The 72,089-nt window shown below is 38.5% G+C and overlaps 1 protein-coding gene and 1 long non-coding RNA gene across 4 annotated transcripts; one reads left to right on the top strand and one right to left on the bottom strand.

Annotated features, from left to right (window-relative positions):
• The first annotated feature begins 21,317 nt into the window (after window positions 1–21,317).
• LOC123632991 lies at window positions 21,318–49,949 on the top strand. The gene is made up of 4 exons (XR_006733523.1): window positions 21,318–21,406; window positions 25,961–26,053; window positions 26,229–26,306; window positions 49,869–49,949. It is a non-coding gene; the product is annotated as an uncharacterized LOC123632991 (long non-coding RNA).
• On the bottom strand, window positions 34,110–47,446 carry OGFRL1 (opioid growth factor receptor like 1). Of its 3 annotated transcripts, none has more exons than XM_045543824.1 (7): window positions 47,064–47,446; window positions 42,862–42,948; window positions 42,625–42,703; window positions 39,708–39,786; window positions 39,544–39,610; window positions 39,289–39,434; window positions 34,110–34,990 (listed from the first exon to the last, which is right to left on the bottom strand). In XM_045543824.1, the coding sequence occupies exons 1-7, from the start codon at window positions 47,301–47,303 to the stop codon at window positions 34,327–34,329; spliced, it is 1,362 nt and encodes a 453-aa protein (XP_045399780.1). In that variant the 5' UTR covers window positions 47,304–47,446; the 3' UTR covers window positions 34,110–34,326. The 3 variants fall into 3 exon arrangements, with proteins under 3 accessions (XP_045399780.1, XP_045399779.1, XP_045399778.1); XM_045543823.1 differs by having other exon boundaries at window positions 42,625–42,706; window positions 47,064–47,413; XM_045543822.1 differs by having other exon boundaries at window positions 42,625–42,706; window positions 42,856–42,948; window positions 47,064–47,326.
• Window positions 49,950–72,089: the final 22,140 nt, after the last annotated feature.

Here is a 72,089-nt window from a genome sequence, read left to right as displayed (position 1 = left end):
TTCCAATCAGATAATCCAAGCATAGTGCTCAGCATAGGCCCTTCTGATACATCAGAAACAAATCTTATCCATTTCTTCAGATTATCTCTAGCCCTCACCTCCCAGACAGCCCATGTTGCTGGAAGTGCAGGGTCCTGCCCTGGGACACCAAGGAAGCTAGGCCAAATACCCTGCACAGCCACTGGTGTCTCATGATGCCACACGAAAGAGAGAGGGAGTTAAACCGCCATGGAGCAAACTCTGGACAACAGGGAAGGGATGAGAGGGAGCCAGGCAGATCAACCCCCCTTCCTCCTGCACACCTGGGCTGCTCGGAGGCGGAGTTTCTCCGTACAATCTGCCTGGAGAAGTCCCTGGTGGACCTTCTGAACGACCAGCTGTGTCTCATCATGGCTCCCACAAAGCAGGAGCCAGGGTGGTACCGTCTCACATCCCATTGATTCTCTCACCAATCTTTGCATAGTTTTCCTTCTTCCTCACTCTGGTTCCCCTAGGTTTTTACCTCCCAAATAAAACTCAAATTTTAAAATTCCTGCTTGCTTGAATCTCTACTTTCCAGGTAACCCTGTCCAAGATAACTATTATTGGTGTTATTGTCATCACTTGAACTAGTTTGATTGTGTCTCTGTTACTTGAAAACAAGTGAGTTAGAATAAAACAATGAAGCAGAGCACTTGCTGTCATGCTAAACTAGGTATTAAGAAACAGGTGAACTAGTCAGCTACTCAGCGCTGTGGTCTAAAGATTTTTTGAGAAGGTACTGAAAGTTTGGAGGTAACTTTAAAGAATAAAACTAAGTACTTCTTAAAATAGTTTAATAATAAATATAATAACATGCAACAAGATGCTTTCTATTAAAAGCATACATTTATAGATATTTTCAAATGAAAATCCTAAAGAACAAATATTTAGAGACACAAACACTTATTTTTTTCTTTTATTCACACCTCTTATGGAAATGCTCATTTTTTTTTTTAATTTTTTTAGTTTAAATTATTATGTACATAACAGGTGTACATATTTATGGGGTACATGTAATATTTAGATACAAGCATACAATGTGTAATGATCAAATCAGGGTAATTGGGGTACCGATCACTTCAAGCATTGATCATTTCTTGTGTTAAGAAGATTCCAATTTCACTCTTTAGTTATTCTGAAATATACAACAAATTATTGTGTACTGTAGTCACCCTATTGTGCTACTGAACACTAGATCTTATTCCTTCTGTCTGTCTGTGTTTTTGTACCCATTAATCATCCCCTCTTTATCCCTTCCTCCCCACTACCATTCCCAGCCTCTGATAACCATCATTCTACTCTCATCTCCATGAGTTCAACTTTTTTTTTAGTTCCCACATATTAGTGAAAACGTGATATTTGTCCTTCTGTGCCTGGTTTATTTCACTTAACATACTTTAATCAATATATGTTCCATCCATGGTGTTGCGAATGACAGGGACAATATTCCATTGTACCACATTTTTTTTACCCATCCACGCGTTGTGGAAACTTTTTTAGGCCATTTACCTGTTTCTTCCCCATGCATTGATACTCAAAGTCTTACTCTCTTGAAAAGAAACATTTGCAGTATGATAGTTTACATAGCAGATAATGTTATGAAGAGTGTTTAATAATACTCATAATAGGTGATGAGAAATACAATATATAAAACTACATATCACAGATGTTTTAAAACCCAGGAATATTTGTTATGGCTGAAAGAAAATAAATAAAATGTTCACAGTGGTAGTTGCTGACTGGAAAGCAAAAGATAGTCCTAGAGTGGTGATTAAGGTACAGACTCTGGATTCAGGCATAACAGGCTCAAATTCCTGCTCACTGCATTCTAATTATGTGTCCTTGGCCAGGTTACCCTATAGCCCTATGGTTCAATTTTCCTCTCTGTGTTATAATATATATAGGAATAATATAGGATAGACACAGATTAGGTATATAGGTACACATAGATACAGGATAGGATAGATATAAGGATAATTAATATAGGTGAGGTGGGATGATAGAACCTACCTCAAAGGGCCATTGTAAGAAGTAAATGAAGTCTTTTTCATCTCAGTAAATATTACCATTACTCACCTAGTTGCCCATCCTTGATTTTACTCTTCCCATATCTTTCCCTCATCTCCCACATCTAATCCATCACAATTCCTATGAGCTCTCCCTCCAAAATGTATCCTGCATCCCTTCTCTACTCTCCTGCTTCCAACACTAACATCAAAGCTACCATCATCTCCTGACTGAGTTACAGAAATAACCTCTAATTGTTCCACTCTTCTCCTCGTATAATCCATTATCCACACTGCAACCAAGTGATCTTTTATAGCATACATTATGTCATATCCCTCCCTACTTAAACCCTCCAGAGGCTTCCCATTGCCCTGAGACTAAACGTGGAACTAATTACCACTGCCTGCAAGCTCTAGTGCCCCTGCTCTTGCCTGCATTTCCTCTCTCCTTCTCTAATCCTTGTCCCCAGCTCGTATCACTGACCTATAGCACACATGCTGCCCTTCTGTACGTTCTTCAAATAGATCAAGTTATTCCTGCCTCAGGATCTTCGTGCCTCCTCTTCCTTCTGCCTAGAAGGCTCTTCCTCCAGGTCTTTGCACAACTCTCCCCTTCTCGTCATCCAGGTCTCCCCTGCCTTCTTGGGCAGCTCTAAGCCCTCTTTCCTTATGGACCCCACACCATCACTCTTTATTCCTTAATGCTCTATTATTTCTTCAAATGACTCTTAACTATGTATAACTCTCTTATTGATTTAATTGTCTATTGCCTATTTGCCTCATTGGAATGTAAGATCCACGAGAGCAGAGCCATTGTCTGTCTTGTTTACCACCCTGCTTTCAGGGCTGAATGAATAAATGAATGTGCAGTGCTTAGCATTATGTCATTTTCCCTGCCACTTCTCAATGCCGGGATTGTGAATCACTTTTATGAGGAGGAGGGGAAGCTACTTTTTCTTTAGCCAGGAAATGTTATTCCTTAAAAAAAATTCATCTGTCCTAAGTACTTGGAAAGTTTCTTTCTTTGTTGTCCTTTAGTGGCATCTTTGGATTTCAAAATGAGACCTAGTTTCTAAAATACCAGGACAAAGTGAAGTGTGCCTGGAGTCTGGGCAGAATGACGTTCAGATAACATGGCAGGCCAGCTGGCTGGGTAGACAGTGCTTAGGGCAGGTATCCAGAGGGGTGAAGTCACAGAGAACATTGCCAGCAGACAGGAGCTGGCTCAGGGGCTGGGGACTATAGAAAATGAACAGAGGCTCACAATGACAATGCCAGTAAAGACCTTTGTAAATGATGACAGTACTCTTCAAACTTAGAATAGAGAAAATATGGTGCTTAAGCTTGCAGAGCAAGCCAGAGGCCAGAGCCCAGCACGAGCAAGCCTTCCCTGCTGTGAGGTGAGCAAATTAGCTGATTCAAAAACAAGATAGGAAATGACTGAGCACTTTTTTCAAGAGAGAATCTGGGTCCCTCTGGTCTTAGGTATCCTACATTTAGATCTTTGCTATCTAGTCTTTGAGTAATAGCCAATGTCTCAGGTGATTTTAGGCCTTTTCAGAGTCATTACTCAGGCCCTGAACGCCTTAGAGAGGCCCTCTGAGTTCCCTTTGCCAGTGTCTCCTTTGCCACGGGTCTGCATCCCTTTGACCTGCACTCGGGGTCCGGAATGGGGGAGGAAAGTGAGCTGAAGTTTGCCATACGGCCAGCCTCAACACACATGGTCAAGGAAACAGATACTTCTGGCCCATGGCTCTGAAAGAGAATAAGGTGAGTGGAGAATCTGCATTCATTCTCTAGGTAACTGAAATCACTCCCCAACCTGAGCCTGAGTGATCTGAAAAAGTCCGTGGAAGTCCCAGAAGGAAAGAGAGAAAGCTAGCTACCTGTCAGGAGACATCTTCCAATGTTATACACAGCTGGTCACCTGAGGTAGTGAGCACGGGTTCTCAGTGGTACAAACTCCAGCACGGTCAAGAGCCTGCAGAAGTAATTAACTTATATCAAAGAATTAGACTCAAAATTAAAACAAAACGATTTTAGATGTTAAACTGTAAATTAAAAAGTGCCCAGCTGCAGATACTAAGTGAATAAACTGCTTTGAAATTGGTCTTGAATTGGTCTGGGGTTCATAATGAGACTCGATTATTTCTACATGGTACTTAGCAGGCACATAAAATTCCACTAATATGAAAGAAATGTATTTTAAATGTTGGTTGATGGAGGAAAGAATATTTTTATATTACTAAAAAAGGCAAAGAGGAATTTTATGGCAACTGAAGTGTATTATCTCAGAATACTGATTAAAAACTCTCCAAATAAGGTAGAGTAACTTAAAATGATTATTTAATATTAATATGTGTCAAATTGATCAGGATAGAGGCTTTCTTTGGCTTGTAAGAAACTATTTTAGACTTTTAAATAAACTTGAATTATGCTTGAAACCTTCTGGCAAAATATTTACCAGAGATTTCCAAGACTCCTTGATCCAGACATCACTTGCTATCTGCATCAATCTCTAACATCTGGACCCTTCTGCTTTTGCACTGTGGCTTGCCCATCCTGCTCTCTTCTGTTTGGACCTTGATGACATAAACAAGAAAACCATTATTCAGACAGTATAGTTTACCTGCTAGTGCCTTAGCTTCTGGAGTCAGTCTATCTGGGTTTAAATCCTGTCAAGGTCCCTAATTAGTTGCATATATAACACTGAGCAAATTATTTAACCTTTCTGTGACTTTGTTTTCTCCTCTTTAAAATACAATATTACTTACTTCAAAAGTTGGGAACCAAAGAAAAAATACACAGACCCCTTGAATAGGGTCATCCAACTAAAAACAAACAAACAATAAAAACACCTTTATCTAGGATTTCCATTGATGTACAGTATCACGACACTCCCCAGGCCTCCTTCCAGACCACAAGATTCTAGTAATTTATACCAGCTTCTCTTGTCTCTCCAATCAGCTATGCTTACTACAGTACCTGAAATAAAGAAAACACTAATAAATTTCAGCCAATATTAGCTGCTCATCTGGATTCCTTAAGACCGAACTCATTCCAACAAACCGCCCCTGGAGCCCCAAGACACAGGGGAATCACATTCAGGCCAGGCCCTCTGGCACAGGTGTGCAATAGTAGTCAGACTTTACCAGACATATTGTCTTGATAAACGTGCCTTACTCCTTGGACCACATAGTTACAGGCCTTAGAATTAAAGATAGCTCCACTTATTGAATGCTACCATACCCCAGGCTAGGCTTGTCATTTACAACACGATCTCAGTTCATCTTTGCCTTTAATCTTTGCATTGCTGTGGGAGAAACAAAAATGTTAAATAATCTCTGGTGTTGAAATATTTAAGGACAGATAATTCCATTGTCCAAGTTCTTCAACCAATGGTATTTTTCAGTTCTTTGTATCAGGCTTTGATGGGTACACAATGATTTAGTACATAAATTCAATCCTACTCAGTATTTTTATAAGAGAATTGTAGCATTATAAAAAAAAGTCAGTATATAAAGTGTGGTCAAAATTTAAACTCATTTTTTTAGGTTTTAGTTTTTATTGAAGTATGATATACATACCAATAACCATATAGCTTGTTGTATTTTCACCAACTGAACACATCCATGTAAGCATCATCCAGATAAGGAAACACAACATTATCAACATTCCAGAAATCTCTTTTGTACTTCCTTAAGCCACTAACCCCTCCACAAGGGTAACCACCATGCCAACCTCTAACCCCATTAATATGTTTTACCTGTGTTTGTACTCTATATGTATAGAATCATAGAGCATAAACTCTTCTGCATCTGACTCTTTTCACTCAACATTCTGTTTATAAGAATCAGCTCTATTGCCATGTATGGTTGTAGATGGCTCAAGATCATTACTATATAGAATTCCATTCTTGAACGTTCTATGATTTCTTTTTAATTTTAGGATATTACAGTGGTACAAACATTTTAGTTACATGAATTGCTTTTGTACAGTTTGAGTCAAAGTTATAAATAAGTGTGTCCATCACTTATAACTTCGTGCATTGTACCCGTTAGTTGTGAATTTATGCATCCCCCCTCCCTCTCCCACCTGCTTGATTTCCACTAAATTTTACTACCATATGAACACATGAGAGTTGATCCTTTAGTTCCAATTTAATAGTGAGTACCTGAGATGTTTGTTTTTCCATTCTTGTGATACTTCATTTAGGAGGATGGTCTCCAGTTCCATCCAGGTTGTTACAAAAGGTATTAGTACACCATTTTTTATGGCTGAATAGTACTCCATAGAATACATATACCACATTATATTAATCCATTCATATATTGATGGGCTCTTGGGTTGTTTCCACATCTCTGTGATTGTGAATTGTGCTGCTATAAACATTTGAGTGCAAGTGTCTTTTTATAAAATGCTTTTTTTTCCTTTGGGTAAATACCCCATAGTGGGATTGCTGGATCAAATGGTAAGTCCACTTTTAGTTCTTTGAGGTGTCTCCATACTACTTTCTGTAGGGGTTAAACTAGTTTGCAGAACTACCATCAGTGTATAAGTGTTCCTTTCTCTCTACATCTATGCCAGCACCTGTTGTTTTGGGACTTTTGGATAAAAGCCATTCTCACTGGAGTTAGGTAATATCTCATTCTGGTTTTGATTTGCATTTCCCTGATGATTAGAGATATTGAACATTTTTTAATGTCTTTATTGGTCCTTAATCTATCTTCTTTTGGAAGGCTTCTGTTCATGTCTTTTGCCCACTTTTCAATGGAGTTGTTTGATATTTTCTTGCTGATTTGCTTAAGTTCTTTGTAGATTTTGGTTATTAGACCTTTATTAGATGTATAGCAGGCAAATATTTTCTCCCATTCTGTAGGTCATCTGTTCTCTCTACTGATTGTTTCCTTTGCTGTGCAGAAGCTTTTTAATTTAATAAGGTCCCATTTATTTATTTATTTATTATTGTGATTGTTTTTGGGGTCTTCTTCATAAATTATTTGGCTAGGCCAATATCCATAAGAGTTTTTCCAATGTGTTCTTCTAGAATTCTTATAGTTTCATGCCTTGGGTATAAGTTTGTTATCCATTGTGAGTTAATTTTTGTGAGAGGTGCAGATCTTGTTTCAGTATTCTACATGTGGCTATCTAATTTTCTGAACACCATTTATTGAATAGGAATTCTTTTCTCCAGAGTATGTTTCTGTCTGCTTTGTCAAAGATTAGATGGCAATATGAGGATGATTTTATGTCTGGGTTCTCTGTTCTAATCCATTGATCTCTGTCTCTATTCTTGTACCAGTACCATGCTGTTTTGGTTACTATAGTCTTATAGTATAGCTTGAAGTCTGGTAAAGTGATGCCTCCCAATTTGTTCTTTTTGCTTAAGGTTGCTTTGGCTATTTGGGGTTTTATATGGTTTCATATGAAACAGAATTATTATTTCTAGAACTGCAAAAAATGACACTGGTGTTTTAATGGCAGTTGCATTAAATCTGTAAATCACTTTGAGTAGTATAGACATTTTAACAAGGTTAGTTCTGCCAATCTATAGGCGTGACATGTTTTTCCATTTGTTTACATCCTCTATGACTTCCTTCCTCAGTATTTCATAGGTCTCCTTATAGAGGTCTTTCTCCTCCTTGGTTAAATATATTCCTAGGTATTTTATTTTCTTTGTTGCTATTGTGAAATGTATTGAGTCTTTGGTTTGATTTTCAGCTTGATTGTTGTTGGTGTATAGGAATGTTGCTGATTTGCGTGCATTGACTTTATAACCTGAGACTTTACTGAATTTATTTATTAATTCCAGCAGTCTCTCGGTTGAATCTTTGGGGTTTCCTAGGTATAAGTTCATATTGTCAGGAAAGAGCAATAGTTTGACTTTTTCTTTCCCCATTTGCATACCCTTGATTTTCTTCTCTTGTCTGATTGCTCTGGCTAGGACTTCCAGCACTATGTTGAACTAAAGTGGTGATAGTGGGCAACCTTGTCTGGTTCTAGTTCTAAGCAGGAATGCTTTCCATATTTCCCCACTCAGTATGATACTGGCTGTGGCTTTGCCTTTTTGCTTTTTCATTCTTAACGACTCTATAAGTCATATAACTTGGACATTATCCTGTTTGAGAAGACTGAGAATGGGGCCCCAATCTCTTCTGGCTTATAAGGTCTCAGGTGAGAAGTCTTCAGTTAGTGATGTGTTTTCCTTTTTAAGTTATCTGCTGCTCATAGCAGTGACTCTTTTGCATTTACTTTGGCCAGTCTGATGACTAATGTGTCATGGTGATTGCCTCTTAGTGATGAATCTCCCAAGAGTCCTTTGATCTTCTTATACCTGGATATCTAGATTTCTAGCAAGGACAGGGACATGTTCCTCAATTATTCCCTCAAATAAATTATCTAACCATTGTGTATTTTCTTCTTCACCCTCAATGACATCTATGATTCTTATATTAGGCCTCTTTATATAATCCCATATTTCTTGTAGATTTTGCTGGTTCCTCTTGTTTCTCAATTCTTTCTCTTTGACTGTCTTGTTTAAGTCAAAGCCGTTGTCTTTAAGCTCTGAGATTATTTCTTCTGCCTGATCTAGCCTATTCTTAAGGCTTTCCACTGTGTTTCCACTGGCTTATAGGCCTGTCTCTCTGTCCTGAACAAGCAATCCCTGAGCATGTCAGGGAGAGGAGGGCTGGTCCTGAGGTGCCTATGGGGTGTTCTAGCAGGTTTGGTGTACCTCTTGGGCTACCTCTGACCTGCTGTCTTCACCTCTTCCCAACAGTGTGTAGTGAATTAGGTCCCCCAGCTTATTCTTGGTGGTGGTGGGTGGTACTTGTCAGCATGAATCAACCACACCCTGTTTGCTTCAGGTGGAATATGCTGTAATGAGGTATTTCATTGTTCCCCGTGTTAGTGGTTGATGTTTGTGTGATAGAGTCAGCTGGCAAGATGTTCTTTTGTGTCTGTGGTAGACTCTGGTCCCCCAGCTGCAGTACTTGAGGGCCCCAAGCTTAGGAGGGACCCTGTAGCTCCCAGGGGCTTTCTTGATCTCCACCACAACCACTGAGGAGGGGGGAGAAGCAAGGCAGTTTGTGGCTAGGTTGTGGGAGACTAAAAGGCTTTGCAAAGCCTCGGTGGGGTTCAGTAGTCACTTTTCCAGTCACAAGGGGGAACTGCTATTAGGACGGTGAGGACAAGCTCTCCAAATCTGGAGAGCTGTTCATGGGGGAGGGCCTAAACCCTTGAATGCTAAGGCCCTGGGCTGGGATCTTTCCATCCTTATCCAGTAGCATAGTTTTTCTGTGGGGAGGGGTAGGTACTCCCCCAAATGGCCACTCCTTGGGCTCCCTCACACCCTGTAAAATTGAGTCAGTAAATGCTGTAAAGGGAATGCAATTTGACCCTCCTCTCAGTAGGTGGCGCTTGCTGAAAGGAACAAGCTGCAATGTTGTTTTTTGGTCCCATGTCCAGCTTTAGTCCCTCAGAAGAAGCACTCAAATGCCCCAGGTGGTGGGTGGGGCCCTGTAACTTCAGGTGAGTCCTTATTCTCTGCCACAGCAGAGGTGGGTGGGGGAGTAAGGGTAGGTGGGGCTGGGCTGAGTGAGCTTGCCCTCAGGCTCTACAAAAGCGGGCAAGATAGCTGTTTTGGCGGGGACAAAAGTCTGCTCCCACCTTCTGGGCAGAGCCACCAGAGCTGAAGTGGTCCCACCCAACCAGAAAGTCTGCTTGTGGAGGCAGCTTCATCTGAGATTCACAAACTGGCCATCTGCAGTGGGCCTCACTGCTCTCTCCCCTCCTCTGCTCCACAGCCTCCTCTCAGAGTCTGCCAGTAGGCAGGAGCCCAAGCCAGCTGAGCTCCCCCACAGCTGTGCTGCTGGCCTGGAGGTTCCCCTCCCAGGATCCTGGCCTGAGCTGAGAGTGCGGCCCTCCCATGGGAGAAGGGGTGCCTCGAGAACATGCCACAGCTAGGACCCACACTGCACTCTCCCCCCAGATCTGCCCATGTGGCTCTCTCACCTGCCACCACCAAGAAGATCAATCCCTCACCATGCCAGGGAGAAGCATGCTGGTACCAAGTTGCCCATGGGGTGCCTGAGCAAGATTAATGCCCCTCTACCTCAGAGCATGCCATGCCCTTATGGTGCTGCCAGGCAAGCAGTACCAGGGAGGGCTGGTGAGCAGGGAGCTTACAGTCTGAGCACCCCTCAGGCTGCAGGACCCCAAGAGGAAAGGCCTGAACCCCACTCTCTATGGAAGCCTCAGTATGGTGGCTCAATTGTCTCTCACAGGAGCCATGCGTGGGGGAGGGGAAGGGGAGGAAAAGAGTCTGGGTGGAGGAAAATTACCACTCTGGTCATCTCGGACCCTCTCTCTGGGTGGCAGTCCATCTAGAATGTCCAGGCTCTGTAGTCACACAGATCACCCAGGACCCACTGGATCTCTGTGGCTCCTGCAGTCTGGAGCAGAGTTGGGAAATGTCTGTGTGGGAATGGGCAGGATGGAACCTGAGGCTCTGAAGCCCCCTGGGGAGGACAAAGGTGCGTGGTGGGTGGAGAAGCAATATGGCGCCTGTCATCCCAGCTCAGGTCTGTGGGGGCAAGAAGCACCCAGGGGGGCTGGGAGTCTGGTGCCCTGTGCACAAGCAGTTCCCAGCTCACTGGTGGCAGCAGCCTCTGGGCTTGTGTAGGCAGAAAGTCTCTCTAGCAGCTCAGAAACCCACCAACTGTCAGAAATGCGAGGAAGAGAGAAACAAACTGCTCCACCTACCCTTCTCACTGGTCTCCAAGCCTCTCAGGGGTTGATCTTTGCCAAAACCCTGCTCCATCTTGTTCTGCACCACAGCTTCTTCCCGTGGAGTCTCCCGAAGGCGCTGGCATCCTTCCTTCAGACCTGCATCTGATCTATGTCTCTCTGTTCATTTTTTCTCATTCATTTAAAATTTTTCCTCCTTACTGAGATGCTCTGGCAGCTGGTGTCTCTGGTCAGCCATCTTGCTGCTCTCTCCCTATGATTTATTTTTGAATTCTGCTATTGGTGGACAGATATTATGAAGAGCTTATGTCTTTTGGTACACGTATGTATACACACCAGTTGAGCACCCACCTAAGAGTTAACTGCCAGACCACGGAATATACATATCTTCTGCTTTAGTAGCTACTATCAAATAGTTTTCCAAAGTGGTTTTACCTATACCAGTTTACAGCCCATTATCAGAGAATGTGCATTTCAGTTCCTCCACATCCTAAGCAATAGTTGGCATTTTCCAGTTTTTTTAAATTTAGACATTCTCACAAGTATGTATCAGTTTGTCTTTGACTCACTTCTAAGTCAAAGTCCTTAAAGCTATCCTTTCCTCTGTGGCACAAAGTCTGCACACTGTAACACACTCCCTGGTGATGAAACAGAATAACCCCATGCTCCAACTACAGTGGGCCACCTGGAGGACAATCCCAGCACAGTGACACAGCCTAAAAAAATACAAATCTCACCCCCCAAAAGCCTGGAAAAGCCACATAGGTCTTCACTTAAAGTCTCTTGAGGAGAAGGTGGTGGGAGAGTTACGACACACATACACAGCAGGGTTTCCTAAGGACACTATAAGCACCGCAGCTCTCTAACACACCACTATCTCGTCAGGTGCCCTGCTTCCTCCTCTGGCTTCCATTCCCCGTTCTCCTCTCTTCCATGCTGGGGCTCCTCTCCTCTTTCTATCCTCCTTCCTTTCCTTTGTCCTTTATGTACAACTCTTCCCTCATTCCTCATCCTGGACAGTATTCCTCACAACCAACATGATGGTCTGGCCAAAAAAATGGTCCCTGCTCCCTAGAGATAGAAGGTAGAACAGAGCTGAAACATCATACCTGAACGCCTCCTGTTAGTGCTTGTGTGGTGGTGGTGGAGGGGGGAGGTTGAGATGTTAGTGTGTGTGCCGCACTCTTAGTTTTCACCTGTCTCCTATTCTGAGCTGGTAGCCAGTCCCTGGTAATCCCTTTCTGCAGGTATCTTGGCCAGGCAGAGAACAAAACAACCTGGACCCAAAGGCCTTTTTCACTCTTTTGTGAGATCCTAAATCCTCAAAGGAGATTTTTCTGGGAGTCCTGGAAGAGGACAGGAGAACAGTGCCTTTGAGAAGCAGCAATGCTGAGAGAAGAGATTCGTTGTTCATGCTGCAGGAAAAGGCCAGAGATCTGAAGGCTCTGCGGTTGGCAGCAACTTGCGCTGTGCTCTGCGGCAGTGCCAGAAGGTGGCCGGCCACAACTATTCTATATATGAAGACTTCGCGTCAACTGAAAAGCGCCCTCCTCTGAGCAGATGTAACCCAGCAAGCATGTGACGTGATGAGCAGATGGTGCCTTCATCCAGAGGAAAATGAATCAGCCTACACCAGGGCACAGGGGCTGGCAAGCACAGTGCATGATGGCTCTAAACCCCCTCACCCCCTCAATCTAGCCCTTTGTGCAGGACACAAAGTGTACCACTGTGCATGGTGTCCCTGAAAAAAATGTAGCAAGACCTCAGAGGAAAGCTGCAGGTGCCTCTGTGGTGCACTTAGGAAGGAGAGATTCTAGGTGTTGGCAGCCTCAGCAAAAAGCCCCATACCCCCACTTGCTACGGCACAGAGAGCCATGAAACCCTAAGGAACCATGGATCTTGAAATTTAACCATGGTATGTCTTTTGGGACCAAGATGACTCAGCAACTAGAGACCTTTTTCTTGATCCCACACCATGTGACTTCCTAAATATTGATATGATCCTGAGAATCAGCAAAGCCAAAACTGATTGAAACTGGGTTTCCTGGCCACCTGGTGTGGTGGGAGTCAGAGTCTGTTTAATTTGATTTTAAAGGCACTAAGAACCAGGATATTTCTTGTACAGTTGAGTTTATTTGCTACATCTGTCATACTTGAGATATAGTTCCTTTTAAAAAACAAATCATGTCTTGATTAGTGAAACTATAAAATGCAACCTGCAAAATGACAGTGAAATTACTCCTGTGTAGATCTAAGTAGATTTTGATTCAGTCCATGTGAACGTCAGAATACAATTTGAACTTTGAATGTGATCCTGTACAATTTTATTGACATGTTACCTAATGAGAAGTTATAATGCTCATTATATATTAATAAAACATGAGGAATTCAAGATTATAAGGGGTAAAAGTCTAACATTTCCAAGTATTCATGTGAGTACTAAGCAGATTACTTGTCAATATTTTCTCTTTGTTGCATTGCTTTTTTTTACCAGAATAGCAGAAATATCTGAAATGTTACTGCTATCATATTAACAGATACTCTGAATTATTTCTAAGGGTCTGCAACTGAAATGTTTACTTTTTGAACACACTGTATTCATTTGTTTTAATGACACTAAAGAATAGTGCTTTACAATATAACATGATTTTGAGACAGCCAAATTAATAATGATTGAAATTGAAAATGCACTTTATAAAGCATTGAGAGGAACATATATCACAGTCAGAAACATCCAAAAACAGCTAAGAAAAATTAAATTAATGTCATTCTTATTTAACCTAGAATAAGTATGATTCTCCAACAGCTTTTCCTTGTGAATAAAAGTCCAAATAATAAAACAAATATTTATTAAAAACATCTTATACCTTTTTCCTTGTAAACTTTTCATGGAAAGGACTAGACGAATTATTTTATCTTATTCATATCTTATTCAGATAATGAATAAAATCATAATATATAACCATGACAAGAATCTAATACCTCAATTATGCTAATTTTTGGGTGCTTTTCCTTGGAACAGTTCAAAGTACTTAAAAGTAGACTATTTTAAAAAAATTCTATTTTCTGGAATGGAAAAAGACAAATATGACTATTCCCAATGCATAAACAAGAAAACCAGAGCACAAAATTTTAATAGATTCCTCAGGACCACAGTTGAGCATTAAATTATTCATATACATATATACTTTTATGCCTTCCTGTTTTTCTTTTATTATAGGATATTTTTTCCTTATTCTCTGTACTTCAAAATGCTTTTTATAGTCTAAGACTAAACTGAAATGTCACCCCTTCCATCAAACCCTCCCTAATCTTTAGGTAGACTATGTTTATCATTTGCCAATTCCATTAGTTTTCATTATTAAATCACACCCCTTTGGATTTTGAAGAGTTTTCTTAAACTATGTCCAAATACAAGCCCAAACTGGATAGAAAATACATCAGAATTATTTGCTAGACTGTGTTAGGGAATTGTATCATGCATAACTTTTCAGTTTTCCTATATTTTCCAAATTTTCTATACAGGTCATATAATCTATGATTGGAAAAAGCAAAACAAATCTAAAAAAAAAAAACCAAGGAAAAAAAAGGAGAACATATCAAGTTTTATGAGCTATCACTTTAATTTAAAGCTAGGAAAAAGCAATGCAGTAAGACTAGGACAATAGAAGAGACTTCTGCGGGGGAATAAAGGACTTTGGACAGAGAAGGAACAAAAAAGTCTCCGAAGAAACATTTTACCTCCTTCACATATTATATCTAGATACTACACTGTCCCCTAAGCAATCCAGGCGATGTCACAAAGACCCTGGGAATACCTGTGTCCATTTTAAGAAAGTGTAAGACAATAATTCAAATAGATAGATGGCTACTGAGAAAACTAATCTATCTTCCTTAAATAAAATGGAAGGAATAACTTAGAGCCTTCTGGGGAGAAGTAAGACTCAGCGACAAGTCAATCTCCAATGGCTGGAGCCCAGCTAAAAGCTTCCTGCTTTCAAAAGCAAAATTGAATCTGAGGAAGGGTAAGAATGCCTGCTCATGAGTACTGCTGAGGGGAAAAGCCAAACTGCTAAACAAAGCAGCCCCAAAGCACAGGGGCTTAAATCTTATAAGCAATCCTGGGATAAGTGGTCCGGCCTGGCACTGTTCTGCTCAGTGTAGTAATGTAGGCACCCAGTGTCTTTCCATAGTTTCTTCACCATAGGGCAGGAATTAGAAAACTACAGGCCCAGGGACCAAATCTGGCCTGCCACCTGTTTTGTACATAACATTTTCTTGGAATGCAGCCATGCCCATTTGTTTATGTATCATCTTTGGCTGCTTTCACAGCACAAGGCAGAGACTTGAATGGTTGCGAAGTTGAAAATATTTACTCTTTGGCTCTTTGCAGAAGAAGTTTTCACACCCTCCTCTGAGGTATTGACCTTGATAAGCAGTAGAAGCTGGGTTGTGGCCATATTTAAATTCCAGCTTGTGAGAAAAAGGGCACACAGCCAATATTTCAAGGCCCGAGCCTAGGAGCTGCATGTATTGCTTCTCTCTCATTCCACTGCAATGATATAATCACAAATCTACATGTAGTTATAAGGAGTCTGGGAAATGAGTCTCTGGCTGAACAGCCATGAATCCAGCTACAACTTCATCACAGAAACCAAAGGAAGACAGTCAACGGCCTCCACTCCATGGTGTTTGTTTTGTCCATCTGTTTCAACTATCATTAAAAGTAGCATAAAGCCACATATGTGTCATGTCATAGGCAAATGGTCACATTTTTGTCCACACCAGAAATGTACCTTTGCTACAACTCAGACAATATACTTTCTAACATTGCTTGCCAGATAGAACACTGAAATATAATTTGGTGAGAGGAGGGGGCAAATATAACAGCAATAGTCAGTGTTAAGCCAGCACAAAGAAAGATTGTGTTTTATGGGAACATGCAACGTCATTAAGTAAGCTGGTCAAGAAGGTACACAGCTCCTCAAACAGCATCACGGGGTTAAAGTGTGGCCTAGTGAGTGTGCCACAAGAAACCCAGTTGGAAGCTAACACCTTCCAAAAGTGTCATCCAAAATTCTATTTTGTGAAAACATTCCTCACACACAAAAAAGGTTTGAGACTCCTTTACAAAGTAGTGACCACACACAAAATATGTTATAAGCCTGCAACTAGCCTCCATTTGAAAGGGGGGGAAAAGTGTATATAAAAAGATTTAATGAGTAGTCAAAATTTCCATAGGAGACTTTACAGTCCATTTGCTCTACTACCACATAAGATTAGAAGCAGAAAAAGCATCCAAGCTGATCTTTCTGTTAGGATGATTCCTGGCAGCAGGTTTTACTACCTTCTTCCATTCAATTTTAAATGTCTAGAGCAATGTGCTTTCCCCATCCTTCTCCTAGAGGCAATTCAAAGTCCTGTGGGAGATTTTTCGAACACCCATGGTATGAAAAGTAATAGAGCAAGGAATGAAGAGATAGTGGTTGTGGTCTTCACTCTTCCGCTTCTCAACTACATGAACAAACACGATTCATTTCATTATTCATTTAAATTGTGTATTTTCCCTACTAGATTCCAGGCCATTCTGCAGGAGAAACAAAAAAGTCAGAACTGAGCCCCAGCCCTCTGAAAGTTTGTAATCTAATACAGGAGTAACTGTAAGGGAAAGGAAAAATGCTTGGGTGGATGGAATGGCATCCGTTGTGAGTGATGGTGGATGAAAGACATGCAAACTGGTCTGGAAGGTGGGTGAGACCTGGCATGCAAAGAGGGAAAGGTAGAGGCAAGAAAGGAGACACTTCAAGGAATGACAGCTAGAACATGTGTCATTTACAGAGTGACAAAGGGAAATTAGTTAAGGAAAGATAAGATGGAACCAGACCTGGAAACTAATGAATCTGATGTTTATTTGCTAAGCAAAGTAACTGAAGGTTTCTAAAAAGGGGAATAATTTGATCAAGGAAAGGCTTTGAAAAGATTATTCACATGGTGATAGTCCCATGGTAAATGGAGTGGCGGTAGGGAGATTAGTTAGAAACTAGTTAGAAGAGCGAAGGTAACAAGGCATATGTGGGAGAGATTATCGATAAAGAACAAACACAGAAATTATTTTTCCTGTGTTGAACATGATCCAATTACTTTTATTTTAGAGATGCCACAATTTAAAAAAATGATGAAGCAGAAAATACAACACTTAAGATGACAGGTAGAAAAAATATATGAAATTGATATGACAGAAAAATAACTGGCTAGAAATGTATTACTGCTTAATTTGATGTTTATGAGGATTTTAAACTATTTTTTTAAGCTATGAAAGGTGGTGAAACAAACTTGGGAAGGATGTAGAAGAAGGTTCCTCTTATTAAGAGAATAGAAACATAGGGAGGGAATTCATGTCCTCCTTAGGTTTTTCACACTTATTCCATGCTAGATGGACCTTCTAGACTCTACCTTTTTTTTTTTTTGACTGGGAAGATAGTCTGTTTCTCGTTCTTTCTTTTTCACTTTATCAAATTATATTTTGCATACAGTAAAATGGACCTATTTTAAATGTACAGTTTGATGAGCTTTGACAATGTATACACCATGTAATCATCACCCTCCTCCCCGACAAATTCCTTCATAACTCTCAGGCAACCGTTGATCTTGACTTCTGTCACTATAGTTTTGCCTGTTTTTTAATCTTCCTATAAATGCAGTCTTACAGCAGATATTCTTTTGTTTCTGGCTTCTTTTTCCTCAGTGTGTTTTTGAAATTCATCAATGTTGCTATACATATAAGTAGTTTATTCTTTTTTATGGGTAAGTTGCACGAATATTCCACAAATTATTTATACATTCATCTGTAAATGGATATTTGGGTTGTTTTCAGTTTGGAGCGATTATGAATAACACTACTATGAACATTAGTGTACCAGTCTTGTTGTAGACAAAGCGTTCATTTCTCTTGGACATAGGTTTTTATATACTTCCATGTGACCTAAGGCTAAATCATATAGAAATATGTGTTTACTTTTATAAGAAACTGACCACTTATTTTCCAAAGTAGTTATAATATTTTATATTCCCAAATGCAGTGTTATGCGCATTCTGGTTGCTCCACATTCTTTCCAACATTTGAGTTTGTCAGTCTTTTTTTTTATTTTAGCCATTCTAGCAGGTTTATAGTAATATCTTATTAAGTTTTAATTTGCAGTTCCCTGATGATAAATGAAATGTTCATGTCCTTATTTTCATGTCCTTATAGGCTATTGTATATATATTTTGCAAAGTGTCTGTTCAAACCTTTACTCACATTTTAAAATTGTCATCTGAATTATTTTTGAGTTGTGAGAGTTCTTTACATATTTTGGATGTAAGTCCTATGTCATACATAGATAGATCGGTAGCTAGATATAGCACAAATATTTTCTTCCATTTTTGGCTTGCTTTTTTATTTTATTACTGAGTGATACCTTTGGGAGAGTAGTGGTTATAATGGGAAGGATTTTGCAACTTAATTAAAAATTGTTTTTAATTTTAATAAAGTTCAATTCATTAATTTTTATGTTTATGGTTATGTTTTATTTACAAAATCTTTGCCTATCCCCATATTTTGAAAAACTTCTATGTTTCTTCTAGAAATTTTATAAGTTCAGTTTTTACTCTAGGTCTATGATCCACTTTGATCCACTATTTTTGTATATAGGATAAGTAGGGGTCAAGACTCATTTTTTTTTTTCCTATTTGAAGATCCAGGTATTCCAGCACTAGCTGTTGAAAATAATATTCTTTCCTAATTGAATTACCTTTGCACCTCTGTCAAAAACCAACTGACTCTATAAGTACTGGTCTATTTCTGAAGTCTTTCCTCCAGTCTGCTGATCTATTTGTCCACCCTTACACCAACATCACCTGGTCTCAATTATATAGCTTTGAAGTAAGGCTTGAAATCAGGAAATGGAAGTCCTCCAAATTTATTTTTCTTTTTAAGAATTATTTTGGCAATTCTAGTTCCTTTACATTTCCATATATCCTATTAGAATCAGCTTGCCAATTTCTCCAAAGAAGTCCTCTGGTACTTTGATTGAGTTTGCATTGAATCTATAGATCAATTTGGGGAGAATTGATTTCTTAACAATATGAGTTTTCTAGTTCAAGGTATCTTTGCTTTTTATTTGTCTTTTTAAATTTATCTTAACAATCTTTTATAGTTTTCAATGTACAGATCTGGCATATATTTTTTTAAATTTATCCCTAAGTACTTCAGACAGACTGTCTTAGGAATTGACTATTGTAGAAAGTAATCTCACCCATTATTTGTCAGTTTTACTAGTTTAATTCCTAGAATAACAATTCCTTCAAATTGGTGGTAGTGGATGAGGGATTATTACAGGGGAGGCGAGCTTCCGAGTTGGAAACATTTCCAATTTAGAAGAGAATTTCCTGAAATACTAGAAAAATATATCTCCAGATGAAACTTCACTCAACCCCAACTTGCAAGCGTGTCAATACAAACACATACAAGGGAGACTGTATAAGTGAACAAGTCTTCCTGGTATCAACTATGAAGGTACTCACCAAGATAATTAGGTCTTTAAAGTTGAATGCAGCTCTTTTATGGATTACTCAGTCTACAAATCTACATATAGTTACCACTTAAAAATTATTCGATTTATTGCATTAATGGGCATTATGAAAATGTTTTCATAAGGCTGGATATTTCTTTTAGCCTAATTCCCATACTTTAGTTTGAATCAGCAATAGCATTTGTGCAATTACAGTACACTTGTAGGAGACCTAAAGATTAAGAGTAGAGAAAAATGTTTTATCAGCAAAGTTTTTTCTAGATGGACAAAATTCATTTAAAAACACTTTTGGGAAATCTAACTAACTGATCTTTTTGCTTTCCACACAAAAATATTGCTGATAAAGAGGAAACTAACTTTCTGAAAAATTAAATATCATATTATTTCTCTCACCAAATCCCCTGATGGGTATTTTATAGATTTTCCTTAATTTGAATAGATTGCTCAAGGTTCCTGAAATAATTATAAATATAACAATAACATATTAACTTATATAATGTTTCTTTTATTTATAGTCTCAATTTTTTCTCATACCAATCAAATTAGAAAAAGAAGAATTAGGTGTTATCTAATCAGGAAACAAATTCTAAACAAAAATCAAAGAGCAATCTAAAATATTATATAGAGACCTGGCTTTATGTTTCTTTTCTTTCTTCCTTTTCTTTACTCCTCCCTCTTCTCTTTTTGATCTTGCACTTAAGAGAACACTCAGAAGCCGCAAATATTTAAGAAATGCTAACAATAATAATAGTTATATTATCTACTCTGTGTCAAGAATAAACATTGCAATTCTATAACCTTTCGCCCCTGCAAAGTGTTATTGTTCCCACTTTACAACAAAGAAACTAAAGCTTATAGAGTGTTAGTTACTTTCCCAAAGTCAGTTACTTTGGTCACATGGCCAAATCAAGAAAATAAGATTGAAATTGCAGAGCCAAATCTCTCCGCATCATACAGATGCCTCTTAACATTGCTCATAGCCCTACAGGAGCTTGGAGTCTAAATGATGTGTCTCCTATGGGTAGGAACTTCAAGACTGAAGGCTATTGGCTCCACCATGGACACGATTAGGTTTAAGCCCAAATATTCAGAGGAGACCAATTGAACTTTACCAGAGGGAGCAGCCTAGTCGAGCCACTCCACAGTTGCCACTAGAGGGCATCCACATGGATCTTTTCGCTTGTTCTCTGCTGCCACAAATATTCAATGAAACCTCCTCAATGAACCTCAGAAGCTGTCTTGGGCAAGAAAAGAGAGCGTATAAAATCCAAATAACTAGTAATTTACTGAAAGAAATAGTCATTCCAAAGAGGCTGTTATAACGTCCCTGATTCAAATTTTGAATAATCTGGATGTTTAAACCAAAAGGAGAAATATAAACATGAAGTGATAGTAGTTCTCATTGGTAAGTCTAGGATGTCCCCAACAAACAGTGGGGCATGGACGGGGGTCGTGAAGAAGACTGAATAAGCTATTAAGAAATAGGTGCCACATTTCTTCACATATTGGAGATTGGTGCAAATGGTTTTGTGACCTCACTACAGTTTTATAATTTGAATTTATTACTATAAGCTAAAAGAGGACAAACAGAATGAGAAATCACCCTTTTCACAAAGTCAGGTTAAGCTCAAGTGTTTTCTAAGTCTTTATTAAAACACTCACGCTGAGGAAGGTTAAAGGAATTTGAGTGATCATTTACTTCCATCCTCGAAAACTTCCCTAGGGTTTCCATTTAAGGAAAGCTTAAAATAAGTGAGTTTTTAGTTTCAATTTAGTTGTCAACATGCAGAAAAAAAAGAAAGGCTCAAATCAAAGAAACAATACAATCTGAAAATTAAACATTATGGGGAAAAGCCATACCTTAAAGTGTAGCCTTTGTTGTCAATCAGAATTTCTGTCTAAATTGTAAAAACAGAGGGAAAAAAAATCTACTTTGCTATGAACTGCCGGGCAATTGTCTTTATTCTGCCAAATGCTCCAGATGGTTCTCTTATAGAAAGACTTCCGTCTCATGTTCACACTTGTTCCATGCATCTAACTCTCAGCCAGGCCCTGAAACAGGTATTTTGCTGATCTACTGAATAGGATTTTAAAAGTATTTCATTTTCTTTTTCTTTTTTCTTTTTAACGAGCATTATTATTAAGATATAAGGTATATATTGAATGTTCCAGAAGGTCTATGTAGCCCCTTCTTATTTCTTTTTTTTTTTTTTAATTTCAGGATATTATGGAGGTACAAATATTTTGGTTACATTTTATGTCTTTGCCTCACCCAAGAAAGGATTAGTTTCATTTTATTTAAAATTTCAAGCCAAGCAGAAAAAATGGGACCATGTGCTTCCCTTCTCTCTTTTTTTAAACTTTTTTTAAAAATTTATTTTTAATTATTATGGGTACATAATAGTTGTATGCATTTAAAGGGTACAAGTGGGTTTTTTCCTGTTTTTTTGTTATTTCAGAGTATTATGCAGGTACAAATCTTTTGGTTACATGGATTGCTTTTGTACTGCTTGTGTCAAAGATATAAGTGTGTCCATTACCCAAACAGTGTGCATTGTACCTGTTAGGTATGATTTCATCCATCCCCTCTTCCCCACTCCCACCTGCATGATTTCTTTTTTTTTTTTTTTTTTGAGGCAGAGTCTCACTGTGTTGCCCTGGCTAGAGTGAGTGCCGTGGCGTCAGCCTAGCTCACAGCAACCTCAAACTCCTGGGCTTAAGCGATCCTACTGCCTCAGCCTCCCAAGTAGCTGGGACTACAGGCATGAGCCACCATGCCCGGCTAATTTTTTCTATATATATTTTTAGTTGGCCAGATAATTTCTTTCTATTTTTAGTAGAGACGGGGTCTCGCTCAGGCTGGTCTCGAACTCCTGACCTCGAGCGATCCACCCGCCTCGGCCTCCCAGAGGGCTAGGATTACAGGCGTGAGCCACCACGCCCGGCCCCACCTGCATGATTTCTGTTGAGTTTTACTTCCATCTGTGCATGAGTGCTGACCTGTTAGTTCCAATTTAATAGTGAGTATCTGTGGTGTTTTTCCATTATTGTGATAGATACTTTACTTAGAGGGATAGTCTCCAGTTCCATCCAGATTGTTGCAAAGGGTATCAATTAATTTTTAATAGCTGACTAGTACTCCATGGTGTACATATGCCACATTTTATTAATCCACTCACATAGTGATGGGCATTTAGGTTGTTTCCACATCTTTGCAATTGTGAATTGTGCTGCTATAAACATTCGAGTTCAAGTGTTTTTTTGAAAAAATGACTTTTTTTTCCTTTGGGTAAATACTCAGTAGTGGGATTGCTGGATCTAATGGTAGGTCTACTTTTAGTTCTTTGAGGAATCCCCATACTATTTTTTATAGAGGTTGCACTAGTTTGCAGTCCCACCACCAGTGTATAAGTGTTCCTTTCTCTCCCCATCCATGCCAGCATCTCCTTTGGGTAAATACTCAGTAGTGGGATTGCTGGATCTAATGGTAGGTCTACTTTTAGTTCTTTGAGGAATCCCCATACTATTTTTTATAGAGGTTGCACTAGTTTGCAGTCCCACCACCAGTGTATAAGTGTTCCTTTCTCTCCCCATCCATGCCAGCATCTATTATATTGGGACTTTTTGATAAAAGCCATTCTCACTGGGGTTAGGTGATATCTCAGTGTGGTTTTGATTTGTATTTCTCTGATGATTAGTGATGTTGAGCATTTTTTCATGTTTCTTGGCCATTATATATCTTCTTTCGTAAAGCTTGTACTCGTGTCTTTTTCCCACTTTTTAATGGGATTGTTTGATTTTTTTCTTGCTGATTTGCTTGAGTTCATTGTAGAATTTGGAATGAGGTGAGGGGGAAAAGCCCTATATAAACAAAAGAAAGTGAAAAAATAAGAAGCATCAGTTGCTCCAGATGAGAAGGAATCAGCAAAAGAACTCCGAAAAAGAATCAGAGTGAAATGTCAACCCCAAAAGGGAACACCAGCTCTCTAGCAATGGAAACCAACCAAAACCAGAATATTGAAATGATGGGTAAAGTATCCCAAGTATGGATTATAAGTAAGCCCAATGAAATACAAGAGAAAATGGAAAACCAACACAAAGGAACCACACAAAAAAATTCAGGAAATAAATGAAAAATTCACTAAAGAAATGGAATTGGCTGGGCGCGGTGACTCACGCCTGTAATCCTAGCACTCTGGGAGGCCGAGGCGGGTGGATCACTCGAGGTCGGGAGTTCGAGACCAGCCTGAGCAAGAGCGAGACCCCATCTCTACTAAAAATAGAAACAAATTATCTGGTCAACTAAAAATATATATAGAAAAAAAAAAATAGCTGGGCATGGTGGTGCATGCCTGTAGTCCCAGCTACTCGGGAGGCTGAGGCAGTAGGATCGCTTAAGCCCAGGAGTGTGAGGTTGCTGTGAGCTAGGCTACCGCCACGGCACTCACTCTAGCCAGGGCAACAAAGTGACACTCTGTCTCAAAAAAAAAAAAAAAAAGAAAGAAAGAAATGGAATTATTAAAAAAAATCAAAAAGAACTTCTGGAAATGAAAAATTCACTTGAGGAAATACAAAACGCAGTGGCAAGTCTTAAGAATAGACTAGACTAGGCAAAAGAAAGAATCTCAGAGCTTGAGAACAACACTTTCTCTTTTTTTAACTTTGAAATTTGAAGCCACTGTTAAATCAGTTTAAAACCAATTAATGACACTTGTTGGTAATTGATCCTAGAAACCAGGAAGAACTATGATCTAGGTTTGTAAAACAAAACATTAAATACTTATGAAATGTTTCAATATAATCTCTGTACCATCATACAAACAAGTTATTTTGAAAGCTATTTGTCTTGAGGAAGACATCTTAGTTCAAAAATGGATCATAAATAGCTGTCTATACACTTACACATCTTGTTTCAAGATATTACTGCTGAACTTTTTTAAAATTCCATAACTTTATTGAGTATTTATTATGGACCCTATGTTAGGCACCTAGGATACAAAGATACACTGTGGCATTTTGTGAAACCTGGGTTCAACCTGGCCACAGAGGGAAGAGTTAGGAGTCTTGTGCAATAAAGGTCTATGGAGGCAGTAGAGGTAATGATGGGGTAGTGGAGGGGATTGGAGACAAATTCAAGGAGTGACATCAACACAATTTGTTATGCAATTCTATGTGTCAATGGATAAAAAGTCAGGAAGAGCTTCCTTGTGTCCAGTTTGGGGATAAGGCAATCCCACTCAAAAAGATTACAAATGTCAGAGTTAGAGCAGTACATCAGCCCCCACTTTATCCCAGGGATAAAATCTGTAAGATCTACCATATACAGTAAGGTACAATGTCAGAGATGATCACATTCAAAGACCATTTTCAGAGCTCTGGCGGTTTGTTTTCCAAATGGAAATGTCTGAACCTGCCTCAGAACCTACTACACACAAGCACTGGCCAGGTGGCAAATACACTAAATGGCGAGAAAGGCTCTTTCATGAAGACTCTGGTCTTAGATGAATAGTGCGGCATAGGACAGTCACCGTCTGGGTTGATGCTCTTGAATCCATTCTAATTATTAAAGGGTGTCCACTGAGTTTAAATGAGCCACACATAGTAAACCCACTACACAGAGAGACACATGGCTTGGGTTCCACCTCAAACCCTTCCATCTGCAGCTTTTGGAGGGAGAAAAGTCACACTATTACCTCTCCACCCCTCAGCTTCATTCTGTAAAATTAGGATGCACACTCACTGCCAACTAAAAAGTCTATAATTTCCCTTCCCATTTCTGGACATTGAATCAGACAAATTGAGAGGGAACTGGTTGAAATGAATGCTAGATTTTTGTTTTTCAAAGAAAATGAGTGTTCAATTTCTATTCAAGTCAATGAGAATTTATTTTATATCTTGAGTATAGTACATGTGTGGCATCCTGAGGGGCTAATGGGCTGAACAAGACAATGACTCAAGACTTCCAGTGACCCCATTTTAATGTCACAGTACGAAGATACCTACCATTTAGAATTTTGAAAGATGAGTATTTCTTTAGCACAATATTATTTATCGTTCTAGTTCTGACTATAAGAAAACAATGGCAATTAGGCCACCATGTTCATAGAATTAATTACATACACATTTTTAAATAATGTGAACTTTCAAGTGGCCTCCCAATAAGATATGAAGTAAATGGCTATTTGGAGAGTTAGATATTGAAATTTTCTGCTTTTAGTAAGAATCAAACTGATAATGTGCTAAAATAAACTAAAATCAACTCCTTATTCTGATTGACAGGCTTCACCTCTGCCTCATACTCCAGCTCTTTTCTTGGCAGAGAAGGAACCATTTCAAAAATTATTAAGGAAGTAATAAGGGCTGTTTTGTACATTCATTACATTCACAGTGAGGGAAATTTTCTGTCTTGTCAATATCAGTATATCTAATATAAAATCATCAATTCTATACCTACTGGCTTTTTTTTTTAGTAAAAACTGCATTAAAATTATAACTTACAATGTTTGTTTCGATCTATAAACTTGGTTAACATAGATTAGATTAGATTGATTTCCACTGAGATAAATGCTACACAATACCTGTTGTGATTAGCTCCTTAGTTTTTTCTATTAATAGAACACTGGCAGTTGCTATGAACAAGTGTCTGGAATATGTTCCTGGCATTTCACCTACACTCTCTCTAATCCTTCCAAGAAACCCACAGAGTAGGTATTACTACCAATGACAGACCAGAGACCCTGAGAATTTACACAACTTGCCCAAGGCCACACAGCCGATTATAATTGACCATGTTGCCATTTGTACCCAAGTCCATCTGGCTTCAAAACCTGCTCTTTCCCCATTAAACAAAGTGTCTCTTCGCCCTTACTTTTTCCCTCTTCAGGGCTTTGTCTTGAACTTTTCTTCCTCACAACAGTTAAATCATCCATTTAAAGATGTCAAACAATCTCAGTGTTCTAAGGTAAGTTGTCAGACTTCATTTGGTTCACCTTGTCTACCACTTCTCCTCTGTTTATTCCTTCTTCTTCTAGCCTCTCCCTTTTCTAAAGCTGAGAGTAAATTAAACTAGCTATTTCAATCACAACAAAAATATCTTATATATCATTTGAGAAGAAAATGTTTGTATATTACTTGGTAGTGTTGAATATGCAATAAAGTTATAAAACTAGAAGAATGCTAACTATTGTAGCAAAATTAACAAATCCAGTCTTCCTGAGTAAAGTCAAATCCATACTGACTCTCTAATCTGTCTTTTTAGTATCCTATTTTAAAATGCTCTTCCAATTAATCCTACATATTCATAGGGATAATCCCAAGGGCAGGATAATCCTTACATGTTTCCTGTATTCATCTGACAACTTAGTCATCATCACCAAAGCCTACAATCCATCATCCATAAGAAGCCAAACTGCCTGTCATCACTTTTATCCAGGCTGGGATTTCCTTCCATCCTTGAAATACCAGCTTGCCTGCTTTGCATCCACCTGAGACTTAAAATAAGGAAAATGTTATAAATCTTTTCTCCAAAATCTCTTCTATATTAAAATTTACAGTCTTGCAGAAATGCAGGCTCAGTCCTGCATTTTCACTATCCTGCCAATCTCCATTTTCTTAAGATTTTACACTGCCCTCAGACAGTCAATCTGTGGGGAAAAGAAAATCCTTCTATTTTCTATTACCAGAATGTGTCCATTCTTCCTTTATGCATGATGTGACTTCACTCTTACCACAATTTTTCCTTAGTTCTTTCATCCTCTTTTCCTGACTATATATTACAGAATGCAGCCAAGTTCAAATGTCAACACTTTTCCTCATTTTTGTCCACGTTTGTCCTGTGATTCTTAGAGCAACCTCTTCACTTTCATCTCACAACTGAATTTTTCTTAATAAAAAATTTGACTTCTTAAAAACATTAGCCTGCTTAGGTGAAAAAAATCTATCATCTCCATTAGCTATTTGTATTCATTCATATGTATGAAGTATACTTTTAAAACTTTGCATTACAAAAAAATAAGAGAGAACAATAAACATGCAAGTATTTACACATGTAATGTGCTCTGTAAAATATAATAAAAATAACTTCATATGTAAATATGATTTCATTTTTCACAATAAAATATTTACTTTTTAGGATGAAGAGGAAATGACGATAATTTCCTATGTTATTCATAAAAATATATTTAATCAGAGGAAAACAGCAAGTCACTTTTTCTAGCTCTTTAAAAATATTTTAATGGTGCAAAATCATCATAATATCTTCTAGCACAATGTAAAATGTTACCTAAGATGAAGTGGCTTTTATTAGTTTTACAAGATGTATATTCAGCAATAGTTATTAAAAATAATTACTGTAAAGGAACTCTAACTCTATTATTTTAGAAACAATATTTTAAAATACAGCAGTAAGCAACAGAAACTATTGCTCTTTATACATTTTTGGCAAAACATTGCCATACAGTTACAGAATTATAAAATAAGTATTTTATAGTACCATACAGATCCAGAAACTGGTTACAACTTCTACCACATACACATGGTATTGGTACTAACAAACATGCACAGCATTCTGTAATTCATACCGCAATTGAATACAGAACACAGAGAAGGCCCAGTGGCCAGCAGAGAATCAGAGCTTATGTGATAAGTAAAACACACATCTTTGTAACAATCATACCCATTTTCCTGAAATATTTAAAATACAAAGGGCACAATAGTTTTCAAATTGAAATAGTGACTAGACCCAGTCTTCCATCTATCTTCTTGGGTAATACTAAAGAATAGATATGTTACTTAGGAACCAAATAAAAGCGTCTTTTTTTTAAAAAAAAAGGGGGGGGGCGCTGAGGGGAAATGCATGTCAAAGGACCTAAGATTTTGCTTTCATTCATTTCTCTCAATCATAATGCCTCACATTTGATATGCTGTCAACTCCCAACAGTGTGGGAGACAGTTACTTCATTTATAAACCACCTATCACTGAATCCCTCTCTTATCTGCAGCCAGTCCCTCAATTTAACTTCTTGTTAGTAAAGCCACCAACTGGTGGTACACACAGGCAAAGGAATTAAACTTGGTGTCTCAACACTTGATTACTTCCAACAGTCTACTGGAAGATTTCCAATGTGGAGTAGGTAGGACTCATGGTTCAAATGAGAGTATTAATGAGATCTATTTCCAAACCAACATCTGATCTCCTTGGCATGAATATAGAGCTGATTTTTAAGGAACATTCTCACCATAAAACTTTTCAAGATCATTCTTCATCTGCTTCGAATAATTCTGGCACTTGCACAAACTTATCATTGGTTATGTCATTACTTCTGTAGTGAGTTTCTTGTTACTGTTTCTAGTCTTTTGTTTCATTTGTGTTTTCATTTTATTCACATGCAACTAAATCTGTTAGCACTGAAAAAAATGTGCATTTGACCAATGAATTCAGAACATAAACGTTTCTAAGGACCAAAGCTTATATACCTCATCTCCCTGGCTAATGTAAACGGTCATACAAACTCCTTTATAATTTAAAAACTGAAAATATGACAAATAAACTTCATAGCTTAAATATTTTTCCATAAGGTGACCTGAGTTAGAAAAAAAAATACCACTTTTAGCATAACAAGTGAGCATTACTGCTTTTTCTCTGAATCATTTTAAAAAAGAGTTTATAAATATAAACTATATATATCTCTCTCTGTGTGAATGAACAACCTAAATTTTTTTTTGGCTAGAGAACGGGGGCAAGGAGAGAAGTTGATATTTCAATGTTTCCCAAGATAGTTATAAAGATACAACTGTAATTTATTATACATAGCAGGTGCCCAACTGTTCACAATTTTCTAAACTACAAAATGGTGGCAAATGAATAATAACAGATGTTTGGTGAGAATTGATACTAATCAAATTTGTGAATGGAGTCCAAGGTGGCCCATCTTCCCCAGAAGTCAGAGGTCTCAGGGCCCAACACCCTCATTAACCAAAGGAGGTTCTGAGGACCCATCATGCCAATGCAGGGAATGGACTCTAGTGTTGGCTCTACTTCTCCAAGCCATCCACAGTGACTCTTAGTCACCTCTCCTTCTTTCAATTCTACTTCCAGCCAGAGTTTGGGCCATAACACACAACACTTAATTGTATTCTCCACATAAAAACTTTAATTCAAGAAAACAAACATATTAGTAAGTTATTTCCCACCAAAGAAATTGAAATAATAAATGTCACAACAGAATAGGGGAAAAAGAAGATGACAAACAATACTCTCTCTAACTAGGAAAAAAGCAAGAACAGTGCTTTTTAAATGTTTCTCATAAGACTATGGCATAAAAGTTTTTAAAATTAATTTCAGATTCCTCTAACCTTCTACTGGAATTTATCTTTTACTAATTTCTCTAATATGATTCCATTTTCTATATCTATCTGCATCTAAGAACCAAAAGTAAAACACAGATAAATATTACTTATAGTAACTAAGCAATGTTTAAAATGAAAATTAGGCATGTCGCTAAACTAAGAAAAAGCATAAACAAATGTAACAAACAACATAATCTTTCTTACTCTTAATGCTTTTTGGCAAATATAACACATTGTTGAATACTGTGCTGAGTACACTTCTTTTATGAACTGATGCTATTGTCTCAAAACAGTAATTTCTCCAAAATGATAAAGCACCAAAGTAAATTTCATTAAAAGAACTGACGTTCACAGTTTGGAAAAGTTCCTTATGACAAGATTTTACATTGAAGTAAAAATGTAAACTTCTGAATGAAAACCATTTGCACTCGTTAAGGCACATCTGGACACCTCCAGGCATTCATATTTATAACTATATTATTATTAATTTCAGTAACAAGGGATTTCTAAAAACACAGTCTGACCCTGAACACAATCTGCTGGGTGGGTTGGATAACTAGAACGTGGGAGAAGCAAGGTAGTACTCACTACCACCCTAGAGATTACCCAGACAAATCTGTTCCTGTAATAAACAGTACGGAATTCATAGTCGAAAGAAGTCAATAGATGTATACTCCTCATTTTCTAGACCCCACATTGACTCAGGCCATCTTTCTCTACAACCGCACCTACATTTGAAATGACTCTAGCATGTCTAACACCAGCCTACCTTATATTTAACACACAAATCCCAAAAGAAAAAGGGGAATTTTCTGAGTGGGAAACTAAGTGGAAATCTTACAGGGGATCCCCTACAACAGGGGATCTCCACTCAACCCAAATAGACATTAAAGACCTGTAGATGCAATTACAGTCAAGCAAGATCAAGAAGATCCTTCCTTTTTTAGGTTAGAAAATAAAGCTTTTTGAAGAGCCTCAATTACAGTTTAAAAAGTGCTTGATTTATTCACTCGGGGGATTAAAACTTAGTCATAACTCTACTATAAACTTGGAAATTTAACATTACAACAATTAAGCAAATATTCTCTATTAGTTTAACCAATTTTTGACCACTTGATGTTGAAGTTTATTTACTACAATTATTTTTCAAAGACTAACTCAAATGTAACATTGTACTGTTTTTCCTTTTTCACCACATCATACTTTCACTTGGATTAATATCTCAAAGCTAGAAGCAGGGTAGGTAATTTTACATGACAAAATATGAAACATAATGACTATGACAGGCATTATGGCATTTTCATATGTTTATATTTTTAATACTTTGCAAAAAATCTTAGAATTTCCCTAGTAACTCCTGAGTTGTAGATTTTATTTTGAAGCTGGAAACAAGTAGTTTCTAAACCTATATTCAAAATAAAACTATACAACATAATTTTTGAACCGACAACTAGACTTGATTTAGAGAAAGCAAACATATTTTCACTTCTATCATGATTCTTTTGAATTTCTTATGAGACTGAGCATGAAAATGTATAATGGTACAATATTCTTAATGTTATAAACTTTTTCTCTACTGTACAGAAATACATCTCATAATTATATATCACTTTATAGGATTTCAAAATATTTTCACATATATTATCTTCTTTGATATAGAAAAAGCACAAAATATTAGAAATATACTAGACTAATCAAGCGATATAACATCTATTTGCCATGAAATGCAAGTTTGTTTTTTTTTATCAATAGCCAATATTTAGTATCTTTGCCCTCCATGATACAATAATAAGGACTATATATTCGCAAAGATTCAATAACGTTTCTAGCTATTTGGTCATGCTTCACTGCATTTTTTAGAACAGCTTCTCGGTTAATTTCTGCAAGCATATGTTAGTTTTTAAAAATACAAAACATAGGAGTCAAACCCAGGGAAATGTTTCATATATAAGACATACATAAATACATATCTATAGATGTTATTTTAAAAAACTATTAAATGTACAAAGTATTCTTAATAGAAAAAAAAATTCTAAACACTCAATTTTTATCTGCAAAAGGAATAACAATCTGCTTGTTCTCCACTGAATGATTCTCTTGTAAGTTATTTACAGATTAAATTTAGGAAACATACTGTTAACATGTGAATATGCATTTTAAAAACACCATAGTGGAAAAAGGCCACTATTTAAGATGGAAGCCAGGCAATTTTCCCCTTGAGACTAAATATTTTCAAATTAAATAGTATAATATAATCAAAGCCCCTAATTAAGAATAATATTCTAACAGTTAAATTGTTAAATGAAATATGAAATGTTTTTACTTCTAAGGACTCCAATATATTACAATTTCTAAGTAATTCAGATTCACTTATTTTAGTATCTGGTAACTATTTATTAACATTTTAATTTTATAATGTTTAATATTATGCATTTAGAAAGTGGTCAGAACACCTTACTAGGTATGCAAAATTGGTAAAATATTTTGAATTAAATTAATTGTATTCCTACAACTCAGCCTAATTTGACAATCTACTCTCATTCACCCAGTAAAACTGTTTATTGAGGTCTATGGAGACATTGCTAAAACTAGCACCACATAAGAGGGTCCACGTATTTTTTGCATGTAAAATAGAAATTGAAATGTAAAATCAGATTATTTCCTAAAATCCTAATACTCCCTTCATGGAACAGTACAAAGCAAAAATTGGCATACTATGGGAACTAGAAATGAGAAAATGTTCTATACAATACTTATTGGAATATGATATACAACATGAGTGCTACTAAGATTCATATAAAAATTAGGGTTACACAACTGAGATGTTTCACATAAACTTCAAAGCAATAAAATCATATTTCTAAAGGCATACTACTGGTGTGATAATTTTCTAGAAATCCACTGCTGCAAATGTAGATCAAAACAGGCAACAAAAGGTGATACGTGATATGAAGCAGGATATATTAAAAATTCTCTGGGGGTATTACAGTGAATAGAACTTCTCTTAAAAGCCTAAGAGAGTCAAAAAAGTCAATTCCTTTCTAAATGAAATAAGTGAAAATGTTTTATCTGTTCATTGCTTTAACTATAATTTGTAGTTATGTTTTGAAGTTCTCATCATAATATTTCTGATTATTTTCTGACTTATATATAATTAATAATAATACAGGAAATAAAAGTATTTGTTCTTAACCGTGTTATATTAAGTGCTTACTAAAACTGAATATATGTAATTACAAATTTTTTCTCAGTTTCAAAGTTTGACCACTTGTTGATGCATCAAACTATGTATATTTTTAAAAACAAAACTGTGGACTAAGCAACACTACTCATTTCATAATCCACGTAACACTGAGATATTCATGGTTTTAGGGACTACTGCCTTGTTGACAGTGCAAGAGGCATGCCTTTTAAAAATGAATAATGTCCATTCTTATTTTTTAATTCTTCAGTCATTTGCATTCAAAATCAACCACCAAATTTATATGGAACAGCCATAGAAAGCAAAGTTCTTTTCATGGACTTGTCTATCAAAATTTGTTTTTAAGCACTTAATACTGAAAACACTTTTTTATTAATTTAAACAAAAGCAAATTTGTGAAATCATACATTTAAAAGCCTCCCTCTGTTCCATTTAGATTTCAACATAGGAAATCATCCTAATGCATACAGTCGGTATCTGCTGGGGACCGGTTTCAGGAAACCCCAAATTCCAGGGATGCTCAAATCCCTTATGTAAAGTAGTGTAGTATTTGCTCGTGACCTACGCACATCCTTCTGTATACTTGAAATCATCTCTAGATTTCTTATACCTAAAACATACAATGTAAATGCTATGTAAATAGTCGTTATACTGCATTGTTTAGGGAACAATGACAAGAAAAGAAGTCTGTACATGTTCAGTACAGATGCAACCATCCATTTTTTTCAAATATTTTTGATCTGTGGTTGGTTGAATCCATAGGTGCAGAGCGCATGGATACGGAGAGCCGACTGCACTAGAAATGTACGTGCCAGCTGAAAAAGACGGCAGCTCAAGGCTGAGCCTGGAGAGAGAGGAAGAAGAAAAGACAGCAGGACAGCTGAGCTGCGGAGGTCAGAGCTCCCCAAGGGCACCCATTTCCCTTATCAGAATCTAAAAAACACACTGAGGTACTGAAATCAAGGAATCCAAATTACTTTCTGAATACATCTGAAAAGACCAAACTCTTTCAGCTTAAAAAAATTAATTCATAAATCAGATAAAGGCATGGCAATCCAATGAAATTATCTTCTTGATTTTCTTCATGTAGACTATAATCTCACAAAAGAACATATTTGATATATCAAATATCACATGATTACTTCCAGATAGATACCTTGAAAATAACTTAAAAGTAATTATATACAGAATTTGAAAACTCACATCCTAAAAGCATTACAGAATACATTCATTTATTGGGTGTTGTCTTAAAATGTCTTATTAAATATTCAGTTGTCATCCAAAATAAAAAACAAACAACAAAATGCTTCCAACCGAAATCACAAACAGATGGCTCAACTTTGAAATGCGACTTGATCTCTGTTCTTTAGGATACATTATACAGTGTTTTTTTCCTCCCTTACCTAAACTGGCTTGTGGGTTTTGTGATAATTCACTGCAGTAGTATATCATCGTGGCAACTTGTGTTTCCAGGATCTTCACAGTCTCTGTTAGGATTTTCACTGTCTTCATCTTTTTCAGGAGGAGATGCACTCTCTTTTTTTTCTGTGGAATCAGTAACTGTTTTTTCAGGTTGAGAATTCCCATTTTCAGCATCGCTGTCCTCTGTGTTTCTCAGCTTGGCATCGTCACTGCTGGGCTCCGGGTCCGGCCTGTCGGTCTCTTCCCCAAGCTCTTTTGGTGCCACTTTTTTTTCTTCAGCTGTTTTGCTATTTAAATGAACAGCTGAGGAGGAATTTTTGGAGTCCTTGGATTTTTTATGCATAGAAGTTTGACTGCCATGACTGGAGGCGAGAGGGGCAGGCGTTTTCTGGGCTTTGCTTCCCTCTGACTGTTCTTTCCTCGGCGGCCCCCAGATGAAATTCTCTGAAGGCGTGTAATGTTTCTGGGCGAACCGCAGGAGCTTTCTCCTTTCTCGTCTGTCTCTAATTGTATACACAAAATACTCCAGAGCACTCTGCTTAATGTTGGGAATAGTATTTTCCACGAGAGCCTCGTGAAGAATAAATTTTACAAGAGGAGATTTAAAACTTTCATATCCAAGCTCACCCAGGCTTTTAAGAATACGAGTGATTCTTAAATAGTTGTGCTGGGACCTGGAAGAGAGGATTGAATAAAATGAGGGGGGGAATACAGGTAGAAAAAAACAGAATGAAAACTACTGGAAAATCATTTTTTAAGGAACTATAAGACATGGACATATGCCTTGTAATGACTTTTTAAAAAATCAAATGAGACACCATTAAGAAGGACAAATCAAAAGCTATTAAACCCTTATGCCTCAATGTAATGTCAATCTATGTGAAACTCAAATATATAAAATAAACTCCCCTTGTTTGTTCAGTTCTTCATATTAGAAAAATATTTAGATTTACATTTATTACTACTGTGGTTGAATTGTTTGTTCATTAAATACACTGAGGACAAATGATCTAACTGAGCACTTATTTGCAACAACACTAATGTATTGTACTCATAAGTAACCACTGTGAACATAAACACACTAGCTAACAGCTGAATGGTACAATTTATAGTGTCAGCTGATCAGCAAAATCCACCACATAAGCCAATTCACAGAGACGGCAGCAAAAACCACTCTACTCTGCTAGAATGATTCTGACAAAGAATTCAAACCTGACTTAGTTAACAGAGCATAGCTTAACAATTAAGAGTATGTGCAGACCTGAGTTCACGCCCTGGTCTGTCACAGAGCAGCTAAGTCAAATTAGGATATCTCTTAAAGTCTCAGTATCCTGGTCTATGATATGTGAAAAGTGCCCCTCAACTTCCTGGACTGTTGTAATAATCAAATGAGATGACACACACACAGGGTAAGCAGAAATCAATAAATACTAGATACTATTTAAAACCATTATTATCATTATTTAAACATTTGATATTAAGGATCACCATATTTGTACCTTTTCCAACTTAATAACCTCATTCTCTTCCATCCCTGATCATTGTCTCCTCCTCTTTCCCTAAAAGATAATTTTAAATCTTATTTCTAATGGCCTTGATTCCAAAGATGTATTTTCCCCAGATGGCACTAACATGTTTTCTCTCTGTCTCAAAACTAAGGCCACAATCAGATGAATGCTTTCCAAATCTGTTTTGTCACAATTCGTAATCTATCTCCCCACTCTCACTCAGCTCAACCCTTGCCTTATTATACATGCCTGGCTAAATTCTAAAGGGATTTTCAGTTACATATATTAATCATGAGTGTCATCAACAGCCCAGGTATTTATTTATCCAATATTGCCACACAACCATGACCATCACTTATGTCTAACCTGTTAAAACCTTTCTGTACCTCAGACACTGAATTTTCTACAAGCACTGCATATACGTGCCCTAGCTTCCAAAAGTGCTTGGAATTTTTACTTAAGAACAACTAGCAAATTATTTGGGAAGTGTGGAGAAAGATGTTGATGAATTATTTAAGGGATGGAAGGGGGTAGTTCCATGATCGTACATTTTAATGAGACAGTTTGTTTGGATAAAACAAAAACCTTAATGATTCAGGCTAAACAAACAACAAAAAGACAAACCTGACAGTTTTTATCATCTCCACCCTTCTGAATGTTTATCAAAAAAGTATCATCTTAACATTCAACTCTTTGAATCCCAAAGAATAAAACATAGCACAGATATGTTTCAGTTTTATAAATCTGTATTTTTTAGTAGTTAGGTCGTAAGAGTCTTTTGAGATAATACAAATTTGGGTAAAGACAATGTGCCACTAACAGCAGGACTGACTTAGTTCTTGCATTGGTATAGAGTTTGTACACTCTAAAAACTTAGTGACAGTGCTCTTGTGCAACATCTGCTTCATACATCTACAGGAAAAAGATGTATGGAAAGGTAGAAGAATCCTTTCAAAACAAAGAAGAGCCATACAGCAAAACGAAATTTACTCTTTTTGCAACCAGCTCAATTTCACATAACCTATCTAAGACGAAAGGTCAAGTTAAATCTTTATATATATTTATCTGTATCTACATTCTCCAATTAAACATATTTACATAACAATATAAAGGGACAAAAACTTGGGTTGAAGAAAATGATGAGCAGGACTACGGAATAAAACTACAGAATTAAGCAATTGGTGTTTCATTATGATTTGAAATAAAGTCACAACGAAAGACTAAATAGAAGACAGCAGTGTGGATAAAACCCTTCTACTGTTAGAAGCAGTCTTGAGGTTACACAGCAGGTAAAAGAAAGAAGGTGAGACTCTAGACAGAGGCAAGGGCAGTAAATAATGTTGAAACTGTCAGGACAACTAGCTAGGTAAAGGCACACAAAAGTCAAGAACCAGGAGACATAAAATAAAAGTTAAAAGATATTCCAGGATCTAAAACATGGCTCAGTAATCCAAGTTGATTACAAATTAAATTGGAAATGCATCTTAGTGGTTGTTACATACATTTGTACTCTCATGTTTGAAAATATTTCACCTCTCTTAGTCCTGGTCACTTGTTCACTCGTTATTTCATTTCACTCTGATTCAATATTTTTCCTCTGCCTAGCTACTATAAATATATTGAGTTCCCTGCCTACTCTAAAAAACTCATGATGCCACATGCATTAAAACCCAAATAAGTTACGACATTTAAGAATAAATCAGAAAAGAACTCAACTGAAGAAGAAAACAGAGAAGACATTTTCATAGAATCTCCTATAATTTGTTCAAATCTAGTCAATAAAAATTTTTGGCAACTAAACCAGAAAGGAAATGTGTTTTCTGATAGATTCTAAGGCAGTTAATTCACAGCTAGATACGCTCTATGAAGTACACATGGAAAGGAAGGAGAGAGACGATAGGTGGTAGAAAGAAAGGGAGCTGGATGGGGCAGAGGAGTGACAAGTGACTGTTAGTTCAGGCTCCCTGCCCCTGACACAAATCAGGAAATCAATTAATTAAAGCTTTCAAAAAGGGCTCTATTTCCACCTATAAATCAGAAGATCTGAAGATAAAACCCCATGGAGGATTTAAGCTGAAGACCATATTTAGTTCATTGTTTACTCATTCAACAAAAATTTATTGTACTAAGTAAGGTTGCTATCACAACCAAAAATAACAAGTGTGGGAGAAAGAGTCTCTAAAATGATAGTCATGAAAGATAAGGTATTATAAATCCTCTCCAAAGATTTACTTTTACTGTTGCCACCCTTCATGTCAACAGGCTTCTTGCATAAAGCTTTCTTTGACAGTGTGACGTAAGTGCTTAGAAACTTTGCTCAGAGATAACTACCTGCATTGTTTAGGTAGAGACACATATATTTATGTGTTAAATGCCCTGTATAAATCAAAGTTAACTTGAGTTATGAGTTAATGGGTCTTGTAGTCAGGAACATAAAGCTTTGTACCCAACTCTACAGTGTTTTAGTACAAGCTACCATTTTAATATTGTTGATTATAACTAATAAAGTAAAAGGAAGACTTAACATTAATATTTACATGCATTTTACCAAAGCAAGACAAAAGTGCTAGGAAGACACAAAAAAATTAGTTAATAGATGCACAAAACTCATATTGTTTTGGCCAAAGAGAAATCGCTTAGGTTATTTTTAGTTTTCTTTTCTCTTAGTACTTGTCCAGTTTAGCTAATTATAATGTGCTAAAAAGTGCTTTAAAGTTGTTAGTTTTATAGTCCAGCACTCACAAATCACCCTATAATTTAAAATGAAAAAAAAGCCAGTTTGCACATGAAGATAATATTAAGAAAAATAAACTTCAGCTATAAGTATCAATGAAAGTTATAAATCTTCAAACAAAAGAATACAACAAAACAATTCCAAATAAAGTATGTTCAATTTTTCCTCATAGATTTTGGGACTTATTAACCAAAAACGGGTTTTTGATTTTTACCTAAATAATGAAGATAACTGTAATTTTCTCTCTGCTGTAGTAAAAACTACTAGGCACATGTCATCCTGATAAAATGATTTTTATATATCATAGGCTTAATTCATGAATTTTAATCTAAGAATGCACCATGCTTGAGAATGTTAGAAACAGACTGTACCGCAAGAAGTTCACAGCCTCGTAGAGGGACACACTAAACTGTACACAACCAATAGCCATAGATTCCATGAACGTGGCACAAAGAGGGAGAGAGGCCACATTTGGCTGTGGACAGGAGGGAGGCTTCAGGGAAAAACAGCTCTGAAGCTGAATAGTCATGTTTCTACCTGGAATTTCATCATTTTTTCTTGTTGTTTCATTTTATTTTAGAATACAGAACAGGAAATAAAATGCATTTCACATTGGCTTTTGAATCCAAATTTCTGGGCCCATCTACTAGTTGTCCTTGTGTTCCATCAAGAACTCTAACCAAGGCAAAACACTGTGCTGACCTCTGATTTGTCACAGGGCTTTACTTACTCATTTAGATGCTGAAATCTTTCCTGCCAGTTAACAGCCCGAGCAACATTTCCAGTTTTATCAGTCAGTTTTATTCCAAAAAATTCTAACATCATTTTATAAGCTAGCAGGAATCTTCTAATTGCTTCTTTTGTTTTTTTGAATTCCTAATATAAAAAAAAAAAAGTTAGCTGAAATGATTCAGTAGCTACCAGGACAGTAAAACAACAATATTATATGCCCCCTTCATATAAAAATGAAATGAGCTTGTATTACCTCAATTTCATATGTAGTTAGTTCTTTAGCATAAAAGTTCAAGCCTTGTTCTCTCAGGGGAAAAAGCCTATTTTTTAAACAAATAAAATTTTTTTATTAATATGATCTGGAAAACATACATGATTATATAGGACATGGCTCAAGATAGATAATATATAACTGACCATTGAATGTAAGTGTGGTTGTGCTCCAGTTTTTCATAATCTCCTTTCCATTTATTTAGAACTTCTTCAATATAAACACCTAAATAGTAAAATTTAGAAAATTAACCAGACATCTAAAACATTGTGAAGGCATTTTAAGATTTGAATCACCTGAGTTTTACATTAAAACTTTCTAAAATATAATAATGGCACACAAAAATAATGGTTTTTAAAGATGAATACCTATGCCATACACTCAGTTATGTAATAAGCCTAATTAAAAAAAATAATAGCACCTAAAATTGCAGAAATTTCTATTGGGTAATGTATTCTAAAGCAGAGGCTGGCAAACTATGGCCTGCCAGCTGTTTTGTAAATAAAGTTTTGTTGGAACATAGCTATGTACGTTCATTTATGTACTGTCCATAGCTGCATTTGCGTCACAACTGCAGTATAGACCCACCTTACTGCAAAGCCTAAAATATTTACTATCTTCCCCCATACAGAAAGATTTGCCAGCCCCTGCCCTAGAGGGTTATATGGTTCTTTAAATACTAGATAGGATCAAAATGAAAGGTATCCCAGAGAAAATGAAAGAAAGAGAAGTAGGGAGGGAAGAAATGAGGAGAGAAACAAATATAATGGGAAGGAAAAGGAGGATAGAAAAATGAAAGAAAAAGTTGTTGAGTGCCTACTACATGCTGGGCCCATATTATACACAGTGTACATTACCCAGCTTAATCCTCACAGAACTCTCCCAGTATTATGATCCCCATTTTATTAATGAAGAAATTGTGTGATTTGTTCAAAGTCATACACTAATAAAAAAGTAAATCTCAAAGGAAAACATAGGTCTTTCTGGTTCCAAAAAGTAAGCCCTTTTCACCACATCCCATTGTTCCCTATGAGAACTCACTATAACAAAATCCTCTTGATTCTTAAGAGGAATCAAGAATCTGTTAAGAATCCTCCTGAGCTGATTATGTGGCTAGTCAATCTTATAGAAAAAAAATACAACAATATACTATCTCTCTAAACATAACTCATATCATTCTTATTTCCTCCAGATATCACCAGTTTGTAGTAGGGGTCCACTCTTGGAAGATGTGGTAAAAAGTTATGTTGAATCATACTGTTGGCCTTATTAGCATATTAAAACCATTTAGCTCTGTAATTTTCCATTTAATTTCCCTTCCAACTCCCCCTCCTCCTACTTGATAAGTAAAATATGCCATTGCAAGGTTATGCTTACTGGCAGTTGTTTGAGTGTGTGTGTGTGTGTGTGTGTGTGTGTGTGTGTGTGTGTGTGTGTGTGTGCATGTGCACGAGTACATACTGGAGAGGAAAGTGAGTTGATGTAATTTATATCATAAAATAGAATAACATTTTATATGACCTTAGCTAAAACTTGTGGTCCTCACCAACCATATAAGACTTCAAAATAAATTTTGTGATAAAGATTATAAAAAATTTAATATATTGCTTAAAGTTACTGTTTTAAATTAATAAATCAAAAATAAATTCATTACAAGAAACACAGAAACAGAGTTAAATGCCGTCATAGTTTTAGGTACAATGTTTTTAATATTGAAGGCATTCTTTTAGGTAAATTTTGTGAAATCCAAATTAGAGTCAAATTAACAATTTATCATTGCATTTTTTCAAGACAGTTTCTTACTCCAAGTCCTAACAAAACTATAATAATAATATAATTAATATTTTTCTACCGGTAAATGAAGCAGTGCATTTTTCTCATTAGTAAATAACAATAGTGCATTTTCATCCAGAGATTTCCCTCCACATCAGAGCAGAGCTTTTGCTTTTTGGGCACCAGAAGTTAAAGACAGGTGGATCTGGCCATTTTAGTAATGTTCCTAAGTCTTAACTCCTGACTGGTACATCTCTCAATGTGCAGTATGAGGACGCCCTCCCCCTTAGTACTCCATCCAGCCTTCAGATCTCTTTCCTCCAGTTAGTTCACCAACGAGTGTGAGGTCCTGCCACTTTGAAGGCCTTGGAATCCATTACCTTCATTCCCTAACTCACATTGCTGTGGAACTGGCTCCGTTTCCACCGAGAGGAAAGAGCAGGAGCCAGGGCCATCTGATCACCTCACACAGATAAAGGCTCTAAAGAGAGAAGCAGGCTGGTTTGACCTGGATAAAATTAGGATGCCTACCATGAGCCACAGCGTGATGCCTCAATGAAATATGCAATGTTGTGGTCATATTACCATAGCAGCTGCATCCATTCACTATGGGTTTGGAAAAGATCCTATAAGGGCAATTGTTTAGTTGTGAGGAAGACAAGTGGATGGAGATCTACTGTATCTGCTATTCCCTTCCCAGGATACTGGAACACTGAACTGGGACTGCTATAGCTTCCTGACTCCTGAATCTGAAAACTGACAGGAAAGATCATTCTAAACACAAACAGCACTTTAAATCATATCCTAAATAATTCTCAGGTATGGCACAGTAGAAAAAACAATGGACTCTGGAACCTAAACCCAATTCTCTAATCAAGTGACATAGCCAAATCAGTCATTTAAGCTTTAAGTCTCAGTGACCTCATCTTCATGATGAAGAAGGTGAATTTCATCTTCCCTAATATTCCATATTAATCTAAACTTCTATGGTTCTGTAAATCTCCTCTCTCTCTTCCTCTCACAAAAATTGTCATTACTACCTTTCAGATAATAGCCATGGTAAACAGGTGGTGGAAAGGTATCACTAATCCACAGCTATTCTTCCAGAATTTACAAGTGGATGCTCACAACTCTAGGGTCTAGGACTTGGGGAACACATTAGACTGCAGAGCAAAGTAAAGCCTATCAACGAGCAAATGCATTAAACAGATACTAGCCACGGAAAAAAGACTAATCAGGTGTACGCTATTATTTAAAGTTTGCAGTTTACCAAAGTAGCATATTACTCACCATCTGGTTTAAATGGAATTTTATTCTTATAAAAACGAAGATTGCTCAAATCATTTTGATATCGGATATCTTTGAAGTTCTGCTAAAGAAAAAAAAATCAATCTCCAGAATATGTAAATAAGTAAAAGGCACAAGGATCCTTCTTGCATGTTTTCTCATTGGCATCATAAAATTAAAAAAAAAAAACACAGAAGGCAAATATTTTATGTTTTAGAAAAAAACATTTCATACTCTTACTGGGTACTGGTGTCGGTATTTGTACAAATCCCTTGCAGCATAAAAACTTCTCTTTGGTTTGGCAGTTGCTTCAGTGGAATCACTACTCTAAAATAAAAAGTGAAAATCCATTTATATGTTGAAGCAAGATAATTTCACCAAGAAATTTTCAAATTTAAAATAATGAAGATCCATAAAGAAAGCCTCAAAATTGTCAACCTGTCCAGATTAATAAAAATATTACAAATATTATTTCAATAATGCTTAGTAGCAATATTTATTGGCATCTTATTTTCCTTATTTAAACCAATAACATTTGTCCTAAGGTATATTACCAAATAAAAAACTTTATTATTAACCAAAACCCCATACAGGCCAAATGTTATAGACCAATGTCAGAAACAGGACTCAAAAATGAATTCAAGACATATTCTTTATCAGGTGTTATAGAAATGATTCTATAACAAAACTTATTTTAGAATAGTTACATAATACAAAAACAATTCTGTAAAGAAAATTGTCATTATATTTGCAACAATTAGCTGTACTTGGAAGTCAAGTAATGTTTATGAAAAGAAAGAAGGATTTTGAAACAAACTAAATTGCTTTCTAAACTCCATCCTTTCTAGCACCATAACAAGTACTCAGAGGCAAGAATAATCATCTGTTCATCAACAGTATTACAATGTGATATAAACCAGCCAATTTAAAATATATACATGACAAGCAATAAGCAGCTCTCAAATGGAATAAATGTCAGATTGAAATAACTTATATGTGGTAGTTTACTCATACTATGTAAATTCTAAGCAAAATTCCCATCACTGAGTCATTTTTAAAGTATAAGATGCAGGTCAGCATAATCAATTTGCATTCTCTATATGTACGATTATAACATATGAGAAAGTGCTTTGTGCCCAGTGTCATCAGAATGACAATGAGAATGATGACGATGAGGAAAAAGAAGACAAAGTTTAGACAAGAACAGTCATTAAAAGCTTTGCCCTCAACCCTTTTCTCATCGTCCCCCCCATCTGTGTTGACAGACCTCTAAGTAATGTTCACACATTTTTGAAGTGGTGTGATTTCTCACTATTACTACAAGTACAGAGATACTTTAACACTAAATCCGTTGATGTTTAACATTAGTTACTCTGTCATGTTACATAAGCAAGAAAAAGCTTGAATTCTGGTCCTTGCCACACGTTTCAAAATAGCTCTGCCTAGCAAGTTTCTGAATCTATTTAGCCTGAGCTACAACCATATGAATCATCATCCTACATTTGTATAGAAAGCACTTTTCTATTTACAAAGCACTTACATGTATATTATTTCATTTGATTCTTACAACACACCTGGCTGACAGTTATTAGTGTTTCCATCTTAAAAACAAGGTAACTGAGGCTTAGAGAAGCTAAACAACACCAACCACCGTGACACTGCAAGAACTACAATTCCAGGTTCCAAGATCCAAGTCCAACTAATTAGGTCCGAATCAATTTCTGCTCCAGTAAAAGTCAAGGATATACGGAGATCTTGGTATAATATCAATAGCCCAAGACTTGGAGTCAGGAGACTAAGGTGAATCTTAGCTCTTCTACTTAGTATTTGTGAGGAGTTGGGGAAATCACTTAAATGAACCTTGGTTTTATCATCTGCGAAATGAAGATAATGACTCATGCTCTACCTGTTTCCCAGGATTATCATAAGAATGACTGTCTTCCAAACCCTAAATGTACCAACCCGCCAGCATCTGTTCCTGCTCCTCCAACCTCTATTCCTCTTGAACTCTATCCAGACCCCTTTCATCTGCTCAGGCAAGGATTTTGTTCCTTAAATATTGTTCCTCTTCCCTAGATCATCAAAATTTCCCTCTCTTCTGGATCATTCCCCTCAGCAAACAAGCAGGTTGTATCATCTGTAATCTTAAAATAAACATACAAAATTTTCCTTGACCCAAGTCCTCCCTCAATTATAGATCCATATCTCTGCTCTCTTTTATAGTAAACCATCACCCAAGAACTACCCACACTCTTGTCTTTTTCTCCTCTTCCCCCATCCTCCCATGACCCACTTCAATCAGGCCTTTTCCTCAGCATTCCATCAATATGGCTCTTGTGAACTTCACCAACAAATTTCCATCTTGCCAAAGCATTTCTCAATGTTTATCTCAGCCAAGCTCTCAACAGTACTGGGCCAGTTAAGGCATCCCTCTTTCCTGAAACACTGTTAGTACTTGGCTTTCAGGATGCCAGTCTCTCCTGGTTTGCTTCCTGTTTCCCTGAACCCCCTTGTCAGTCTCCTTTTTAGCTCCCTTTTTCTTCTTTATACCCTCAAAATAGAAGAGTGCCCAGGCCTTAGTCCTCATTCCTCATCACTCCTTGATGACCTCATATCTTCCCATGACTTTAAATACCACTGACCTTAGATACTGATGATGCCAATCCTGGACTGAGCCTCCATTCATGGATACAATTAACTACCCAACAACTTTACTTGGGTATCTAATAGGATAATAAACTCAAGAGAATCCTTGCTTTAACCTCTAAAGCTGCATTCTCCCTAAACTTCCCCATCTTAGTTAATAGCAACATCATTTGTCCACTATTTCCTGGGACTAGGATGATGCAATGCAAGTGGTGTGAAGTAGTCAGTCTGGGATATAATTTAAAGGAAAGTCCAGTACTGCCTGCAAGTGGATTGACTCTGGGGAGTACAGAACAAACGGGATTGACAGGCAAAAAGCAAAATCAAAAACTAGATTTTTTTTTTTAGAAGTTAGATGGTGATATTAGCAAGAAAAATTAATAATCATTAAAAGGGAAGAGGGAGGGTTGGTGTGGCCTACTATTTACTGAGATTACATTTAACTGATTGAAACATTATTAAATTGTTTTATATGGCTGGGCCTGGTTAGTTGGATTGAATTTTAGCTATTGTTTTTTGATATCCCAAATTTCTATAGAAATTTAATCGGGAGACAAGTGGAAGGGAGAAACAAAGTATCAAATACTTTCCTAGGCTTAAATTAGCAATACAAAATGACAGAGCGGCCAACCAGAGCACAAGATGCAGGAGGATATTCAGAATTCCAACAGGTCCAAGGTTCTGAGGTTGGTGACAGACGTACTTGGGTTTGCATCATCTTCTCCCTAAATGATCTTGGGCAAGTTTCACTTTATCTTTAAGCCCCAGTTTTCTCTAAAATGGAGATTATAAACACCAAATCCCCACCTCCAAATTGCAATTCATTTAAATAACATGCTTAGCATAGCGCCTGCACTAAGACTTTATGATTCCTCCTCACCTAAACAGAGCTGATCATCAAGCTGGATGAGGAAGCATTGGCGGTAACATTTAGGTGATGATTCCCCTAAAACCCTGTAGTCACATCGGACTTTAGGCTCCATTTTCCCACTCTTGATCCCCCATAGCTGATAAAGAGGAGAGCCAATGCAGAACCATAAACCTTAAACACCTCCACGATGCACACTTCAAAGGATAAGGTACACAGTTCCTCATTTTCAAAGTTTCTGACTATTTTCAGTCCATCAGAGGTTAAGGGGGTTATCTATCTCTTTTCTAACCTCTGTTCCCAAACTGTGTTAGTCAAATGACTTAAGCGCAGTTAGATCAACAAGTCTTTTGGGTGAAATAAGATTTTTGAAGAGTGCCCTAACTCCTCGGTAGAAAGGCCTGACTTGGGGTAAGAACTGTGACGTTTTAACTTACCATGGGGACCGTCTACAATACTTTTAATGACTGTGGACCCCTCTGTAGGGGAGCGTGCTGGCTGCTTGCAATGGTAGCCCCATCTCATCCAGAGTAATTTTTTACCAAAAACATTCACTAAAGGGATTTTCACAATTCTCTATTTTTAGACTAGTTCCTCCCACCCCCACCTTCGCATCACCCAGCTGCGCTGCAGAGGCAATGAAAACACCCATTCAAGTTGGTTCTGCCTTGGGGGACTTCCCTAACGTGCCCCTGGTCAGGCCTCGGGCCGGCAGCGGGCGGCCGTGGCGCTCCCGGCCACCGCAGGCCCCCAGGTCCCCGGGCGGCGGGACGGACAGCCTGGGGTGCTGAGGGTCGGGTCCCAGGGGGCGAGCGCCGCCCGGCTTCCCCGCTCTCTGTGCGCGGGGGCGGCTCGGCGCTTGCTCCGCTCCCCGTGCCGGGGGCAGGGGCGCCCCCGCCCGCCCCGAGGCTCCCGCTGGGCCGCGTACCTGCTCGGCGCCCGCCGCCTCTGCGTCCTCGTCCGGCGCGGAGCCGGCGCCGGGCCGCCCCCCAGCTTGCTCCGGGGGCTGCGCGGGCTGCGCGGGCTCCTGCCCCGGGCCCTCGCTGCCGCCACCCGGCCCCGGCTCCTCGGGCTCGGGCTCGGGCTCCGAGTCCGTCTGCCAGGTGGAGTCGCAGTCCTCCACGGTGGTGGGCTCGCGGAAGCTGACCCCGCCGAGCAGGTTGCCCATTGAAGAGGCGAGGCGGGCGCGGGCTGCGGGCTGCGGGGCGCGGGCTGCGGGCTGCGGGGCGCGGGCTGCGGCAGGCGCGCTAGGGCCCGGGCATGGCCGCGGCGAGGGCGCGGGGCCGGCAGCCTGGGCGCGCCCGCCGCCGCACTGCCTCAGCGCGGCCCGCGGCGGGCGGGCACACTCGCGGGGAGGAGCCCGCGGCCCCGGGCCCGCCGCCGCACGCGCCCGAACCCGCCCATCTGGTTCCCTCTCCCCGCGGGCGGGAGCCGGCGCGAGCCCAGAGCCCGGGGGAGCGAGCTGCCGCCCCGGCCCCCGGGGACGCGCCTCACTCCGGCTCTTCCCCCTGGAAGGCCTGCCTTCCTTGGGCCTTTGGTGGCCCCTGGAGCGGACCGGGTTCGGCTGCCACCCCCCCAACCCGGGCCTGGGACACCCGCCCGGGGCTCCTCCCAGTTGAGCGGGAAGAGTGATCCCGCCCAGCGCTGGGAGCTGGGGACCGGCGTGGACGCGAGATCGAAGGAGGTGTCACTGCTAGCAGGCGGGTCCTGTCCACACCGCCTCCCCCTCTCTGGGCTGGTCCAGGAGGGAGACAATTTACCTGCAACCGAAGACAAAAGCTAATGGTGACTGGGCACCATACAAGCAGGAAATCTAAGCTACCACGACTGTATTTAGGGCAGCCGCCTAGAACCCTTGTGGTCTAGAGAAAGTCAAAGCTATCATCTAATGAGCAAACGTCTCTTGAAACAAAAGCAACAATAGCCACTAGACTATCACATTGATTTGTGGATAGTGTTACTAACACCCACTCCAAATCAGTGCTCTGGGTAGAAAAAAAAAAAATGTCAAAATCCTTAGAACAGATGAAGTTTCTAAGGGAAGAATCTTTAGCCCCTTGGTCTCTTCTGAGGGGGGGACCATGTTATAGAAGTATTTAATGGTAAAATAGCATAATCAAGTGCTCTAGAGAAAAAAGACTATTGTAAAACGTGTATTCTAACTCTCTAACTAGAAGGAAAGCCTCTTGCAGGCAGCCCCCAGTCTGTTTGTGTGTCCGTATTTGTCCAGCTGTATAGACTGGTGCCAGGGACAGTGCCACAAACTTGGTAGGTACTCAGTGAACATTTGCAGAATATGGACCAAGAAAATGCGTTAGATATTTAAGACCAAACTGTTGTACTTGGCATGAATAGTTTCTTTTTAAATGGTTCGTGATGAAATAGCAAGCCAAATCAAGGTACAAGGGCTGTTTCTAAGGGAAGAATCAGGTGAACAGGGTGCCTATTCCACAGATAAATCAGGATTGCCTCTCTTCACGCATTGCAACAGGAGAACCAGGCTGTAGAGATTTGCAACAGGAGAACCAGACTGTAGAGATTTAGGCTATAAATGATGTGCCAATTTGTTCAATATTTTTCTAAAGAGCGTAATTTTACATGAAGTATTACAACAACCTTATATCATATAAAAAATTTTTAAATTAAGCTTAGTGCAATAAACTTGCCCACATTGTGTCCAATCTGTGTATTTAAGAAAGTTAATTCTGGAGGTCTGTTATTCCCAGGTTCTATATACAGGAATTACCCTTGCTGATACTTAAACTTTTTCATTATCCCCACCTTTGAGAGTATGTAACATTCCTGCATGGACATTAAAGACACATGTCTTTGCTTCATATAAAAAAATCATCACTTAGCCCAGTGCCAGGTACATATTAATTTATCAATACATGTTATCTCTAATCATTAATCATCAATATGTCTTTAAAGAACATTGAATTCAGCTGGGCGCGGTGGCTCATGCCTGTAGTCCTAGCTGCTCTGAAGGCTGAGACAGGAGAATCACTTGAGCCCAGGAGTTGGAGACTGCAGTGAGCTATGATTATGTCACTGCACTCCAGCCTGGGCAAAAGAGCAAAACCCTGTCTCAAAAAAAACCAAACAAAAAAATTATTCAATAATAATATAAATATATATGGAACAAGCAGAAACTAGTATGGCAATGGACTATAATAAATATAGTTTCCGACTCCCTATATCCTACCCTAAACTATGCAGATACTGTAACCACAACTCTTGTTTTCAAGTTTGTTTTGAAATCCTTTAAGGGTGAGGCCATCTTAAGGAGCTTAAGGAGGAACTGGCGCTTCAGGAACTAAACTTTTTTGGATGGAACCCAAATACATCCGGCATATCTTGAACTGTTTTTTTTATAGTCAATTGTGTTTTAGGGACATTAACAAAGGTTTATTGTTACATAATTTTCTTTGAGAGTCTTTCAAATAAAATGAAAGGGCAGATCAAGGGCTATGTCTCCAACCTCAGGAGTTAACTCCTCACTAGCTCCCAGGAACCTAAAACCTATGAAGAAAAAAAATAGTCTTAAAAAAATAATAACGACAAAACCCTAAAGAAACGTCTTAAATTAGAAATAACATGCTATAATGTCCCCTTCCACTGACTATAGCCAGGGCCTCTGCTAGCATGCATGGAACCCTTGTACCCTTGAGAATAAGATGCCCCTTTCTCCAGGGCTTGCTGGGCTGGGCCTGGACTAAACATCTTCATGCAGGACACAGCATGTGCAACCTCACATGGAGTCTCTGACCAGACCAGACTTGCCAGAAATTTCCTAGGATCTCCCTTTCCTAAGGTAGGAGTTTATAAATGTTTTACAATTTATGAAGACAAAATGTTTTGTTTTTCTGCTCCTTTCTCCCTGCAAATATTTGATACTTTTCTTCTTGTATGATTCTGAAGTGTTAACCCCTACCTCCCAAGTCTACCTCTTCTGTATCCCCCCTAATCACCACTACCAACACAGTCTCTCTTAGAAAAGTCTGTTTTCTCCCTCTTTGGACAATGCAATTATGCAACCCAAATTTTCTCCTGCATGATTCTTTTATCTTTACAAGGCTTAACTGAAAACATATCTCTGCTATCCATTACCTCTTCCTTAAAATTCTCTCTAACTGTTCCCAAAGAAGTGTCCAGCAATTGAAGCAATTTCTTTATATCAGAACCAAAGTTTTCAAGGTTGGTTTAAATGAGATGCAGAAATAAATACACATACATCTAATTTTAACTAAACTGAACTTGCAGTAGCAAAGAGATTTCTGTATTTTTTATTATTGATATAAAATGGCAAATATTTTACTATCAAATCTTAGTAACAAATGAATTACATTCCCCTATTAGTGTCTACACTATTACTAATATTCTGATGAACGCCTGAATCTTCCAGATATTCTACATCTAGTTTACCAAAGTAGCAGTATATAATGAGTGTGTACTTCTGGGTATTTTTATTTGTTTTGTTTTCATTTTTTTCATTTAATTGGTTTCACCAGCATCTACCATGGACAGCCGCTGTGCACTAGGTAGAATCCCTGATTTAGGGGGGTTAGAGTATGTTAGCAAAGATAGAAATTCAGCAAATTGAAAAATAATCATAGTAAGTACAAGGAAGGCAAAGTGAGATCTCAGGGCTCTGGCTTTACTCTGGGGAGTCAGGAAGGTTTCTCTGGAGACGTTAACCCAAAGCAGAGAGAAAAGCATTCCTGGCCAAGGGACTGGTGTAGACAAAGGCCCAAGGCAAGAACAAGATTAGCCCCTACAGCCACAGCGGCCAGAGAGCAGGCATATGAGGTGGGCTGGGGACCAAGCAGGCTGGAACAACTAATTTTGGGCTTTCAGATTTTTGTTCTTGCTTTTTCGAGAAACAATTTTTAGCTTCTTTTATCAAAAGCAACTCTGTTTACATTATTTCTGGTAGGGGTTTTTATTGCTTTTATTATTTCGTAGTAAAGTAAAAGGGTAGAGAGTAGGTGACTAACTTGGCTGTATATTAGGTGCCATCTGCAGCCTTTTTCAGGCCACTGGAGCATTGGTTAATACACCAAAGTGATAATGTGCTGCATTTCATGGAATCTAAGAAGCATTGATTCAAATATGTGTCTTATTTCAGTGATATTAATTATGAAAAATTGTATATTCTACAGTCCATGTAATGTGGTTTGCTAAGAGGGAATTTTAACATTTTAAAAGAACTAATTTATTGCTAAGAAATAGTTTGCAATTCTAAGGCCAGCTCTAGATTCATATCCAATAAGGAGTATTTTCACAGCATAAAGCCTTTGTACCCGGCCAGGCATGATGGCTCATGCCTGTAATCCTAGCACTTGAGAGGCCGAGGCAGGAGGATGATTTGAGTTCAGGAGTTCGAGACCAGCCTGAGCAAGAGTGAGATCCTGTCTCTACTAAAAAAATAGAAGGAAATTATCTGGACAACTAAAAATATATAGAAATATTAGCGGGGCATGGTGGTGCATGCCTGTAGTTCCAGCTACTCGGGAGGCTGAGGCAGTAGGATTGCTTGAGCCCAGGAGTTTGAGGCTGTTGTGAGCTAGGCTGATGCCATGGCACTCTAGCCCCGGCAACAGAATGAGACTCTTTCTAAAAAAAAAAAAAAACTCTTTGTACCAATCACACTAAAGTTATTAATAAAGCAAAGGTAAAAGTTCATAGAATTTATGAGTGTTGAATTAGTATATAATAAGACATCAGGCAAGGTAAGTTGAAATTAAGATAAGAAATTGGTAATAAACCATTTGCGTAAGTAAGTGAAGAAATTCAGCCAGTAGATTAAAAGTAGAGCCATATGTAAATTTAAAAAATAATAATACATTTAAAAACAATGTTTGGAGTCTTTCTTTGGACAATTCAGCAGCATTTAGACTATATTTTGATTTGTTTAAAAAATATGTAAATATTATAAGATATAGGAATATTTGGCTTCAGAAAAGGAAAGTAAGAAATTTTGCCTATCATCTCCAAATTTATTGCTTATTTTCCATGAATAAAAATAGATATTTTTTCCAATTATTCCATTAAATATTTGTTTCTATTTTATATAATTATTTTTTGTTCCTTTAAATTTATCTGATCATTTAAAAGCATTACAGTAACTGAGTAAGAAATGGATATGTAAGCACATTCTGGACATTTCCCCGGCTCAGAAGTGTACTTGGAAATCTATAGCCAAGGAATATGTGATTCTCATGGGTTTACTCCAGGATTCCTCAGAGTTTCTGCCATTCTCTTTGTGAAAAGCACTCGGAGGCAGGTTGTAGGGATGAGTTTCCTCCAGGGTACTCTGAGTGCAGACACCCCTACGAGGACTCACCAGAACCTGCAGTTCTGCTGTCACTGAGCCTTGGGACACACCACAGGGGATACAAGGAGACCTAAGGGCAAGAATTTGGTACTTTACCTTAGGACTTAATTGCAGCCTCATGTGCCAGAGGAACCAAATCATGCTTCTGCCCAAAGAAGAGTCCAAGATGCTTAAGCCTAAACCAACCCCAGACTCTGGTCTGCCCTTCTATGAGATATGTGCGCTCTTCAGGGGTTGGAGGGCTAAAGAGTAATTCCTGGTAGAATGTCAGCAACTCCATCAGAAGAGAACAGAAATATGGAAATGTCTGGCAAGGAGAAGTACAATTCATCCAGATGGCCATCTCTTCAAAGAAAGGAGCCATCCTACTGCACAACAACTATTATCTTACAGGCTTCATAGCTAACATTTACCTTTAGAAGAGTACTTACAGAGTAGCTTTGTGACCAATACTGTGGCCAATAAAATATGGTGGATATAATGGAATGTGTCAAATATTTTACTATTAAATCTTAGCAACAAATGAATTAAATTCCCTCACTTGCACCCAAACTACTGCCAAGATTCTGATGAACCCCTGAGATCTTCCAAACATTCTACATCTACTTTATCAAAATAGGAGGATGTGATGAGTGTGTACTTCTAAGGCTAGGTCATAAAAGGCATTGTGGCTTCCACCTTGCTCCCTTGGATTGCTTGTTTGCATAAAAACTGACAGCACTAACTTGCCAGCCACTTGAGTGAGCCACCTTGGAAATGGATCCTCCAGCCCCAGTCAAGCCTTCAGATTTCTGCAGCTCTAGCTGACATCTGACTGCAACCACATAAAAGAACTCTTCCCTCCAACACTTCAACAATGAGATTATCCAGCCTATCCCTTCCTAAATTCCTGACCAACAGAAAAGTACAAGAAAATAAGTGATTATTGTTTTATGTTAAGCCACTATATTTTGGAATGATTTATTACAAATCACTGGAGTAACTGGAACATCATCATTGAGTCAACACTAGTCACCAACTTAATTTGTTTCACAAACTTTTATGGAGCACCTATTATATGCCAGGTCTTCTGCTAGGCTGGGATGCAATGATATACAAGGCACAATTGTTGTTCTCAATCCTTTGGGAACACAGATGAGTACATATAAGTGATGATATGACATCCCACAAACAAAATGCTGTGAGGGTACGAAACAGGGAATGATTTTCTTTCCTTTGACAATAGAGGACTTATTTGTTCTTTCAATAAAAATGTATTTAGTGCTTTCTAGGAACCACTGTGATAGATCTGGTAAAAATATGGCAAACAAGACACATTCCGAGACATGTTGGAGGAATGTGGCTAAAATGAAGCCATTGAACTTGGCATATTGTGACCTTACGGAGAGTGGTTTCTGTAAAATGGTGAAAATAGATAATAAATTAGAATAGAAGGAGGAAGAGGAGGCTGCTGGTGTAGAAGATAGATATTTTTTCGAGAATGTTATTCATAGAAGGGAAAAAATGGTCAGGAGCATTGTTCTCCTTCTTGCCTTCCATCAGCTCAACTGGTTTCATCACTGGCAGCTTCCTTCCTCTTCTTCACTGGTTCTTGAAATACAGGTGACACAGCAGAGCTGATCTGAAACAGGCTCAGGGCACTGGCAGGACCCTGAGAGTGGATGCCTCCTTAAATTTTGCACCCTAAGTACCTTACTCTAGTCCTAGACCTGCAGGTAGGGGGTTGATTCTTGACATTAAAATGAGCCTTAGGGGAGATTAAAACAACTTTTATAAGTTTTGTAGCTACTTAAAGTCAATGATGTGTTGCATGAATATAGAAAACCGATGTTTAGTAACCACCGATGACTGTAGAATTTCCCAGAAATCGGCCTGTGGAAGCAGAGAGGGTTCATTGGAGAGGATATCTGGCCACCACCACCTATTACTGGGTGGCATTTGCCATGGTGAATTCAGTAAGGCAGAGAGGCTGCATTCAGCCACACGGGCTCAGAACCTATAACTTGTCACCGTCACTGAGTTGATCTGACTTGAGCATGTTCACTCATACTAACTAGCTCTTTGACTGAGTTCTCAAGAGATCAGCACATACAACCTGAATGCCAATTCTTAATTTGAAACAAGAACTGTGACAGATAAGCCTAGCACACTCCAGTGTCTGTCCACCCAGCTTGGTGAGCCTGAAGTCAGAGCAGATGATGCTATGGGATTTAAATGTGTAAAGATCTTAAGGTCCAAAAGCCTGCAGCCTCCTTTTGTGTATGATGGGGAGCATAGCAGTGTTCCCTTGACCACAAGAAATGTTCTGTTGGGAACACTGTGCCTCTTAGACTCTGCCTTTTCTAATGATCCATCAATGACCAAACTACTTGAGTGAATTATTCAGGGAGAATATTCTAAATCTAAAAGAACACATATATCATGGGCTCCGGTCAAGTGGAATGCCGGCAGGTGGGTAGATGGCTGGAGGCTCCATGTTCTGCCCACTGCTGGATTGTGGGGAGTTCCAGGGTAGCTGGAAGAGAGGGGGAACACTGGGGGCTTGGAGGTCATGGCTACATGTCAACTGGCTCTCAGTGTTTCAAGGTAAACAGAATCTGTACATATCTGAGGATATGCCACTATGTAGAAGTGCCAGGGGACAGGGCTAGCAGAGGGATTCATATGGACCTGCTTATCCCGGTCTTCCCAACACAGAGACTTTTACAGAGTTGAAAATAATAAGATATCAACTCACAAGACACCCTTGAGCCTAAAACTGTTAAGATATTGGGACTTCCTATAAAAACTCAATATGCACTTTCTATCTCTAATCTGTCTTACTCTTTGTAGACACCCAACATGTATTTATTAAATGAATCTACTGCAATAAAAATAAATCTAAGTAAACAATACAAATCCAATTTGTGAACAAAAAGAGAGGGCCCGATGTGCAGAAAGACAATATCAATATGGTGGGCTACATCCTAAATGCCAAAGAAACTCACACAGTATTGCTGGATTGCATGTAAAAGAGAAATGGGAATGATGCTTCTTCAGGATGGGCCACTGAAACTCCAGCCAGACCTGCCTGCTCTCACCAGGCCTCCTGACTAATACAGCCCAATGATGAGTACACTCATCAACCTATGGCATCTCTGCACTGAATGTGTAGTGTATGTGTGAGAGTGTGTGTGTATTCTGTGTGTTCAGTTGAAATTTTTTTATTAGTATAAATGTTAAAATATTTGGCTCAGAAATGTAGAGGGCTTGAAAGAAGCTTCATAGTTACTTATGATAAAATTTCATCATTACTTATGATAAGACACTGCCAGACTGACTACAGGTTTATCGCTTTTCTTGAACCCATCAAAGGGCTGAGGCTGCAGGACAGACAACTAGCCCAAAATCTAGGGAGAGAGAGGGGGCTGCAGGGAGGGAGAAGACAAGACCACTTGCTGACCCGGGGCAGACACAGCCGGGCACTAGCAGAAAGAACGCAGCCAGAATAGTTAACAAATTGGGGGAGGCTGCATGTGGGCTGGTAGGAAAATGTGGAGCCCCTTGGGAGCTTCAGGTATAGGAGAGTTGGTTCCTTCTCGCAGGCTGTTCTCTGCAAACCCCACCAGGAGCACACTGGGAAAGCATCCCTGTGAGTGCAGGCCTGCGGAGCGCAATAGCAGCCTCTGCCGAAGGGGCAAGAAACCCCCACAGGGACCTTCTCCTTTATTATCTCTCCTGTGGAAGAACAGCCTTCATCTACAAGGGGCAAGGTAACACACGCTATCACCCTTAGGACACTGGGGGCAACCCACTGCAGTTGAGGAACAGAAAATAACATAACCCTTCTACTCCTAGTTTCAGTTTGTCTGGGAATGACATGGACTTTCTGTGCTAAAACTGGAAAAGCCCGTCACCAACTGGGAGGTGTTGGTCACCTCAACCTGGGTGAGGTGCTGGAATACCTGAGGGGCCCACAGCTATAGCTCAGGGAGGGGCAGGAGTACTGTGAAGACCACACTCCCCTAGACCCAGTCCTGCCTAAGACTGAGGCTTAACAGGACAGAGAACCCTCCTTCCCCACCGCCAGGCTCACAAGCTGAGTGACAAGTGACAGAGGGATACTGCCGGAAGAGGACCAGGAGTGTGGACACAGACCATCCTGAGGTGCAGCACAAGGGGAAAACGTCAAGCTGCTGGTGGAGTAGACATGGAGAAAAAACTACTAGTAAACCAGCCCCCAGCTGAAGCACAAAGTGTCACTAAAGGGAATACGAAGATTGTGGTGCCCTGAGGGTAACCATAGCCACTGCGGGAGAGAATCAAATTCAGCCCAACGCCTACCTCAAAGTCAACACACTAGAATTCTAGCAGAAGAACAAGCAAATGCGTTTGCAGGCATACAATCTATTTTCCTCATCTCTACTATCCTAAACAAGGTGTCTGGGTTTTAACAAAAAAGCTAGAAGTCACACAAAAAGGTGGGAGAAAACAACATACTGTCAAAAATAAAGCAATCAACAGAATCAGACTCCAGATATGACAGAGATGTTGGAACTGTCTGACAGGAACTTTAAAATGACTAAGAGTAATATGATAAAGCTCTAGTGCAAAGGAGGACAGGATGCAAGATCAGAGGGGTGATTTCAGGGGAGAGATGGAAACTACAAGGAAGAATCAATCAAATTGCAATGCAAGAAATGAAAACCACAGTAATAGAGGTAAGGAATGCCTTCAGGGGCACATCAGTAGACACAATAAAAAATCAGTGAACCTGAACATCAGTCAATACCAATTATCCAAAATGAAACATAAAGAGGGAAAAACATTTAAAACCTCCTATGCATTTACCCAAGAGAATTGAAAACTTAGGTTCACACGAAAACTTGTACATGAATGTTTAGCATATCTCAATTCATAATCAGCCCAGACTGTATGACCAAGATGTCTTTCAACCAGTGGACACACAAGGCATGATCCATCTACACAATGGAATACTACTCAGCAATAAAAAGGAATGAATTATTGATACTTGCACCTACATCGATGAATCTCAAATATATTTTTCCAAGTGAAAGTAGCCAAGCCCCAAAGGCTATAAATTATATTATTCCATTTATGTAACTTTCTGTGAAAGGCCAAAATTGAGACAGAAAATAAATGGGTTTATGCCAGGGGTTGGAGGTGGGGTTAGTGATTGTCTACAAAGAAGCAGCGCAAGAGAACTTGAGGGGTGATAGAACTGTTCTGTGTCGTACTGTGGTGGTGCATACATGGCTCTAAGTATTTGTCAAAACCCAAAGAATATACACCACAATGAGTGAATCTTATATTATGTAAACTAAATAAAACTATACTAAGATGTGGAAGTATCCCAAAATGTAATACAAACTCTAAGAAATGTTACTAGCCTAACGTTACTACATAAGGTGTAAAAACATTACCACACAACACAGGTGGGGAACAGAACTAACCTAAGTAACTCTAGAAATCAGTATTTTAATCAGATATTAAAACGAAAGACAATAACTATTGTACATAGTTACTATATTCTAATTCATAAATGTGATTCTCACAGGGGTATGAGTTAGCAATTCTGAAACTGCTTGTGTATATTAAGATTGAACAAAAAAATAGATACATTGGAAACTATGAGAGCCAGGTTTCTGACTATTAGAGAAAGAATAAACCTTGTGGTATTAAACTGAAACTGGATTGGAGCTATGAACTCATAGTTTGAAATATGTATACAGACTAGTATAGATATAGAAATAAATGTATTTGTGTATGCATGGAGCTAATATATGTATACACACAAACGTGTATATACATATGATCTATTTTTTTTTCAAATTCATGCACCTCCTTCAAGGCCAGCTCGATGCCACCTTCTCCATGCAGCCTTCCAGTTTGGTGTCTGCACACTCCCATTTTGCTCTATAATTATTTTATGGCATCTGTCAGGTTTGAGTTGCTCTTTTTTACATATCCTAGATTTTTGTACATATTTCCAAATAGAAAACTCTTAAAGTTTGCTTCTTTGGCTTTTCTCTTTTACAACACCTTCCATGGTCTCTGAAATAGTATAGACAGTTAATTTACTGAATGGAATTTAATGTTAGTGATACCCAGACACAAATCTGAATGCATAGGAATTAACATGCCCTTGAGGTAAGCAGTTCTCTTCAAGCTAGACTTCTCCTCAGAGTCTTAGAAGACCCAAAGATAGTCTTCAGGATTCAGTCCTGGGCCCTCAACTTTTTCCCTTTTACTGTATCTTCAATATTGTCTAGTCCCTGTGGCTATGAAAACTAGATATTGATGATCCCTGAGTGTATATATCCAGCCTTAACCGCTCCTCAGCATGTCTCCCTGATCCCCTCCAGTCCCCTCTCCCACCTGCCTCCCACAGCAGGGAGACTGTGCCAGCTGTCCTCAGGGCTCTCCCCCACTTAACCCACTCCTGGCCATCACGGCCATAGTCCAAGCCATTGTCATCTCCCCTCCAAACTTCTGAAAAACTCTAAACTGATTTTACACACTTGATTTCACTTCAACTTATCCTTCAGAAAAAAATTAGCATGGTTGTTTTAAAAATCTAAACCAGATCATGTGTCTGTTTAAATTGTTTAAAATTCTTCAGTGGCTCCCCATTGTACAGAATAAAATCCAGTCACCTCATGTTTTATCCTTAAAACTCTGCGCACAACTACACTCCCAGTCACAAATGAGCCTCCAGTCAGTTTCTCAGACCCAGCTGCCTCTTGCTGTCTTTAGGGCGTTTGCAACCACGGTTTACATCTGCTAGAGCAGAGCTCCTCAAACTATCTGTGGTGAAGGATCAAATCTTTTTCCCCCAATCTATCATAGAATTATCCTTTTGTAAAATTCAGTAAAAAAAATAATCTACTAGAAAATGTTTTTGAAGACTTTTATTTTTAGATTTAACAGACATAACATTAGTCTTATCAATTTGCTATAAATGTTACAAATGCTTATTCTCGATTTCTGTACAGATCTTATTAGAGTCCAGGAACAGTTTTCTATTGAGTAGTCCAGTGTTATAGTACTCTATGACTGATTCTATCTGATTTTTAAGGTCTCGGCTTAAATATTACTTCCTCAAAGAGTCTGTCTTAACCATGCTGTCTGATTAAGACCATCCCCATTTATGATACTGCATTTTCTATCACTATTTCTTTCATTCATATTAATAACAAATATGTAAATTACACATGCACACACACTTCTGTGCTTACTTTAGTCACTGCCTCTCTTCATAAACTCCAGGTATCAGGGACCATGACTGTTTTGTTCACTAAAGTATAAGCTTGCAAAGTCAAACAATGTCAAGTATGATTTGGGACTGATGGATTTCTCAGAGCCTTTAGTGTGCCAATACGAACTGTGAAATTCCAAGAGAGAAGTATAAAGTCCAGAGTTTCCCAAACTCATTTGACCTTGGACCATTTCTTTAGGATTTGTATTATAGAATACACTGTAGGAAATATTTATCTAAAGAAACACCTGGAAAGTTTGAATATGCTAAAACTACTTTTACCAGGTTATAAAAGTTAAGGTACACTGATATTTAAACTTAACTTGCTACCATTTTGTGAATAGAGGACAAAGTAGAGAATGGTAATTATGCCAAAGATTTGGTGGGATAAGGGTGTTTGACACTTATTTGCCCATTTTCTCTCAGTTTCCTTTCTACCCTTTCATTACTAAAAATTAAATTTCCCAAATTTCTCAGCCAAGTAACATCTGGATATGTTCTTCCCAAAAGAGGCACTGGCAGGAGATTGGAAAGATTAAGAAAAAGAAAAAATTTATTTTATTTAAAAAAAAGGAAAATTCTAACTGCTTCTGTCAGTAGTGGGTAGCTCTGGACTTCAGCAACCTTCTGTGGCTCCAGCATTGTCCACCCTTGTATGAAATCTTCTCTGTTTGAAATACCTAGAGTGGTTTCTGTTTTCTCTGACTGGACACTAATTGATGGGGCTCAGGATTAGAAAAGGTGATACGATCTCCCAAACAGATTGCATGAGAGTAGAAAAATGTCATCTGCTCTCTCTGATGTCAGTATGAGTCTCAGCCATAAAAAGAAATGAATTAATATCTCTCGTAGCAATGTGGATGGAATTGGAGACCATTACCCTAAGTGAAGTATCTCAAGAATGGAAAAACAAACACCACATGCACTCTCTAATAATTTGGAACTAATCGATGGGCACAGAGAGAAGTAAAAGTCACTGGAAATCAAGAAGGGGGAGGGGGAAGGAGGGGAGGGTTAAAGTCTTACCTAACAGGTACAATGAACACTATTTGGGTGATGGGCACACTTACAGTCCTGCCTAAAACATTATAAAAGCTATCCACACAACAAAAACATTTGTGCCTTCTTAATATTTTGCATTACAAAAGAGAAAATAAATGTGAAAGGCAAAACAATAAAACTTCCAGAAAAAAAACAAAGGGAAATACACAAATTGTATTAAGATTATAAAAGAGTTTTCAAACAAGATGCAAAAAGCTCTGTCTATAATGAAAAAGATTGATAAATTACTACATTAAAATGAATAGTATTTATTATCAAAAGACAATATTATGAGAGTGAAGAAGCAAGCTGGGGCCTAGGAGAAGACATCCACAACACATATATATGAGAAAGGACTTATATACAAAATATGTGAAGATTCCTACAATCAGTTAGAACCATTCTAACAAATGGGCTAAAAACTCAAGCAGGCATTTTGAAGTAGAGTATATCCAAATGGCTGATAAGGATGGATAGGGGTTCAATGTTATTAGTCATCAAGAAAATGCACATTAACTCCACAGCGAGATTCTATTACAGATTCACTGGGACAGCTAAGACTGATCAAACCAGTGTGTAGAGGGTATGAAAGAGCTTAAAATCTCATCCACTGTGTGTAGATGCGTGAATTCACACGAATTCTGAAAGTGCTTTGCAGTACCTTCTGAAGCTGAATATGCACATACACCATAATCCAGAAATTTAGGCAACATAATTCGGTAGATATGCATACCAAATGACATGTACAGAAATGTTTACAGCAGCATTATTTGTAATAATAATAAAACTGAAAAAAAAGTGAACAGGAAGAGAAACATCCAGAGCAAAATGGAATAATGAATCATAGGAACAACACCATGAATGAAAACAAGAGCCCAGAGTTCTAATTTTGATCACTCATATGTTGATCTTTGTGTGTCATTTCATTGTCATTTCACTGTCTGTCTTCACTTCCTTCCTTACTTGATCGCCTCCAACACCAAAGGGTGGCCCTGCGGGATCTCCTCCAACGCACCCAAAGCCACCCCAAATAAGCAATCTCAGTAAAGGCTGTGTGTTTGCTCTGCCAGTGCAGCTTCAGGACAAGCCTCCCAGTTTCCAACTGGACCATCACCCAAAATCCTGTCTAAGTAAAATCTGGAGTTGCCACTATTCAACAGTTACTCATTAAGCACTACGCTTGTGAGGCACTAGGCAGGGAGAAAACAAGCTTATATGATGATGTGTGGGAGACAAGCAATGTATACAAATAACAGTAAATCTTTGAGTGGAACAAGCACTATCAGAGAGGTAAAAATTAAGGGAAAAAGAAGCAGGAGGAGGGAGCAATTAATTCTGTGGGGATACTTCAAAAGGCTTCACAGGGAATACAATGCATGTAGTTGAGCATAGAGCTCATGGGGCTCAGTGAAAATTGTACTATAGAGACCAGAAAGGTGGAGGGGGTCAGACTGAGTGGGACCGTCAGAGGTCAGACCTATGTCATTATCCTTTCTGGTACTAGGGGGCCATATGAGGCTTTTAAATGAAGACGGAATGAAAAAATATTTTAAAGCTTGCAATGTATAAATACAAGATATGGCTGTTGAGGGATAATGTTATTGGAGGAGAAAACATTGAGCATTTTATACTATTTTTGTACAATAGCTGTTATACTTAGGGTGTATATATATGTATTTTATATATATGATATCAGTGGGATGTTCAAGACATAATAAGCAAAAGAAATTGTCTTAGCAAATTGTCAGAATAATTACATAGCCTGGCCAACTGAAAAGTTGTTGGAAAGAAATAATTATGTTGAAAGATGAAAAATGAAATTGCAAGAAAGAATTTGATATCTCTTTGAACAATCTGGAGTGAAAATAACATTTTTTAAGTTTTCAGATATTACTGATTTGGAAGGACACTGAGAAATAATAATAGTGTACGGATACAAAAAAGTTGGAAGTGTGATTCAGTATTGCATAATAAGAAACAAATTACAGAAATATATTCTGAACTCATTTAATCCATACGTATCCTATGATCAGTGAAGAAACAGTAATGGCATAGAGATATCTGAATGCTATTACATGGGAAATTAGTTATGAAATTTCAAAGTGAAATGGCAAAAACACCGATAAAGTCAGCACTATTCTGAGCTACATATAAATGAGGAATTCTAACCCTGATGAGGAAATTTTAAATGCTCTCAAACAACCTTAGGACAAATTGTGCCTGAAATATCTCATTTACTTTGATTAGCACTGTATCAAAAGAGGGAGATGAATGGAATGGAAAAATAAGGAAAGTAGTTTAGTATTAAGGAAATTGATTTATGGAAAACATTACAGGAACAAAATATGTGCAATTTTGTGAAGAGATGACTAAAGAATGATGACAGCCTATAAATATTTGAAAGGTATAAACATCAGTAGGAGGAGGAATTATTTAGCATGTTATAAAGAGCTATAATTACAGTTTATGGGATGAAATTAGACAACCAAGGTTTAAAGCATTCAAAACCACCTTCCTTGGGATAATGGAGACCTGTATTTGAAAACATAAATAATGTGATCTTTGGGACACATGAATGCTTGTGTCTTTTTTTTTTCTTTTCTACATTTTTAGAAAATATAATCAACTTAATAATAATAAGTGGGCATAAATCTCTTCTTAAGTACAATAAATACTGTGATTATTTTAAACATTTTACACACTTCCTTGTCCTAAGAGAATCTCCGGTGGCTCACTCAATCATTTGGCAATAGAATACAGAAGACAAGCAAAATCCATAAATACTTCCCCAATCTAATGTCAATCCTCTTTTCCACTAGACCTACTTACTAGCAGTGAGCAAAACTCACTAATTGGAATCTTGCCTAAACATTACCACAGGATCGTAACTCATTGATTTAGAGTAATTGAAGTTATGTACCTAATTGAGGTAAAGACAAATGCTGGCTGCCTTACATTGAAAAAAACTCAAGATTTTATTTGCACTTGACACTAATTATTCCCTCTTTCTTGAACTGCTTCCTCCCTCTTTAAAAGATCTAAATTTCCAGCCACTTTCCTGTGCCCATGTTCCATATCTCAGATTGGACATCCTGCTGTTTCTTCAAATTCAATGGACTCCAAATCAAATTTGTTTGACAGATGAAATAGCATTTGCTGCACACACTTTGTATATTCCAGGCCCTGTGCTGTCAAGCTAGAGATAAAATCGTGATTATGAAAGCAATCCTACAAGGGGGAGCTCCCAGATCTTGTCTCCCCACCATTAGCCATTTCCCAAGTTTTAAACTACTGAATTCTGTTATAAACACTGTCTAAGGCTGGATTCCCAAGAAATGTATGATTTATTGAGACACTGGTGTGCATGATTTATTGAGTGCTCTCAGGATGAAAGGAGTAAGGTAAGCAGGATATGGCAGGGGAAGGAACTAAACAAGGCTGTGGTCCCAGCTGGAGTTCAGCTTCAGCCAATCCCATAGGCAGCTCTGGAGCATAAATTGTACCACTGAGTTGATCTCACCTTGAGGCAAGAAGGATTGCCTTTTATACTTCCATGTCCATCAGTCACTGACTGTGGACCGCCATCTCCACAGAGGGTGCTGTGTAAACTCCTCCTGTTTACAGTCCCATTCTTCTGGTGGATGGTCATTTTCTGGAGAAGAAGGAAACTGTGAACCATTATCAGCCAACTCTGGAAGCAGCTGGGGAATGTATGTACCATCTGGTAAAGGGCATCTGACAGGCTACCAACCATGTCTGCTAGAAACACCATCACTCTCCTTCCCCTCCCATTTATTCCTAACCACCACTTGGAGTAGTCCAAGTGCTTATTGATTCACAATTAAACTGCAATCATATTCTCCTAACCAGTCTCCAGCTTTCCAGAGGCAAATAAAGCATCACAGATGGACAAACCCATTAGGTAGGAACTGGGGAGTACTGGAAAGTTCATGCTTTGTGTGAAAGGAACAGCCTCTTCCCAGCTCCAGATGAGGGAATTTGTACCCAGTGTTGCAGATCTTCTAATATTTTAAGAGAAGCCAGACATCATTTTTATTTGAAGACTTCTAAATTTTATATGTAGTAATTAATTCCAGTTTTTTTAAAGTTCTGAAGGAAAAAGAAAAACACATCTACATATCAAATGTACTCAGAGCAGTCATTCTGCGAATTCTCTTTACAAGCCTAAGACAAGGGATGACATTTAAATAAATAACTATAGGTCAAAGTGAAGCAAGATAAAAATCTCAAGGGAGATGCAGAGAAAATGCTGTGGGGATTCAGAGAAAAGTAGACTCTGAGCCCTTATGAATATGGACCCTATCTTTATTAAATTGTTCATCTCTGGTATCTAGCACAGTGCATGGCACATAAAAATCCTAAACAAATGTTCAAATGAACGAAGTACCAAAGGAATGTGTGTCTCTGTTGTTGGGATTGCAAAAGAGTGAGGACAGAGTCCATAACCAAGCCATTATCCTAGTAACCGCCAAGCACAAAGTTGAAGCTATCACACTTTGTCCTCTGGGAGTTCTGTCAGCCAGGGTGACTCAGACAGAGTCCTCACTTTCCTTCTCTCAACTTCTAGCACAAACAGCATGTGTCAGTGTATCACTAAGTGCTGTTCCTGAGCTTGCAGACAACAGCAGCAAACAAAGAGAAGACAATAGAATTAGTATCCAATAGTAAATAGACATTGGTCAGGTCTATTTTATGGGGCGTATGGTGGTAGTGGACACCACTACATATTACAACCTCCTTCTGAAATGCCCTGTGTTCCCCAACATACCCAGTATGGGTAGATCCTTGTTTTCATGCCACAGACTACTGACTGCCAGACCTTCTTAGGGGACATGACTCAGAAGCAGCTCTTGGAGTTATTGAAAAATGATAGTGACTGTGGTCCACAGTTTATCCTCACCTGGAAGTGGCCTCTCTTCCTGACCCAGCGCCAACATCAATGCCCCACTGATGCCTGTAGGAGGGACCTGAGCTGCCAAAAGTCCATTCCAGAAAAGCTGATCAGAGCTGAGGCTAGAGATGCACAGTGTCCAGTTGGCTGAATCCAAGGATCTCAAGCTCTTTTCCAGAATAATCCACATACTCATGCACCCTTCCTATAACCATGGAATATTTCCATAGCAGTTTGTGATCTCATTTCTCCATCCTAATTGTCATCTACACATGAGGCTCCTTTCACTTAGTGAGCTCATCTGTTTGATATCTGAGCCTTTTTCTCTAGGACGCTTCTCTATTGTCTACTAAGACTGGGATTGGATAGGAGAGATTCCCTATATTCTGGAATTCCCAATCCCCTCAACTTTAGCAGGGGGGATCCAGGGCTTTCCTCTAGCTGGAGTGAGGTTAATAAGTACTGAATATAAACATTATTTGGGTTGTGCTTGTTATTTGAACTCTACCACACAACTCACTTCTCTGTTGCTTTGCACTGAAAAAGTTTGTTCATTACAAAATTGAAATTCTTTTCACTATTTACAGGATGAGTTTTTGACGCATTAGCCTTTTGCTAATTGGCTTGCCTTTGCTTTCTTCTTGCACTCCAAGAAAATACCTATTCACCTTTTGCACGCACCTGGCAAAACCCCACTTGCCTTCCCTCTGCCCTGCTGAGTGCTGAAAAAAATGACACAATAAACTGAGCCCTTGTCCACCTGTTTGTTCTCTTTCTGCAGACATAGGCGTCTTCACAGAAGAATTAGAAGCTTTCAGACAGGAACTTCCCCCAAATTCCTGGCAGCCACACACCCAAATGTAATTATCTGCTGCAGAGGCAGAAGTGTCCTCTTCCTCTTCTGTGGAATCTCTCTCTGCTCTCTGGAGTCCTCCCTCTCACATCTTCTGGTCTTCTGGTCTTCAACTTCTCCCTCCCTGCTACTGAGCACATCCTATTCTGTTGTCCTTGTCATGCCTTCCTGTTCTGCTCTCCCATTTTCCTTTTTGTGTCTTCTCTAGGTCTTTATTGTCATGTTTTCCTTCCAACTTTTGAAATGCCTTGGGAGTTTATCCTAGTTGTCCCTCTTCACTTTTCATTGCGCTTTATCTCCAAGTAATTCAAACAATTCTTGTGGCTTGATTTGCCATCCGTATGCTGATAGCTTTTTAAACAATTTTTTATTTATGTTTCTAAAACTGAGTCATGCTCACGAATCAAGTCAGAGTTCAGAAAGTTTATAAAGAAAATTCTGTGCTGTCTTGCACAACTCTTCCTTACCCACAGCCCCACAAAAACAGAAGCACCCTCTGTTAACCAGTGCTGTCTTTATTTATCTCCATGACTCCAAGTAGTGTGCTCATACTTCCATGTCTTGATTTTTAGACAATGTCTACTGACTTCCCAATATGAAAGGTGAGAGTATAGCTCATTAAACACCACTTACCCCTTCCTTTCCCCCTTCCCCTTTTAGTATTAATAATTTATATCATTTTTCTATCGGTTTTCCTTGTAAATTTAAATAATAAGAATTAAATCTCTAATTTTGTCCATCAACTGTCAACAATATTTCTTAACTTCCCATTCTATAATATAAGAATATGAACAGTCTTCTTTCCCCTTCCACCTCATTTCTTATGTCAGCTACACTTGGACTTTGCCATTATTTTTACCCTTCTACCATAACCAAATCTCTCTTGCTTCATATAGAGATTCATGCTAAAAGGCAGACACCAACAAACAACATTTCTATTACTATTAAATATAAATAGTATTTGCATTACTATTACGCTGTAAATGTTGTTTATTTTTGAGCCAAACGTGAGAGGGAACTATACTTCCTTCTCTAATTTCATAATCCCTATGCCACTGCTAGACTATTCCAAGCAACAAGATCAAATGGATTACCTGTTCTTTTACTCCCAATTATTTAAAATTATGTAAAATTATAATTTAATCATTTTCAAATAATGACTTTCTTATCTAGTTTTGCCTGAAATTTCTAATTCCCTTTCTTTAGTTTCTGCATCATTTGCCTTGATCCTTCAGGGTTTCAGACTATTCCAGGAAGTTCCCTTTCCCCTCAGGCCTCCATTCTCCTGGCCAATCTGTCCAGCTTTGTCATTAGTCATGTGCATATCAGTTATTCTGAAACTTCCCTTTCTTTCCCTTCCAGGTGGAAATCACTGTGTCCTGAATCTGTCTTCCTTTTTCTTAGATATGCCCTTGTTTCCCTGGAGTACACTCTCAGGTAACTTCTTTAGAAAGGATATGTATGGAGCAAATGATTTGATTCTTTGCATGTCTGAAATTTTTTGTTTCATTTTGCTTTCACCCTTGGCTCTGAGTTTGGCTGAGTATAAACTTGAAGGCATTGCTCTCTTGTCTTCTAGCCTTCAGGGTTCCTGATGCCAGATTGAGTCCTGTTCCTTTGTAAATGATATATTATTTTTCTCAGTGAAAGCTCTTTTCATCTTTTCTTTATTTGGTACTTTGGAACTTCATGCTGCTTTGTCTAGGGAATGTCTTCTTCATTTATTTTCTGGGTACATGGTGAGCCCTTCCAATGTGAAGATTGTTGTCTTAGGCTAGGTGTCCTAGAAAGCACCGGAAGTGAAAGCTTATTATTGGGAGTGTAATGACAGGAAGCAGGTGTGAGAGAAAAATGGAAAGAGGCAAGGAAAGAGGGAGAAAATTACCGAGAGGTCCACAGCTTTGTGAAAAGCTGATTGCTGGGTCCTGCAGGACATCTTCAGAAAGGAAGCTTAAAGACATGCTTCTCCACAGAGTCTATCTGAAGAGAAACAAAAGTGTGATTTTCTGAATCCCATCTCCTTTTGATCAAAGATTGCTGCACGGGATAACTCCTACACACTTGCGGGTTGCATATTTATTGGTACCAAGGGAGTCCTCGGCAACAGCCAGGAATCCCTAAGGCAGGAGGCAAAAGATACTGCAGGGGCTAGAGGTAAGATGCTGTCAGGTTGTGTCCTTAGGTGACATGAAGGACCAAAGGCAGCTGGCACAGCAGGCCCCTTTGCAGCAGGAGCAGCAGAAGCAGTGACCTGACTTCATCACCATGGGAACAGCAGCTGTGGCTGCTAGATTCAGTCACTGCAGATCTGGGGTGGTACACAGACGAATCCCATGCAACTACTATTTTGGCAGATCTAAGAAATTGTCTTCTGCTCCTTCTTTTGTTTTATTTTGCTCATTCCCATTTTTAACCTCTAAGAGCTCTTCTTGGTCTTTGTTTATTCCTTTCTTGAGTACCCTATTGCTGATTTAAGGCCATAATAATTTCTCAAATATCCATAAGAATATTGGTTAGATTTTTAAAGTTTTCTTCTATTAGGAGGCAGTCTGCATGGTGGTTTGAGAGGATGGACTCTAGAGCCAGACAGCTCAGGGTTTGAACCTCTTGGGGCACTGGTATATGCCTCAGTTTTGATAAAGTTCAAGAAATACTACTCTAAAATATGACACCTTGGCATAATAATCGCAAAAACAGCAGAAGCTGTTTTCTAAGAATACTTAGGAAAGGTACTAATTTATAATTCTGACAAACATTTTCATTTTTGTTATTCAAGCTAACTTACCTCTAGAAAGATCTCTGACCTAGAAAGGATTTTCTGAGCATTCCCTGAAAAAGGTTATAAGACCCTCAAGTGAGAGGAGCCCTCTCTACACTCAGAGGAAAGTAACATCCTATTTTCTAAGATAAAGGGACAGTGGAATCTGAACACACAGGTCTTGCTAAGTTTCCCCAGTTTACTGCACTTACCTCAGACTCTTTGCTGTCTCATATTTCTCCATGACTATCCACTCTTCAAGCCTCCTATTAACAAATACTTGGGTTTAACTATTTCTTTGGGTCTTTGTTTCCTCATGAAGGCTCCTGTGTCACATAAAACTTATATGACATAAATTGCATCTTTTTTCTCTTGCTAATCTGTATTTTGTTACAGGGGCCCTAACCCATGAACCTAAGATGGATAGAAAGAAAAGATATTTTTCCTCTTCTAAAGTTTCTTTTCTTCTTTTTTTCTTTTTTTGCTTCAAACATACAAAATACTTGTTACATAAAAATGTGAAACTATCAATTTGTTACACTTTAAAAAGTTACTAATTTATAACTCTGAAAAACCTTTACATTTTTGCTAAGCTAACTTACCTCTAGGTTCTAAAAACTGCAAGATTGTCCCAATTATTTTTGTTATGCCATGACAAAACCAAAGTATCTTCAAAATGGTCTGTGCATTTTGGTCCCCAAGCCCCGCCAGACCAGTACTGGTCCAAGGCCTGTTAGGAACCCGGACACAGAGCTCTGCCCCCTAACCACCACCACCCCGCCCCCGCAGTCCCATACAAAAATTGTCTTCCATGAAACTTAGGAAGGGGGGGGACAGCAGGAGGTGAGCAGTGGGCCAATCCAGACGCTCTCCAGCTCCCCATCACTCTGGTCACCACCTGAGCCCTGCCCCCACCCTTGCCTTTTCCCTTATCTCCTTTTCAAGCCTCAAAAATTCTTCCTGTTGTTTATTCTGCTGGCTATAACTTTCAGTAGTAATTTTAGTTCAAACTGGCATTTGTGCTCCCTCTGCTGCTTTAACTCTTTCTATTCCTCTTCTTTTAGCTTCTTTTAAATATAAGCATATTTCATTGGCATTTATACACTGTTCTGTCAACTGTCGATTTCTGTTTCATTTTTGTTCCTCTTTTTGCTTTTGATCATACTCTTGTTGATTATGAAGAAGCATAAGTATATCCTCTGTCTTTTCCTTTAACTTGAAAGTTTTCTCCTGGTTTGTGCTTTTTCTGATTTGGGATATACTTTTTTTTTCTTTCTTTTAGAGTCAGAAAGTTTTTATACCATTTCTCATGCTGTTGTATTTTATCCTGTGCCCTTCTAGGATGGTGTTTTAAAACTTCTCCGCAATGTGTTGGCTGGTTCTGGTTATATAATTTATGTAATAAAAAGTTCTGGTTATGTAACTGTCCAGCACTCTTAACCGCCTCCTGTTTGCTGAAGGAATTTTTCAAAATCTGTCATTTCTCCTGGAAAAGAACTTTGTGCTACTCTGTCTACAGGAACTTTGCTTGTCAATGTTCTGAAAGCTCTCCATATTGCTCTCCATATTGTTCTAGCATTTGGCTAGGACACCAAAGCCCAGGTGTCCATTTTTCCTGACAAAGTACTCAACTCATTATTAGTTGTTTTCTTGTCTTCATCAATCAACCTCTGCTCTTCCTTAAAAGTGTGTATTGCATTTCCAATTGCTTCCACCATTTCTCTGAGCTTTTCAACAAAGTCAGGTGTAGGTGTTACATCTTTTAACTGATGCTGAAGTCTCCTCACATCATTAGGTATTTTGACCAACCACTGCTGGATTTTTGCTCTATTTTCCTGCTTACAATCAATTTGCTTTATTTTCCTTCTTATAATCAATTTGCTCTGTTTTCCTGCTTATAATCAATTTATTTTGAAATTCGTCCAGTACACTATGCTCAATTCTGAAGGTTTCTTTTTTTTTGGTTGTAGAAATAACCTTGTTTTTTATTTTATATTAACAATTGATTTATATTTTTCTGCTATACATATGAACTTTGCTTTCTTAGCCTGACCAGCTTTCTGCTTCCAGTTTGAAGCTGAAAAGGTTAAATCCTACCTGAAGGATGAAAACAGCCAACATTTTGTGCCAAGATGGTCATGAGGGCAGCTATTAATATCTTCCTTTGCAGAGCCTCTGGGCTGCTCAGGCCAAGCTGACCTAGGGTTTGCTGGGTGAGGGGGTCGGCAGGGCTGGGGAGTGCTATAGGTGCTGCAGGCAGCTTCCTGAACCACAGGGCTGGGCCTGGGGATGCTGAGTGGGGGAGGGGCAGTGCCTTAGTTTCTTCATCTGTAAAATGGAGTAATACAGTACCTAGCTCATAAGGCTGTTATAATAATTAAACTTATTTTATGTATTTATGTAAACTTGGAATATTTTATGGCTCAGATTATTATCCCTAGTTCCTCCAGTCAGTTTTTCTGTATTTTGGCCTTGCTTATTCTTTTTAAGGCTACCAGTATTTCTCACATTTCACCATATCCTTGGCTGTCTAGCCATGTTTTAAAAAGAAGGTTTGGATTACTAGGGTTTCCTCTGCTATTGCATGAGTAGGGTGTTTTCCCTCCTAGGTCTCTCCAGTGAAAGGGTTTTAACTGAGAACTTGGTGGAATGCACATTGGTGGAATGGAATATATCCACTATAAACCTTCACTTTAGAGGCTAATGAGCAGGAACTGAATGCCAAGCTGTGGATTCCCTAATGTGACTGGCTTTCATACACACCATATCCTTTTTATGGATTTTCAGTTAACATG

This window comes from Lemur catta, chromosome 2 (genome assembly GCF_020740605.2).
Source record: "Lemur catta isolate mLemCat1 chromosome 2, mLemCat1.pri, whole genome shotgun sequence".
In the NCBI taxonomy this organism is placed as follows: domain Eukaryota; kingdom Metazoa; phylum Chordata; class Mammalia; order Primates; family Lemuridae; genus Lemur; species Lemur catta.
Note: the sequence above shows the minus strand (reverse complement) of the source record. Positions and strands in the feature narration are given on the sequence as shown.

Coding starts and splice junctions, on each gene's coding strand:
- OGFRL1 (XM_045543822.1), bottom strand. CDS start 47,303: ATGGGCAACCTGCTCGGCGGGGTCAGCTTCCGCGAGCCCACCACCGTG. Junction 42,949..47,063: donor AGGCGGCGGGCGCCGAGCAG/GTACGCGGCCCA, acceptor TTTTTATTTTAG/AGTAGTGATTCCACTGAAGC. Junction 34,991..39,288: donor AGATTTCAGCATCTAAATGA/GTAAGTAAAGCC, acceptor CCTCTCTTCCAG/GTCCCAGCACAACTATTTAA.